The sequence below is a fragment of the Cololabis saira genome, chromosome 8 (assembly GCF_033807715.1).
Source record: "Cololabis saira isolate AMF1-May2022 chromosome 8, fColSai1.1, whole genome shotgun sequence".
In the NCBI taxonomy this organism is placed as follows: Eukaryota; Metazoa; Chordata; class Actinopteri; order Beloniformes; family Belonidae; genus Cololabis; species Cololabis saira.
In genome coordinates, this window is record NC_084594.1 from 11,606,693 (window position 1) to 11,678,781 (window position 72,089).

General features: G+C 38.2%; 2 protein-coding genes across 2 annotated transcripts; one reads left to right on the top strand and one right to left on the bottom strand.

Annotated features, from left to right (window-relative positions):
* Positions 1 to 1,111: 1,111 nt before the first annotated feature.
* Positions 1,112 to 20,460, top strand: LOC133448340 (protein Wnt-2b-A-like). The gene is made up of 5 exons (XM_061726762.1): positions 1,112 to 1,667; positions 9,135 to 9,355; positions 12,096 to 12,373; positions 14,152 to 14,416; positions 18,318 to 20,460. Exons 1-5 carry the CDS (start codon positions 1,522 to 1,524, stop codon positions 18,545 to 18,547), a joined length of 1,140 nt encoding a protein of 379 aa, XP_061582746.1. The 5' UTR covers positions 1,112 to 1,521; the 3' UTR covers positions 18,548 to 20,460.
* Positions 20,461 to 24,989: 4,529 nt separating this feature from the next.
* Positions 24,990 to 46,136, bottom strand: st7l (suppression of tumorigenicity 7 like). The gene is made up of 15 exons (XM_061726761.1): positions 45,968 to 46,136; positions 45,555 to 45,637; positions 42,166 to 42,325; positions 42,034 to 42,088; positions 41,760 to 41,875; positions 41,499 to 41,577; positions 41,140 to 41,228; positions 40,893 to 40,993; positions 40,689 to 40,803; positions 40,515 to 40,587; positions 40,319 to 40,421; positions 29,335 to 29,485; positions 29,092 to 29,184; positions 28,855 to 28,994; positions 24,990 to 26,663 (listed from the first exon to the last, which is right to left on the bottom strand). The coding sequence occupies exons 1-15, from the start codon at positions 46,134 to 46,136 to the stop codon at positions 26,568 to 26,570; spliced, it is 1,623 nt and encodes a 540-aa protein (XP_061582745.1). The 3' UTR covers positions 24,990 to 26,567.
* Between the last annotated feature and the right edge of the window lie 25,953 nt (positions 46,137 to 72,089).

Genomic DNA, 72,089 nt, shown 5'->3' on the forward strand with positions numbered 1-72,089 from the left:
TGAATTGAATTGAATTGAACTTTTTTAAAGTTACTGTGTCTGTCCATTTTTCCTGCTTCTTTTCTTTTTTGTAGGTATACCTTGTTGAATGCTGCACCAATTTTAAAGTCATTTAAAACAAAGGTTCTGATGTGTTTAATTGAGGTATGTTCAAAAATAGGATTGCCTAAATCAAACTTTTCTGTGCTTTACAGGCTTTACAGACACTTTTTTCACCTTTAGTTTTAAAAAAAACTACCTTGAACACATTTCTTAAGCTTTGGTACACCAAAAGTGTGATAGCTGTCGAGAGTTATGTATGTCATAGTGTGTGATGTGTTTAATTCCACCAGATCACTGGATTGAAACCTTGAGACCACACCAGGGGTGGAATGCTGGGAAGGATAACACACCAACATACACCAAGCTTTCATTGATGTTGGGAAAATCATGCATGACATCTCATTAAGTAAATTTTCTTCTGGAAAACCCCATCCTCCTGTGCACGGGTGGATTTTGAAACAGCAAGTTTAGTGGCACAGAGATATAAAAGTGTGTTTGTGTCTTGAGAGCAGGGGTGTCTGACTCCTCAGGCTCCTGTTAGAGCTATGTTTAGTAAAATGTACAGTTCTCTAAGACACAACGACATGCCCAGACCCTGACAGCCCTTATTAAAGTACCAATGATTTTAAGTTGGAAAAAAGGTGAAGAAGGAAGAGTTGGGCTGAAAAGTGCATGCTTTGTAGATTAATGATTTACCATGACTGCAAAAGGGGGATTTTTGCTTCTCTTGCATATGCAATTTGCAATCTGCTACAAAACAAAAGTGTCCCATGAAAGAAAAGTAGCTTGACCTACAGTTTATCAAAGTCTGAACAGCTGAAGATCTGCAGGTTATTGTTTAAAACTGTAATTTCAGATACGCCCCGATTCCTTGAATGCTCAATATCTCCCCAACGATCTGCTATGTAAATACTGAGGGCATAATTCACATGAGGACAATGAAATATTTGCTTGAGAAGTGGATTTGTAAGGCTGTCTGTTATGCACATATTTTGGAGGGAGGGGGTCGCAGACAGCTGACGCGCGCAGCTCCGCGCGTCTCGGTGCGCATCTTCATTCCGGCTGTTGGAGGAAAAGTGAGCACAGTTATCTGTCCCATCCTCGGATAATTCCTCTACTGGACTTTTTATGCGTTTCAAAACGTCTTTTACCAGCGACACTGTTTATTTTTATTCCAGTTATTTACATTTTCAGCAGCTTTATTACTGACATTTGGAGCGCAACAACTGTGGAGAAAGTCAATTTATCCAAGACGGTGTAAGAAATCAGCGGCTGCGGACTCACCCACGCCAAAGAATATGATGGAGTCAAATTGTGCTTTGCATTGTAACAGCAGTATAGCCTAAACTAATGGAATTGGAAACCTTTTTTTCCTCTCGGTGAAGTTCCTTTTGTTTCCCTATGATGGACGGCGGACAGTCGCCGAGGACTTCCACACCTGACTGTGCATCTTTTACCAACACATGAGAAGAGGAAATCATGATCTGTCTGAAGAATTATCGGCTCTTATCAGACACCGGCAGGGCGATGGGGAGCAGAAACTGGTCCAAAAGGCAACATCACTCCAAACCCATTTTTGTTTTGCTGCTGCTCATTTTTACGCCGAGAGTGGATTCGTCGTGGTGGTGAGTGTTTGTTAAAACATTTGAACAACTTGACATGTCAAGTCGTCTACAAGATGGATATGTGTTGCTGCGAGAGAGACAAAAACTGCGCCGAGAAAGTAAACCAAAGTTTTATTATAGTCAAAAGAAAATCAATTTTATCATTTTATTTAGTTAAACAGATATGCATCTTTATTTTCCTACACATCATTTTCACTAAATGCAAATTTGTCTTGAAGCAAAAAAAAGAGTGAAAACCAATTTTTTTAACCAACCTGAATTGAAATATTCCCCTCGCCATCATTTACCTTCTTCTAAAAGATTACTTTCATCTTCTTTGTCTTCTTTTGAATGCGTGCATGTTATTTCTTCAAACATCAGTGCGAACGGAGATGTTCAGCACCAGGTTTGGGAAGATTAATGGTGTTGAGGGGAATCTCCCCTATCCATTTATCTTTCCTAGAGTAAGTGGCAGGTGCAGGCGTTGGTGCATGAATAAATGCCCCTTGATGATTTCTCTTGAGGTTTAAACACCCACAGGAGGGAGAGGAAAAAAAAAGGAAAAAAAAAAAAAAAGCTTCAAAATCAGCAACACCAACACCCCCCACTCCCCCTCACCTTAATAGGCACAGCTGTTCTTATATTTGAGGTCACTTTGAACAGAAAATAGATTTCTGATTTTTAGTTTGACTTTAATTAACCAAGTGAAGCAACTCTGGGGTTTTATTTGGCAGGTCCTCCTCAGACTTGTCACCATATAACAGTCCAAGACATCATTTGATATGAATGATTATTCCCTTAAGACTTTCACAAACGTGCATGAAATATAATGTTTTACATGTTACAGTCCATATATTTCCAGGGAAAAAAGTGAAAGGCGGACTGAGGAACCTTGGGGGATTTTGTGTCCAGATGAGGGATACAGGTTGCATTGTCTGGCCTATTTATAACCACTGTGATAATTTGGAAAGGGTGCTGTGTGCCTCTCGGCGCAGGGTCTCTCTTAATGTGTGTGTCCTCTTGGAGACGGGCAGGGGGTCCTTTGGCACTGCCGGTATGTACGACACACAATAAACACATGTAGTGCTTCTGTTCTGCTTTACTGCTCAGGCAGAGTCACAGTTGGAGCGGGGCAGAGACAGCCATAACAGGAGTGGAAACTGCCCTGCCATGTCTGTTTTTGTTTCGGTGGCCAGGCAATACAAATGTGGCTGCGATTAGGGTCCATAATGATATCCGGATGGGGAGCAGAGCGTGCAGGCTTAGAGGGAGGAGAAGGCAGATAAAGGGATGGCGGGTGGACGTGTGCAATCATATGGTTGATCTGAGAGCTGGAGTGAGAAGTCCCTACACTGTAGGGGGCTATCTTCCTATCCCTTCCAGCATCACAATGCCACCAACATGTGATCCACCCACGTAAGAGTGGCAGCAAAGAGATTATGTCTGGGGGGGAGAAAAAAAAAAGAAAGCAAAGGCTTTCCCCTGAATGTGAGGAATTTGATAATCTCTTCTATATTCTGGATATCTCACCCCTTTACAATAGGTATGGACGTGAAGGAATAAATGCTATCTGTAAGGAATATAATCAGTTCCTTAAATAAACAACGTTTTTCAGTATATCAAAGAAAAACGTATACCATCCTCTTGTCTCCATGCTTGATAGGAATATGATAGGTAGCCAGAAGGGACATAAACACACTGATGAACACAGTAGAAATGCTGAAACGGCATGCATTTCTCTGCCAAAATCATCCAATTATAAACATTAAATGTTCACCTGTGAGCTTATAAAATATACCCAACTTAAAACGCAAGCCATTTCACTTTCAAGGGGGTCTTAAAGCTGATACAATAACGAGTTAAATAACCGCGATTCACTCACAAAAAGACTTGTGAGAAACTGATTTTAAACATGACACTCAAAATCCAAGCAATGCAGATCAGTCTATTGTTGTTTATTGGATAACATGTATAGATCCAGAATATCAATACCCTTTTAAGATTATCTACATCTTTGGGACAATATAATATTATAAGAACCCAAAAATACAATGTCTAAGTACAATAACCTTGGATTTTCTAAGAAAAAAATCTGCAAGACACAAACATTGACAAAAGACAAAAACACTAACAAAAGATAAAACTGTTGACAAAAGACAAAAATGTTGACAAAAGACACAAACATTGACAAAAGACACAAACATTGACCAAATACAAAAATGTTGACAAAAGACAGAAATATTGACAAAAAACACAAACATTCACTAAACAAACTTTGAAGTGAAAGCCATTGCTTTGAAACTCATACTGGGCGTCATCAATAGAGTATCTATGTTGTTTTGCACCAAGTTATTAGTATCTGTTCTTCACAATTTTTTCATCAGCCTGCCAACAGAGATCACATGTTAAAATATTAGTTTTTGATCATTGACCATTGAGAATTCAACGACATGCTCAGGGCTCGTAACTGTGTGTTCAGTTCACGTGGGAACATATTGGTGGTGCTAAAAAACAGGAACACATGTAACACACAACAGGCAATACTGAGGTCAGCTAAAGTTATCGGAGGTCATGCCCCACTCATATGTCACACAGTAGGTTGATAACATCATTAATGTGGCAGGACTATACGCCAGAGGACAAAGTGGACTGAAGGAGCTGCTGAGCAAGAAAATGAAGAGACAATGGGGAGTGAATGGCGTGTCTGCAGAGAGAGATGAATGTCAAGCTAAGAAAGAACAAGGAGATGTAAAAGCAGAAGCTTTGCAATAAGTTTATATAGAAAAAACACTGACAAAGCACAGGCAAAGGCAGACTGATAGAAACATCAACTATATAGAAAGAAACTGGCAAATACTCTGTAATGTCACGCACACGTTTCGTCTCAAACCCCAGATATGCTAGACTCACACAGCTGTGTTGGTCAGCAGCGTTATCTGCGTCCGTCTCTATAGACTTTGAATTGGGGGACGTCATCCATTGCCCAAATTAATTGTGGGTTCCGTGTGTTGCCTTGATCAGAGGTGTCAAAAGTATTCACATTCATTACTCAGGTAGAAGTATAGATACTAGAGTTTAAAAATACTCCTGTAGAAGTTGAAGTATCAACTCAAGTTTTTTACTCAAGTAAATGTATAAAAGTACTGGTTTCAAAACTACTTAAAGTATAAAAGTAAAAGTAATGTAAGGGGGAAAAAAGCCATTAAGGACAAAAGCCATTGAAAATGAATGCATCTTAGTATAATGTAAATATATTAAAGAAGCATATATGTGTACTATTGAGCATTAACATGTGTTTCAGAGAGCAGGAGATATGATGACTAGTTGCCTATAAGTATTGTAATGGTGCAAAAAGTCAAACTTCAGAGGCATGTTATCATTTATCCTAACCTTTATTGGAATGTACATCCAAGTTTAGTTGCAGGAATCTGAGGGAACGGATGTAAGAACAAAACTGGACAAGAACATCTGAAACAACCACAACCAAATTCACTCTATCCGGATGGAGCAATTTAACTGGATAGTTTTTTTTTAAAGGCCGAAATGAAATAGAGTAACGAGGCTGTTTTTAAAATGTAAGGAGTAAAAAGTACAGATAATTGTGAGAAAATGTAAGGAGTAAAAGTAAAAAGTCGTCTGAAAAATAATTACTCCAGTGAAGTATAGATAACCAAATTTGTACTTAAGTAAGGTAACAAAGTATTTATACTTCGTTACTTGACACCTCTGGCCTTGACTGTGTTGCCTTCGTCAAAAGTTGGGAGATTTCTAAACTTCACCCACTTTAACGCCTGCGTGAGCCAATCAAGTCGCTGATAAACTCTCTGTCGTGTGTTGCTGCAGTGCTGTCGAGTGAAACCAGCATTAATTCAGAAATGGGGAATCGGTAGAAAAAAAGCTACAAAAAAGCTGGTTGAAACATACCACGTGATGACTATTTTAAGTTGGCGCAGCTCATTCTAAGCGACGACGGTAACTAGTTATTCTGATCCAATCTATTCATCCATGTCGCTGCCAAAACAACAACTGAAACAGGTACAGGTGGATCTGAGACGGGAGCTGTGACAAAGCTCTGCCTGGAAGGGTCCAGGTCGACCTGGAGGGCCGTTCAGCTTCAGGTGTCATTGCTCTGGCTGCTGGGCGAGTGCGTGACGAGAGGTCATCCTCTGTTAAGGACTTTCTGCCGTGGGCAGAGGTGCTGCTGCCCACTACCTAGTTATGCTTCATCCCGTCAACATTCACCAACCCTTGTCTGGATGTGAAACTTATCTATGGACCAAAACTGCTATATGTTACTGGATTTAAATATATTTATTACTGCTGTGAATGTGTACATTTGACAGAGGTGTCAAGTAACGAAGTACAAATACTTCGTTACCTTACTTAAGTAGAAATTTTGGTTATCTATACTTCACTGGAGTAATTATTTTTCAGACGACTTTTTACTTTTACTCCTTATATTTTCACGCAATTATCTGTACTTTTTACTCCTTACATTTTAAAAACAGCCTTGTTACTCCATTTCATTTCGGCCTTTAAAAAAAAAACTATCCAGTTAAATTGCGCCATCCGGATAGAGTGAATTTGGTTGTGGTTGTTTTAGATGTTCTTGTCCAGTTTTGTTCTTACATCCGTTCCCTCAGATTCCTGCAACTAAACTTGGATGTACATTCCAATAAAGGTTAGGATAAATGATAACATGCCTCTGAAGTTTGACTTTTTGCACCATTACAATACTTATAGGCAACTAGTCATCATATCTGCTGCTCTCTGAAACACACGTTAATGCTCAATAGTACACATATATGGTTCTTTAATATATTTGCATTATACTAAGATGCATTCATTTTCAATGGTTTTTGTCCTTAATGGCTTTTTTCCCCCTTACATTACTTTTACTTTTATACTTTAAGGAGTTTTGAAACCAGTACTTTTATACTTTTACTTTAGTAAAAAACTTGAGTTGATACTTCAACTTCTGCAGGAGTATTTTTAAACTCTAGTATCTATACTTCTACCTGAGTAATGAAAGTGAATACTTTTGACACCTCTGGTACATTTGACCATGGGGATCAGTGGAAGTAGTCAGTCCCAGGTGGTCATTTTATGAAGTGCAATCTTCCTTACTTCTACCATGCCTTCATATTTGAAAACCATATGTGGCCCCCTTTGATGGAGCTAAAAAAGTTGAATGTTTTTAAATCGGTTCAGGCCAAGAGGCAGTTGATGCGTCACATATTCTCTTTTGCAACTACTCGGCCTCACGTAGCATTTATCTTTAAATCAGACCTTAACAAAGACTCCGTGACAGCTCTCTTCCACATTAGGAAACACTGATATCCCCATCTTTCTATCTGGCCATCGTGTTTTTTTTTTTAGTACCAAGAAAAATCTGGTCCAGCTGTCCTTGACTATTGGCCAGTTCCTCTCACGTCCCACATCATGAAAGTCTGAGAGAGACATATTTTGGCCTAAACAAAGTAAGCCTGACAAGTAAGCGCCTTTCAGGGGTCTGAGATCTGCCTACCATCCAGGGTTTGGAGTTGAACAGGACTCAGCGAGCCCACTCTCATTGGAACTAAGCAGGTGTCTTCTATTTGCATCACAATGTTGCATATCTTTTAAAAAGTGCAGTTTAATTTAATGCCATGATGATAAAGAAAGCTGGCTTGGTTTCCTGGGACTTCTCAGGAGCCCCAAGAGCTGATTATGGAGAGATGAATCCTGCATCTGTTGCTAAACACAACTGAACAACTCTGCAACCTCTACAGAACATAATGATTAAAAAGGTCAAGTGTTCTTCAGCTCATGTCGTTAGAAAGCTTTTCTCAAGTCATAAAGAAATGTGAGGTTTGTATACAGGACTGTCTCAGATAATTAGAATATTGTGATACAGTTCTTTATTTTCTGTAATGCAATTAAAAAAACAAAAATGTCATACATTCTGGATTCATTACAAATCAACTGAAATATTGCAAGCCTTTTATTATTTTAATATTGCTGATTATGGTTTACAGTTTAAGATTAAGATTCCCAGAATATTCTAATTTTTTGAGATAGGATATTTGAGTTTTCTTAAGCTGTAAGGCATGATCAGCAATATTAAAATAATAAAAGGCTTGCAATATTTCAGTTGATTTGTAATGAATCCAGAATGTATGACATTTTTGTTTTTTAATTGCATTACAGAAAATAAAGGACTTTATCACAATATTCTAATTTTCTGAGACAGTAAATGTAAATGAAGTAAGACTAGATTTCACCCTTTCAAATGTACTCAGTATCAGACGGGAAGCTGCTGGGACAGATATGATTGTGGGTATGATTGTACTTTCCATTGTTTTAATGTTAATGTTTTAATGAGAAATTAGAAAACAACTATACAATCATTAAATATGTCTTGAATGAGAGATGGATTTCCACTTTCCATCAAACTGGCTAGACCAGGGGTCGGCAACCCGCGGCTCTAGAGCCTTTTTTTTCTCTTTTTTTTTCTCTTTTTTTTCCTTTTTTTCTCTTTTGCCTTTTTTCTTTTCTTCTTCCTTTTTCCTTTTTTAATCTCAACATTTCGACTTTTTTCTCAACATTTTGACTTTTTTATCAAAATTTTGACGTTTTCCTCGAAATTTTGACTTTTTTCTCGACATTTCAACTTTTTTCTCGAAATTTTGACTATTTCCTCGAAATTTCTTTTTTTCTTTTCTTCTTCCTTTTTCCTTTTTTAATCTCAACATTTCGACTTTTTTCTCAACATTTTGACTTTTTTCTCAAAATTGTTTAACTTTTTTCTCGATATTTTGACTTTTTTCTCAACATTTCGACTTTTTTCTCAACATTTCGACTTTTTTATCAAAATTTTGACGTTTTCCTCGAAATTTTGACTTTTTTCTCGACATTTCAACTTTTTTCTCGAAATTTTGACTATTTCCTCGAAATTTCTTTTTTTCTTTTCTTCTTCCTTTTTCCTTTTTTAATCTCAACATTTCGACTTTTTTCTCAACATTTTGACTTTTTTCTCAAAATTGTTTAACTTTTTTCTCGATATTTTGACTTTTTTCTCAACATTTCGACTTTTTTATCAACATTTCGACTTTTTTATCAAAATTTTGACGTTTTCCTTGAAATTTTGACTTTTTTCTCAACATTTCGACTTTTTTCTCAACATTTTGCCTTTCACCATTTGCCTTCATTCTAAGGCTTATACAAGACTTTTAATTTTTTGAGGCTCCAGACATATTTGTTTTTGGTCCAATATGGCTCTTTCAAAATTTTGGGTTGCCAACCCCTGGGCTAGACATTGGACCACCTCTAAGCTCAGTTTGTTTGTATTTTACCTCAAGCAAATGACATAATCGACTCTGTAGCCCAAAGTGAGTTTGTCTCAAGCCGGATCCAAATAAACATTAAAAAAAGAAAGGGACTGAAAATGCAGCAGTGATTCTTTGACCGGTCACCAGCTCTGTGTGTTTCCTGGACGTGTGTCGGCAGGTACATCGGAGCACTGGGCGCTCGGGTGATATGTGACAACATTCCCGGCCTGGTGAACAAGCAGCGGCAGCTCTGCCAGCGGCACCCGGACCTGATGCAGTCCATCAGCGAGGGGGCCAAAGAGTGGATCAAGGAGTGCCAACACCAGTTCCGACACCACCGCTGGAACTGCAGCACGCTGGACCGGGACCACACTGTGTTTGGCAGGGTAATGCTGCGAAGTGAGTGCAACATGTACCGATGCGATTTCCATCTGTGTGGAGAGCTGCAGCGGTTGTTTATGTCGGTGATTCTACAGTTAATCATCCTCGTAAATGTCTCCTCTGGTACCAGATAAGCAGAGAAGTAATAGGTGTCCCATTGATTCAACTTTACCCTGGAATACAAACATGAAGTGTTGTGGGTTATTTTACCTTCTCTGGAATGAAGGAAGATTGGGAAAGTGAATGTTCTCCGAAAACAAGTAGCAGATTGAGAGATCCACACTGGTGATGTATAAACAGTAATCGGAGATGTAAATATTTGGGTAGATGTTTCTGGCTCCAGACAAAGCTTCACTCCCTGACATATCGTCTGTGTTATGCCTCATTGCGTGAGCAGGAATGAGAGCAGGAGGAGGGTGGAACAGCCAGACCAAATAACCCCCAAAATCTCCTCTCGTTTTAAATTAAAACATAGTTCAGAAAACCCAGAAAGCTGCCATCTGTACAAATTAAAGCAGCACTCAGGAGTTTTTTTTTTCCATGTTAAAAAAAAATCAGTCTCAGTTTCATTTGAAGATGTATTGGATGACTTTTAGGAAGTTATGTCTGGCTCTTGTGGCCTCCTGTCCCTTCTAGGCAAAACCCACCCAGAGTTACTCTGGACGTCCGGCCTGGTTGTCTCTTATAACAACAGCATATAGCTTTATGTATACCCCACAATGACAGCTATGAAAGTACTACTTCACAGAACTACGGTGACGAAAAGAGTCAAGAGAGTAGGTGGCAGAGCCAGAGAGCAAGAGAGTGAGACTAAGGCCCAATCCCAATACTCCCCCTAACTTTCTTCACTATCCCTACTTTTCTTCACTATCCCTACTTTTCTTCACTAGCCCTACTTTTCTTCACTCGCCCTTCTTTTCTTCACTACCCCCTAAAAAAGAAGGGGCAGATTTTAGGGCACTTGAAATCTAGGGCACTTGGCCCAGGGACCTGTACCAATACCCCCCACCCCCCCTTCTCATCCCTACCCTGATCAGGAAGCTGAGAGCCAAAAGCTGTTTTAATTTCCGCTGTAGCGCTGTTAATATGGCACTTTATTAAGTTTTAATATTTTTTCAGGCATAAAAGTAACCTTTAAGATCCCCAACCTGGGCTCAGTTTATCCAAATAACGCCTGTTAAGAAATTTGATCTGAAAATTTCGGGATTGCTGCCTGACTGCCGGCTCCGGAGCTGATTATGGTTCTGTGTTAAATCGACGCAGAGCCTACAGCGTACGGTACGGCGTACGGCGCGCGTCGATTTAACGCGTTTCTGAAAACTATTATATCAGAAACATCCAAAACAAATCTGACGAGTCACAGGATTATTTCTCTCTATTTCTCACAAAAAAATGCTTGCTCCCTTGGTCACAATCTGAGACGAGTCTGCAAGTTTGTCCTCGGTCGGCGAGTCAAATCGACGCAGAGCCTACGGCGTAGGTTACGTAGCCTACAGCGTGAACTAACAGCCTTTATTCCAGCGCGATCTTCGCGAACAACGGCGAAAAAAGGGATTATGTACATTCACTGAGTGAATATTATGAAAGTAAAATATATATTTCTCACTAGAAATGTAATCAAAACTCATTTTAATGCAGAAACTAACTCAAAATATTGATATTATTCACTAAAAAATAAGAAATGTCCGCCATGTTTTTTTTTTTGGATTCAGTCGGCAAATGACGACGAAAAGCATTCTGGGAAATTTTATGGTCCCTAGATCAGCGAGTGTGGATCCCAAAACCCTCGCTCTGAAGGGGCTATTCAGAGCCACTCGCCCTCGTTTTCTCCACTCCCCCTAGGTGAAAAGAGGAATTGGGACACCACTATCCTCACGGGAACGTGCAAAATTTAGGGGAAGTGATAAAAACGATGGCGAGGGGGAGTATTGGGACAGGGCCTAAATCTTGGACCATGTCATAAAAGTGAATCAACCTCCATGCATACAAAAGAACCTTCTGAGCTACAAATTGCAACACTCCTTTGTGCTACTCTAAAAGAAATAAATGGAGTGTTGTTTTGATCTCGATGTCTGCACCATCTACTCTAGATGAACGGATTATTCTGGTCTAGGAATACTGCAAGCAAAACTAGTTGAGTTAAAGTGCTATGACAACATTTATGACAGTGTTAGGGATGGGCGGTATGGACTAAGAAATGTATCACGATAATTTCAGGCATTTATCCCGATAACGATAAAAATGACGATAAAAAAATACCAATTCAACTCCACCTTAGTAACTATAAATCTATCACGCTCTCAGATCCGCCGCATATTGAACGTCATCAACGGGAATTTGTCCTTTTATTCTTTCTTTCTTTCTTTCTTTCTTTCTTTCTTTCTTTCTTTCTTTCTTTCTTTCTTTCTTTCTTTCTTTCTTTCTTTCTTTCTTTCTTTCTTTCTTTCTTTCTTTCTTTCTTTCTTTCTTTCTTTCTTCCTTTCTTCCTTCCTTCCTTCCTTCCTTCCTTCCTTCCTTCCTTCCTTCCTTCCTTCCTTCCTTCCCTCCTTCCATAAATCCGGCTTCACACAAAAACGTCATCAACGGGAATTTATCGTTTTTACCGTGAGATGACAAATTCTTACCGTGAGGAATTTTTTTGGCGGTTTATCGTGAACGGTAAAATATCGCCCATTCCTAGACAGTGTTATAACAAAATAAAATGGTAGCTTCCTTTGGTAGCTTCCTCCTGTTAAACTTCTCATTCCTATCCCGACAGGCAGTCGAGAAGCAGCGTTTGTGTATGCCATCTCTTCAGCCGGGGTGGTCTATGCTATTACCCGGGCCTGCAGTCAAGGGGAGCTGAAGATCTGCAACTGCGACGGCCACAAGCGCGGGCAGGCGAGCGACGACAGGGGCAGCTTCGACTGGGGCGGCTGCAGCGACAACATCAACTATGGGATTAAATTTGCCAAGGACTTTGTGGATGCTCGTGAGAGGATGGTGAAAGATGCTCGGGCCCTGATGAATCTACACAACAACCGCTGCGGTCGGATGGTGAGCGGCACAAGTTGTGATTTTTAATCTTTGAGCTGCTTTTTAGTTCAGAGAAAGTCCAATAAAACTGGTGTTGATGTGCTTTGTAGTCTTTTAAAAAGCAAAGAAAGACCTTGAAAAAATGAGAACGTGAAAATAAAATCTTAATACACACAAGCTCAAACTGCCTTTAATAATAATAAAAAAAAGCCTGTTAATGTCAGTAATTTTTTTAAATGTTTGTTTCAAAAGTGGGGTGGTTACATAAGGACAGTTTCTTCATCTGATACTTGACAGAAACAGTTGTCATCTGTCCATGCAGCACAGCTGGAATGATCTCTACAGATGCTGTTGCTATCTACCAGGAAATCTTTTATAATCTTTTACCACCTATTATGACTAAATATGTTGATGATATGCTTTGATTCTTTTAGCGCTAGATCTGGAATATAAGAACATGTGTTTGCAAATGAAAACGGAATCTCATGTACATGCTGCGTATATTTCTGCATCAAACACAGGCAGGATACAGCAAGGGGGGGATAATGCACAGTCTGTTTTAAGCCTTAACGTTGGAAACTACACAAAATCTGAGTTTTTCAGAAGGCTCTTTGCTGCCAGACATGAACCCCTTACTCCAGCTGAGGATAATAGCTGGACATTATTGTAACAAACCTCATGTAGCTGGCTGAACTGCATAACGACCACTCAATTTAAAAACTTCTGCAGGGTTCATCAACTCAGCTGACACTGCTGGCAGCACCAGGGAGATGTAGCTTTTCTTCTTTGGAAACTAGGGATATGGGATTGTGTTACATGCATCATTTAAAATAAAACACATTCCACTTCTATCTCATTAAACAGGATGAAGCTCTGCCTGGTGGAAGCAGTTCATTAAATGAGAAAAAAGGAAAAAGTCAATGAAAAAATTGAGAGTTAGAGGGAAGAGTGCGCAGCAGGTCCATCTCTATCAGCATGTGTACAAAACATTAAAACCTACAATTACTGCAAATATTACCAAATACATAATTTACTGCTTAGAAGTCAAAAAGATTAACTGAACAATTCGTTTTTTGTGTTTGTGCAGGAATTAATACGTCTGAATATGTTGATGTTGCAATCTTTTTGTACAGGGATCCCTGTGTTAGACATTAACAAGGCATTTTGCTCAACATCCATCAACTAAAGCAGTTAGTATAAAGTCATATTTTAAAAGTATTTATGAACACTGTGCAGTGGCAAAAAGAAAGCTGCAGGAAAACAAATATTTGGAATATTTTACTGTTAATTCATATCTAATTAAGCTGGAACGACAAACCGTATGGTATTTTTCTTCTTAGAAAAATGCCTTCAGAAATCATTCAGATATTTAAATAGTCACTGCTTTTGACAGGCTTTCAATTAATACTTGTAGTTCTCACTCACATCTAAAGAAAAGTGTAATTTACACTTATAATACTTACTTATAATACAATAAAAACCCTTGTTTCATAGTGATAATCTTTGCGAGTGCTGTACTGTTTCAGAGTTTCAGAGTAAAAAGAAAACACCCTCTTTGGTTCAGTAAAAAAAACACAACCGAAAAACAATACAAGTAAAGATTTGGTCTCTTAAAAAAATTGTGTTTCCTGTTTAAGTTTGGCTTTGTCTTAAAAAATCTGAAGGAACATGAAGCAAAATCTAATTAGAGTGAAAAACATTTAGCCACCAGTCCGTTCTAGCAGGGCTGATCACACCTACATCACGCCACGGGCAACATCGTAGCCTTAACACCCTGTCACCTTTGACCTCTGCTCTAGGCAGTGAAGCGCTTTATGAAGCTGGAGTGCAAGTGTCACGGGGTCAGTGGTTCCTGTTCTCTGAGAACCTGTTGGCTGGCTATGTCTGACTTCAGGCGAACTGGAGACTACCTTCGCAAGAAGTACAACACGGCCGTCGAGGTGACAATGAACCAGGACGGCACCGGCTTTATGGTGGCTGACAGGGACTTCAAGGGAAGAACCAAGAATGACTTAGTCTTTGTCGAGAACTCTCCAGACTACTGTCTCATGGACCGAGCGGCGGGTGAGTGAACCGGTGACCACTTTTTACTCTTTTAACGGAGACGTAAAACTCTGGGAACTTTGATCTGAGGGCTTTTTTTCATATATTGCTACTTAATTCAACGGGGCTGCATTTGTAGCCAAAGTTATTTCAATCAATCAAAAAAAATAAATAAATCACTGGGTTTGTATGTGTATATTCATGTATGATGCGTATGTATATATATATTAAATATAGTAATAATGCACATATATATGCCTTTGGTTTTTACCGGCATGGTATCAATCATTAATATGTGTAAGGTAAAAAAAAAAAAGTTATTTCAATCTTAAAAATGTATTTTATATACAGTTTTGATTTGCATCAAGACATACCGTGACCAGTTTGAAAGAAAAAAACTGTCCGTGCTCTCTGTTGTGACATGTGTTGCCAAAATAATTGAAAAAAAAAAAATGTGATTGCACTGCATCATCTTCTTGATATACTGTTTGTAAAAGTTTTCAAGTCATGTTTTAAATAACGCCAAAAACAAAAGGCAAAAAAAATTACAAAGATCAAATCTCAGCAATGATCTCATGAAGACACAATGTCTCAGCTACACACCTTATCAACTTTAGCAATCACAAAAATATGTTTTTTGTGCAGGCTGTGCATCGGTGAAAGCACGTTTGAACTAATGTATGATTATCTCCCGATAAAATAACCAGATGTTGGACCTTGAGTTAGTTCAAAATCGAGGTGAATCAGCCCACTGAAGGCTTACATTCCTCCACAGCTTAAAGTTCAATAATTTGACCTTTAACTTCTCCTTTAATTCCTAATGTTTGCTTTGCCTTGTTAGGCTCCGTCTCGCTCATTCATTAGAGCGTGAAGGAGCTCACTGTTAATAGGTTAAGCAACATAGCATGTGCAGGGGCCATGATGGTACTAACTTAACAGATTCCTCCGCTCCTCCCTGCAGTTAGCTTGGTTGCACTTTGACAACTGAGGGGTAATGAAAGTGTGTGTTCGCTCGAAGGACAAGCTGTTCAAAGGTGATCTTAGAAAGCAGCGCATGACCCTCCTCGCTGCTAATCTCTATTGTATAGAAATTCACAGCCTTGGGATACATGCGGGCTTATTTTTCAAATCCTCCCTTTGGTCAGTATTAAGCTCCACTCCCTGAGCCCGGGGGGAATATCTCCTGTTATCCTTTTTTCTTTGCTTTGGGCATGGCTGTGTAGCGTTATTAAACCCGGCATCTGATCTGAGTTTACACCCCGAGTACATGGACACAATTGTAGTTGGAGTCTGAGAGCTATTCTGTTTGGATGCCTAAATCCTAAAGAGTGTGGGAAGAGGTTTTGGGAAACAGCTTTGGTTTTCAGCGTCAACATTTCCATCGCTGCAGGGCCTCTGCTGCCAGCTTTAGCTCTTGGCCATCCATGTCACCATTGGAGTTTTCCAAAATGTATTTAGGTTGACGTGTTTTTTTACGACGGAGAGCCTAAAAAACAACACAGAGTAATTATAAGGTCTGTGATGATCGATGCCACACACAATCTGTACAGTCGAGTCCTTAAAAGTTGCACTTATTTTATTATGAAAGTTTCAGACTGCAGACAGAAGGCCGTGCTTTTGTAATGGCTGCAGCTTTCGGTTTAGCATTGTCTTCCTGAAAGATGCAAGGCCTTCTCTCCAATTTAAGGGCAACTGAATCTGGCTAAAACCTGGACATTATTGAAGTTTGCATGATGCCTGATCCATATAGGCGCTCATGGGCCCTCATACCATCAGAGAGGGGGCTGGTGACACAGTGAGTGCTGGATGAAGCCGGAGGATGCAGCATCCATGGCTTCCAAAAAAAAAAACTATTTGGAACGTCTATTTTGAAGGAGCTTTGGCCCTGAGAAGACAGCAGCGTTTCTGGATTAAGTTCACACATGGCTTTTTTTTTGCATGGTGGAGCTTTAATCTACATTTGTAGATGGGTTGGTGAATTAGAGAGACAGTTCTGGCGGTGTTCCTGAGCCCATGCAATGTTTTCCATTACAGAATAGTGCCTGTTTTTTTAACGAAATGCTGCAAGAGCGCCTCAAGATCACAGGACTCCATCCTGACTTTTGGCCTTGTTCCATGTGCACAAAGATTCCAGATTCTTGGAATCTTTTAATTATTTTATGCAACATGATGATAACATATTCCCAAGTCTTTACAATGTTACACTGGCGAGCTTTATTCTGAAATAGTTTATTAACAACTTCAAGATTCAATTTTTTGTTGATCGGTTAACTTCTGAGACTTGATGTGTCAGAGTCTCAAACTACTTCTGCTTGAGGGACACTGATCCTTGAGGAGGTTCCTTTTACACCCAGTCATGTACTGAGTTGTTCCCAATTAACCTAATATTATCCTTCTAGTGTTTTTATTTCAGTATCTTTTAGCTTTTTAGCCTTTGCTCAAGTCCAAACTTTTTTGCATTCTGTAACTGCAGTCAAATTCAAAATTAGCTAGTATTTTTCATGAAATGGCAAAATGTCTGGATTTCAACTTTTGATATCTTGTCTGTGTCTGTATTATGAATAAAATATGGGTTTATGAGCTTTGCAACTCATTTTACGCACCCCTCCAACTTGACAGTAATTGAGGTTGTACAAAAATTTGAAGGCCACAGACCGTTATCAGTAAGCTTCAATCAGTTCATTTGGGTTTCCAAGGTCTGCAACTCACACCAACCTTTATTTGTAGCAGCTGGAGGCGACAATAGAAAAACCACAACCACAAACTACCTTCCCGACAACAACCACCACATGATCCGCACGGATAACACCCATTTAAGAAAAACATGCCTTCTGCACACGTAAAACAATAGTGATGCTTCAAAAACTGGACACATAAAGTTGGTGGGTTTATAACCGTCGTCAGGTTCCCAGATTCACATTCTTGCTCTAAAGAGTAAAGAAAAAAACTAAACTGTTGAAACGTTGGGGAATTTGGACGGTAGGTTGATGATGACTTGAGAAGGAAATAAAAACAATCAAAAACATATATATCATAGCTATAAAAAAAAGTTACTATAAAGACTTTAAAGTATGCCACTCAAATACAAAAATTAAGTAATTCTATCTATGTATAAAATGAAAGCGACAAGCCAAGAGATCTGACTGCTAATGTGGCTGCATTTCTTTCTATCCAAGACATTCTGTTACTTTGTAGGAATAATTAGCTTAATAATTGATAATAAAGGTCAAGTTGTACCAAATTGAAATAACATGGTGAAAATGGTTGTATTCATTTACAGGACTGTCTCAGAAAATTAGAATATTGTGATAAAGTTCTTTATTTTCTGTAATGCAATTAAAAAAAAAATGTCATACATTCTGGATTCATTACAAATCAACTGAAATATTGCAAGCCTTTTATTATTTTAATATTGCTGATTATGGCTTACAGTTTAAAATTGAGGTTTCCAGAATATTCAAATTTTTTGAGATAGGATATTTGAGTTTTCTTAAGCTGTAAGCCATGATCAGCAATATTAAAATAATAAAAGGCTTGCAATATTTCAGTTGATTTTTAATGAATCCAGAATGTATGACATTTTTTTTTAATTGCATTACAGAAAATCACAATATTCTAATTTTTTGATAAAAAAAAGTTACTATAAAGACTTGAGTATGCCACTCAAATACAAAAATTAAGTAATTCTATCTATCTATAAAATGAAAGCGACAAGCCAAGAGATCTGACTGCTAGTGTGGCTGCATTTCTTTCTATCCAAGACATTCTGTTACTTTGTAGGAATAATTAGCTTAATAATTGATAATAAAGGTCAGGTTGTACAAAATTCAAATAACATGGTGAAAATGTAAACGTTGTATTCATTTAGATCATTTGGTAAGACGCTGCCTGCAACGTTGTTCCCCCTCTGCTGTCTCTGCAGGCTCCCTGGGCACAGCTGGCAGAGTCTGCAACCGGTCGTCCCGAGGCACCGACGGCTGCGAGGTCATGTGCTGCGGACGGGGCTACGACACCATGCGCGTCAAGCGTGTCACCAAGTGCGAGTGCAAGTTCAAGTGGTGCTGCGCAGTGGAGTGCAGAGACTGTGAGGACACTGTGGACGTTCACACCTGCAAACCCCACAAGCGACCCGTTTGGCTGGGCGCGACTTAAAGAGGAGGCCCGGTCAAACGCAAGCACAAATGACTCGGTAACCTCGGCTCTAGTGACTTCCTCTTAAGTGGGATCGACTGTTACAACCGCCCTGGCTTTCGTTGGCCCGACACCTTTGGAAGCAGAGACGTTTCAAGCTTTCTTTGGATGTTGGTAACGCTGCAATTAAGCCCGGATACAGAGCCTCTGCTTAAAAGAGTGTTTCAACAGCAATATGTTGAGAATTTGCAAAAACAGATTTTGAATCTTTGATATGAATTGTTTGAATTTATCATGCTATTGTAAATGCATCCTTGGCTGGGGCAGATATGAGACGCCTCTTTGTTTTTCACTAAGTAAATATTGTGAGTGTAAGGCATGAGAAAGTCAACCAAAACAACGGTAATATTTAGTCTGAAGCAAGAGAGAAATAAACCCCCCTGGGGTTTCTTCATTTAAAATGACAAGAAGTCATTGTTTGGCACTGTAACAAATCACTTCAAGTATGACAGACAGTTGCTGCTTTTGTAATTAGAGTCAGATAGCGACACTGTGAACTGAAAGAAAGAGTAACACGAGAGCAAGTGAAGAGATGTCAGTTAAATGGAGGCGGTCTGGCAGCACAGTTGGGATTGAGACAGTAGATTATCGCACGAACAGAGACATGTTTTGTACATTGTGCTGCAGGTATAAGTGCAGTAGCACATCTGATTGCATTACATTATGGCGAACCTTCTCACTTCTACCTCTGGTTCTTTGTATTTGCTTCTATTTTTAACAATATTTTTAGGCGAATGCTGAAGACTGTGCAGACTGACAAGAGTATAATGATCAAATAAAAATAGGAAAATAAAAAAGCAGCAGCTATCAGTTCATTTCAATGTTTTTACTGTAAAAAAAGGCTCTGTTAATACTTTTAGCTCCTGTTGTCAATCTCAAAACTATTTGACAGACTTTATCTTAACATTTTAAGGAAGAATTTCTCATTACTTTGCCTTCATTACAAAAAAAACCACCCCAGCATGTTTCTTCTCTCTTCACACTGTGACAGACCACATTCATAATGCGATCTTATGAAACTGTGCTTTTGGCCCTTGACGCACGTCCATCACCTCCGAGTTGGCTCGTGAGAAGTGGATCATTTCACAAAACCGAGCCAAGGCATTGCAAAGAGAGCAGTTGAAATATCTTCAACGTGACTTTCTAACATCTGGAAAGGCGGCCAGACGCAGCGCTAGGGCCTTTGGAGACACAACCCTTACAGGGGTTTACAGATCTGAATGAATGTGACAACGAGCTCCAAATGCTACAAGATGAGAAATGTTTCAGGTCCACGTAATGAGAGAGAAAGCCAAAGTAAAGCGCTTTGATCAAGGCCAAGTGACACACAAGTCAAAAGTTAATTACAAGCAAAAAAAAAGAAGAAAAAGAATGTTTTGAATGACAATAGGAGATTTGTTTTTCTTTAAGATTAGAACAGTGAATTTACATTTTATTCCTAAATAATGTTGAAAACCAGTGCGGTTTACAGTCATCTGTGTGACGGTTATGATATTTAGAATAATAGTTTTCAGATGTGTTTTTTTACAGCCAACGAAAGAAACTTTTCAACAGACCATTTAATCAAGAATGAGGCCACTTTCTTCTTTTTTTACATCCGTGTGAAGCTTCTAGTCTACGACGGAGTATTAGGGCCAAACTAAGACAAAAAAAAAATTGGAAATTACGAGAATAAAGTCATAAAATTACGAGAATAAAGTCAAAACCTAATGTTGCGAGAATAAAGTTGTAATATTACGAGAATAAAGTCAAAACCTAATGTTACGAGAATAAATTTGGAATATTACGAGAATAAAGTCGTAATATTACGAGAATAAAGTCATAATATTATGAGAATAAAGTCATAATATTACGAGAATAAAGTCGTAATATTACGAGAATAAAGTCATAATATTATGAGAATAAAGTCATAATATTACGAGAATAAAGTCGTAATATTACGAGAATAAAGTCATAATATTATGAGAATAAAGTCATAATATTACGAGAATAAAGTCGTAATATTACGAGAATAAAGTCAAAACCTAATGTTACGAGAATAAAGTCGTAATATTACGAGAATAAAGTCATAGCCTAATGTTGCGTGAATAGTCGTAATATTACGAGAATAAAGTCATATTGTTGCGAGAATAAAGTCGTAATATTACAACTTTATTCTCGTAATTTTATGACTTTATTCTCATTATATTATGACTTTATTCTCGTAATTTCAATTTTTTTTTTGTCTTGGTTTGGCCCTAATACTCCGTCGTACTAGTCAGATAAAGACTGGTAGAGTTCAGAACAGTCCGCGTAGGCATTTTCACCTTGGAAATTAAAGTCCACAAATATCTTTCTTGCTCTATATTAAACCATGTTGATCCACCTTCTGTCACTTGTATTTGGGGTCTTCTGTCCTCATCGAGTTTATGTGACGTCCTATACTTTAGCCGTGCTTTAGCGACGGCAGGGACAAGATAAAAATAACACAGACGGCCAGGAAAGTGTTTTAAAGTTCACTCTGTTCATTATCAGAAAATTGCAATGTTTTTTTGTGATTTAAAAAGACTGATAGACAGTATAACTGGTTGGAAAGCAGGATTTGATCACAAAATATCCAGGAAATTGAAATAAGATGAGTTTCTGCAAGTAAAATGCTCATGGAGCAAAACTATGTCCCGGGACATCACGCGCTGTGCTGTGTCCTCTACCTTGTGTGATGCATTTAAAGTCTGTAAAAATAACAGGAGCTGCATTTCAAGCATTCTCTGCCATCATGGTGATATCAAGCTGGCATTTCTTTTTGAAACAATGGTCTCCAGAGAACCCCTTTGGCCCCACGTGGATGCTTAACGTTCTCACGAAATGTTGCAATTCCTGCTCAAAAAACAGAAAAGAAAAACGGTGACGTGTCAATTTTAAAACCAAACAGGCTCAATTTTCTCTTGGAGCAGTCAAATCAGTGAATTCCATCTAATGAAATGACTGATAAGCAGTTAACTGTAGTTTCAGCTCTTGATGATGCTTGGCAAGTCTGAGTAAAAGTACTGGAGAAGTCCTGGACGTTTCTTTTCAAAGGAGAACACGGACGTCATGAAGCTATCAGAGAGTTTTATGTGGACATGACATTACACTTGGCTATAGCTTTTATTGTACTGCACATTTGCACATTGAAAACGTGGCCAGTGCTCATACTCCTAAGTTACAGGGAGGAGAAGTAGAATTTAATATATTTCATGTTTCTGTAGATGTAGATGACTATTTTTAAAACCCAATCCCAAATCCTCACAATCTCATTCATCTAACTGGCACATTTATCCAGTCACAAGCATTTTAGGGTTTAGTGCCATTTTCTTACTTGTGCTAAGCTTACAGTTTTTAAGTCCCCACTCTATGTTTAATGTTCTGATGTCTTAAAGTCACTCAGCCAGCTCACATGGATTGGATTTAGTATGTAAATGTGCAGAGCTGATATTTGTTCTTTGGGCACTGCTTTACTTCCCTTAATGTATTCACTGTCGAGAGCGAAACTGTGAAAAACCCTCAATATACACATGAGTCCTTATTTTATTTTGGTTCTATTTTTGCTTCTGTCCTCATTTAAATCGGCAATGGAGCTATTTTCCCTCATAAGCTTCAGACTTCAGACCCATAAAAGTCAGACTAAGCTCGTTAAGTAATGATAAATTCACTAGCAATCCACCTGGTGTCCAATGGGACAGATCATTCTTAATGTACCCGTCAGAAACTGCTTTGAAAATAAAAAGGTTTTTCATGTCAGACTCACTAACGGATAACAGCAGGAATCAGGAACAGTGAACAAAACCCAGGGCTGCACAAGGCAATAGATAAATAAATAAATAAATAAAAACAGAACAGAGAAGATTGTATGATAGTCATGAACTGTAAAGTCTGTTGCATGGTATTGTGAATTAACAAGTAGGCAAAGAATTATAAACAGAAACAATATGTACTTCTGCACTGTAAACAGGATTTTCTGATCATCATAATTTAGAGGCAGCATCCTAAAAGAGTATAAATCCGGGTACAAAAAATAAATAAAAGAAGTGCAGCAAGTACGGAAGAGTATTAGGGCCAGGCAGGAGAAAAATGAAAATAATATTTCAGAAGAGGAAAAGTTTTTTTTCATTATGCACTTCGAGAAAAAAGTCGAAATGTCGAGAAAAAAGTCAAAATTTCATGAATAAAGTTGAAATGTTGAGGAAAAAAGGCGAAATGACTTTGACTTTATTCTTGAAATTTTATTTCAACATTAATCTCGAGATTTCGACTTTTTTCTCGACATTTCGACTTTTTTCTCAAAATTGTACTTCAACATTAATCTTGACATTTTGACTTTTTTCTCGAAGTGCACAATAAAAAAAAATCTTCCCCTCTCAAATATTTTTTCTCCTGCATGGCCCTAATACTCCTCCGTAAACAAGAGATCTCTGATTTGATTTGAATTTTGTTTGAGGACAACTGAGATCAAGTTAACCTTCATCTGCAGATTAAACCACTGACACACTGACAGGGCAGGAGGGTTTAATGGGTCACGTGACTTTCTTAAGGGACATAGGTGGAACTCTGTCTAAAATCAGCCCCTACTCACTACATAGTGCCCTATGTGGATGCAGCTTTTACTGCTGTCTGGATATGCAGAGATCTTACAGTGCACTCAATGTATCCCACAATGCATCCTGAAAAGTAGAACCTGCAGTCCCTCCATTAGCCACGTTCTCACAACAGAGAGCCTGTTACAGTTAGAAAGACTGCACAACACTTACCGTGCACTGTTGGAGTCCTGAGGTCTTTACGGCCAAATTGGCCGATACAACGACAGCAAAATCAGTCGATGATTGATGTGCAACGATGTTCAGTTCCAGAAGCAAGTGTTTTGGGAACTGACTGATAAAATAGCCTTTCTTGTTTTAAATTGATATATTGGGTTTTAATGTAGAAATGCAGCCATTAAAAAGTGATACATTTATGCGTGGAACAAAAAATAATGATGTGAGCAACTGATAACTCATTCAAAGTATTGCAAATATCCAGATTCTTCAGTCACAAGGGCCTCAGTGAAACGTGGACAGACACAATACAGTAAATGTGGGTTAAGTGTATCTGTCCCTTGTTTTCAGGAGTGCAACTCTTGCCACAGCATGTGACCTTCAGGAACACAGTTGGCTCCGATCCCAGAGCCTTCAGTGATTCATCTAACTCACAAGCTTACTTTGTTGGCTGCAGCCTGTTTAAACCTCTTATTTACTGGGTCAACTCTCATAACTGTTTCTTTTCTTGTACACTACGCCACCCCGGCACTTTCTTACTGGTGCATTTACACCCGATTATTTCTATGTTTCAATTTTCTTCCTGCCCTACCAGCTGCGCTGGTCACAAATGGTGCATATGTTTTTATCACAAAAAAGAATCAATCAAAAGCTGCCGAGTATACTCTGTTCGTATCAAGTTTGTCCCTTCATCTTTGTACTTTCATGTTTTCACTGATACTCTGACGTTGAGGCTCTGTCTCTGCCATGGAGGTCGGGGGAGCATTTCATGTTTCAACATGCCCCCTGGAACTTAGTTACTGCACTGAGAGCAAACACTTGACGTGCCGTCAACAAAGATTTTCATTACAGCTGCTCACCACTCACTCATGCATAAACCAAAGAGGACGACTACGGCATCAGTAGTTCACTTGGGGGGAAAAAAAAGCATCTGCTAATGCTAGAAGAGCGGTAAAATCACAACAGTGGGTTTTTATAGCACTATCAAGGCGACAGCACGATGCAAACATCCCCGGGGCTTGAGCATGGTGCAGTCTCAGAAATACACTCAACACTTTATTAGATATACCAGGTATACCTAATTAAGTGGCCCTGGGCCGTGACTGTATGTAATTACCGTATTGAATCTCCAGGAAATGTATTTATGCTTTATTTTTCTGTTTTGGCTTTCTGTGAAGTGTTTTGTTACTGTGAACCTATTCCACCATAATTATATTGTATGACAACTATTAACTTTCAAGATGCTTTATAATAAAATGACTTAACATAAGAACTGTACACAAACATATGAACTAATTGCCAGAAAAGTAAACTCAAAGATTGTCTGGGTCCCACAGATTCCCAAAAGTCTCTCCTTTCATCCTCCTACTTTTCTTTTTTTTTTTTTGAGAACACAATGAAACAACTTTTAGACACGATTCCACGTCTGCTTTCTCACTTTCCTCCCGTAGTTTTAGTCCTCCTCCCAAAAGAGGGCGTGTTTATCCTGAGGAGAAAGGAGTGTCGTTACTCATCTATAAACAAGCCCTTATAGAGGCTCAAAGGGGGATCTTATCCACCATCTCATCCACCTTTGTCGTATCATCAAAAACCACTGTCCTGTAGGTAAGAAAGCATCACACGTGCACAGAGACTGCACTGAAAGAGCATTTTATTGTACATTTAGCTGTCAGACCCCTCCAAAGGCAGTCAGCGCTGTTCATATATGTTCTCCTGTCCTCAGCACACCACAGCTAGACATTGTTATTTTATTGTAATTTCAACAAGCCAGAGTGGAATAAAAAAAAAACAAGTACTTCTTGTATTTTTGAGAAGATCCATGTAACTGACATCATCCATGAGACTGAAATAACTGGCACAGTACGAGAAGACAATGACCTAATCTCAAACCTGTTTCCCTTTTTTTTCTTTAAATTGTATCTATTTCAATCCAAAAATGATGCTGATACTGTTTAATAGTGCATCTTTAATCAAACTGAGTAGACCTGTAACTAAACTTCACATGAACACTGCAGCTAGAATCAAAGTCAATTAGATATGCAGTTAGCAGCACTGCAGTTATTTAGTAATGTGATGTACTAAAGTGTCATTTTTATATTGTCACATTTTATTTGCTTTTTTTGAGCAAAAAAGGTATTAATACTCTGAATACCCAGACACATGAGCTTAAGATTGTTCTGGTCTCTGATAATGTAACAACTTTCAAAAATCACAATCTGTAAAAGTAAATTTCACTGGATATAAATGCTATAAAACTCGTCATGTAATTAATTGTTGGGATGAGGTGACATCACAATATTACGGCACATCTATCGGGAATGGGTGGTGTTATAGTTTAATTAGTCATGCATTTTAAACATTAGATGCTATTACACCACTTCTCACTGACTGGGACAGAATAAAAAAAAAAAAAACTATGACATTTAAATGTGTAATTGTTTTGGAAAGCTCTTACAGTATCTGCATTCGTCATGGAAATGTCAGCTTTTTTTGTAAAACAGAGATGAGTGAATGTCAGTGGAACGAGGCAACGTTTCCGGTTCTGGTAACAACTGCTGCACTGCAGATGTGTTATATATATACTGCATCCATCTAGAGGCTGTAAATCAAACTTCCTCTTTCATGAAGTCTCGGACTCTTAAATCTGAATTAAATCTAAAGGGGCCCTGATGGATAACAGACTGAAAGATATAAATACGTTTTTGACTCGACAAGAGAGAAACGGCAAAGCTGCACCTGAACATATTGTATGAAATCAGTTGAGAGTACTGAAAAGATCAGTAAAAGCATTGCAGGTTGCAATGTTTACAGTTTTTTTTGTGATCAAACAAAGAGCAACCCTCCAATTTTTACAGTCTGGCTCGTGTAAACTGTATTTCTTCTTTCAAATTTTTGCCATGCTAACATGGCGACAAGTGAATGACCCTGTGAAGTAGTTGGCCAGTATTCACCAAATGTGTTCTTGGAAAAACTCTGGCAGCTGGAACAGTGTGGGAGAGCATCTGAGGAGTGCTATTGCTGTGTTGATACAACCTCAGCCAACATAATCAATAACAATGCAGCAAGTGGACAGCCATGCTGAAGACAGGAGACTATGGCGCTTTTTGTCCCAGAAACTGGAGTTGTGTTGGTGTTTATGAGTGTTTGCGTCGTGTTTGTGTGTGCGTGTGTTTTCGTGTGTGTTTGTGCGTGTTAAGAGACAGAGACGGGGGTCAGATCCGAGTCAGCTGGTGCCAAAAACTGGACGGCATGAAGTTTTCCATCTTGTCTGCGAAGAAGCCCAGTGGTGCAAAGAGTGTGCTGAAGAACTGGAAGAGCAGAAACAACCATTAGCTTTGTGTCAGCAGAACTTGTCGATCACATTTTAACACTCTTGCGGTGCGTCCGAAATGCCATTCTAAACAGTACAGGACTGTCTCAGAAAATTAGAATATTGTGATAAAGTTCTTTATTTTCTGTAATGCAATTAAAAAAACAAAAATGTCATACATTCTGGATTCATTACAAATCAACTGAAATATTGCAAGCCTTTTATTATTTTAATATTGCTGATTATGGCTTACATCTTAAGATTCCCAGAATATTCAAATTTTTTGAGATAGGATATTTGAGTTTTCTTAAGCTGTAAGCCATGATCAGCATTTTTGTTTTTGTAATTGCAATACGGGAAATCACAATATTTTTAATTTTCTGAGACAGTCCTGTATATACTCAAAACGTATACTTAAGTTCAGCCCACTTTTGAGTAAATATCAGTAGTATGCATTAATTCGGACGTACTACTCAGAGCGCACACGTCACTTCCTGCCGTTGGGAGGGGGAGTTGTTACCATGGTAACAACTCCTGTCACAGCAGCAGTAGCAGCGCAACGCTCAGCTCTTTCCTGTTTATCCTGGCCCAAACAAGATGACATTATATAATATTATTTTATATGAATATTATAATATTAATATTATATAATAATATTATTATACTTATGACATATACGTCTCTACGCAGCACCTAGCAACCAAACACCGCTGCATTGCATTGTGGGAAGTTTCTGCTTAGCTAGTGTCCATCAATCCACACTAATAAATTTCTCCGGAATGAGTATGGATAGTGCATACTATTGAGTACGTACTAATGTTTCGGACGCACTAAAAAATCTCACATACTGTTTTTGCTACTCATTAGGGTGGAAGTATGGAATTTCGGACGCAGCTTCAGGCTTTTAAAATATTTGTCATGTAGGTAATTAAAAATGTAATACAGGAAATGAAACCAGACTTTTCAGAAACACAAAAAGAAGAACTAGATCCTTTCATCCAGAGTTTCGCTTTTAAACTCTTGGCACCAAATTTCAAAAGGACCGTCTACAGTTGACACATCCCTACACACAAACTGAAAACTTTCTCTGGTACAGTGTAATATCAAAATATAAGAACGTTTCAATCACTGACCAAAAAAAATAGTGAAATCCAAATATAATTATGATCATTTTGACTAAAAGATACAATAACTTAATTGCTCATGTGTATGTAACTACCAGCTCAGTGCACATAAACTTAGATCTAACATTAAACTTGGATTCACAATGAATTAGTCTAGTTAAGTGTACAATAACATGGAATATGTGTAGTTTATTACTGAATTGACTTGAGGTGTCCTTGAGATGTGGGTGTTTTTAATCCTGCTAGACAAGTGCACTTTGAGTACTCTTGGATGCAGTTTCATATACGAAACATATCACGCAGCTCTGTTTTCCATAAATAAAGGAAGTGCAAACAGCACAGCCACCAGGGTCTCGTGTTGCAGATGAAATGAAATCTGTTTTACGTCAGAAAGCAGTGAAAAACCTCCGTGTTCTTCTCTCAGCGATTCCATGCTTTCCATCTGAACATTACACAAACCAGGCTCGCCGGGCGTGTAGTAAAAGTCCAAACTGCGCCCAATCTTTCTCATAACAAAAGGAAGAGGACTAGATGTTCTCTGTGACCTTGTTTTTGCTACGGGCCAAATCAGTCTTAGTAAAGACAGACCTAATAAACAATCTGACAATAAACCAAAGATTAGCCGCATTGCAGAGAGAAGCAACCAGGCTAAAGACCAAAGAGGCAACATTTCCCGTGTAGATAAACAGAAGAGAAAGCTGTTTAAGGCAGCGTGCTTGCTGTGGCTTCATGCTTGCACTGTTCAGCTGTTGTCACTCATAGCGTAAGGTAGAGAGTACAAAGCATTTTGAGGAAAAAAAAAAAACAAAAAAAAACTTTACAGGCCTTTTTTCCATGAGCAAACAGTTTCGCTGACAGTGATAGAAGACAGATGTTAAAAGGCTGAAAGGTTTGAGTTACAAGACAATATGCATTTTGGAAAGAACAGACCAAAAGCATGTTGTCCAGATAAATAAGGAAGTAAATAAATAAATTAAGGAGGAATGACTTACAGAGTTGACTAAATAATGATTAGGAGGGCTAGCTGAATTAAGATTTGGTAATACAAGCCAATAATATACTTACTGCTTTGGCAAAAACACCCATGAGCTCAGGGAACTGATGTGTGAGCATGGCCAGCATGGCAGTGAAAGAGCAAAGGCCCGCTGTGAAGAGTATGAAGAAGGGAAGCTCTTTCTTTGGGTATACAGACACCTCGTGGAACGCTAGGCCAGATGAGTGGGGAAAACAAACAGGGACAAAAAGATATCGTCAGAAATGGTGCGAGTCAACACCTTAATGTGAGGTTCAAATGGTACATACAGGGCAGTAGTTCCCTATCTGCTGTTTCTGTGCATCCTGGGTAGGGATAAAACAAGTGACCCTTCTCCAGTGGGTAAGGAATTATCCGAAAGGCTGTAAAGGCAAAGATGAAAAAACACAAACTTGGCATCTCAGATCGTAAAAATAAAAAGTGACATTGTCATAAAAGCCTGCCGATAATGTTCTCCCTGTAACATGGAGAATAAGTGGTGATAAAGTAGAGGAGATAAAGTTGCTACATACTGCCCTCCCAGGTGCAGTGTAGTAGGTTTAAGGCTCCTTCTGCTCTCTTCCAGTGCTGCAGGTGGAAGAAAGCGTATGCTACTGCCTCACTGTCACCCCTCTTCAAGATGTGCTCTGGAGGCAGGATCAGACTCTTCATCTCTAATAAGTACTGCAGAAAGACAGATGGGGAAAAAGCAACCGTTATCATAGTTATCCTGCGTAGCACCTCTTTGTGGCCTAATTGTCCTAATTGTTCCGTTTGTCCGTCTGGCTTTATAACTGGGATCAATCACTAAAGAACATGAACACAGACAAGTTAAATGCACACTACAGTCCTACAACTAAACAGCTAAGATGTTGAGTAGGATGTAAAGAAAAGACTGAATTGGTATGCAATTGATTTCAGTTTTTGTATTTTCAATGAAAATGGTTCAAAAATAACATCAAATCCTGAGAATGACATATGTTCCTCATTTATTTAAAGAAATATCAAATTTGATGCCAAAAAACGAGTACAGGGACACCTATACCACAGTTTTGCACCATCTGTTTAACATGTAATCATTTAGGAACCATTAAGTTGACATGCTGCAATTTAAAAAGCAAAATCAGCTGAAGCAACTTTATCACTTTGATTCTCAGACTAATGCGCAAATGCTGTTGTAAGTCAAGCAAAAACTGGTTTGCTCAAATGAAAATTACCTCTTCTTAGAAAAAATAAGCATAATCAAGGCACACTCCTCTCAACGTTGTTAAAAAGTCATTGTGGAGATGGAAGTTTATGGCTCTCTTTAATTTCTGCTTTTAAACCATTTAAATTTTTAATGCATTTAAAAAAAACATATTTTTATGTACAGCACTTTACATTTTCTTGTACATGAAATGTGCTATACAAATAAACTTGCCTTGGCAGTTCCTTGATGAAATATCTTAAAAACACAGGTGATGCTGCGTTACCCAACACACCCAAATGCTTGTGAAAAGTGCCAAATTCAACAGGACTTGAGAAAGTATTTTTTAGTATAATGAGAAGTCATCAGCTCCTTGCTTAAATTATTTTCAAGTGTGCTCATTTGAGCTTGTTTTCTTCTTCAAATGTCTGCTTTGGCGCAGCTTACTTCCATTTAACACCATCTTTTCATTTGTCAGTCACCACTTTACTTACTCATTCCTGTTGTGTAACTCCCTTGACTCATTTTCTGCAGACTAAATATATTTTCATCATGCGAGTTATTTGTTGAGAGCTTTATTTTGCAATTTTTCAAGGTGGGAGGGAAAGGCTCTCCAACATCCCCCTCTCTGCCCTCAAGCTGACGGAGATTTGCATTTTGGAAATCTTGTCTCTTTCCCTCAGAGAGCATACAGAACAATTCGATGGGGTCTGGTCTAAATGGACTCGGTATGTAAAACGTATATGGTCTGATTTCATCTGAATCTAATTTGTGACAACCTGCCACATTCAGCTGTATTTTTCTCTCCTTTCTGTGTGTTTGGACACTCATATGAAGTAAGCGCTTAGCTCTGTTTTTCTTATGTCAGGCTGGATGATTTAAGAAAAAGAATTCAACAAAAATGTAAAATCTTGGAAAAGAACGTGGACAAAGGCCTTCAGACTTTTAGCATTCATCTTTTCTAATTGTCAGTGGGAAAACGCCGCCCAACAATGGATGCAGAGTTGTTAAAATGGCCACATTATTCAGACTTCTAGCAATTTTAGTTTAATCTTTGGTAACATTAGAAGCTCTGTACCTCTGTTATTTCAGATTGACGATTGCATGAAGAGACCTTCCCAGTGGCAGAGAGGATTCTGACACAGCGTACATTTACTGTTATCTCGTGAACGTATTCAAGTGTCTTGTGAGCAGTCAAATTAGCGTAAGCAAACATCTGCTCACGTGTGTGAGGATAATTCACCACTACAACAAAGTATACATGTCAAGAAACATAAAACCATTAAATGGCCTATTTAAAGGAGACCTATTATGGCATCTAATACCTATTTTAAACAGGCCTTGAATGTCTTAAAAACAAGCTTTGATTTTTTTTTGCTAAATAAATTAGAAATCCAGCCTCTGAGCCATGTCTTTATCATCAGATTCTCTAACCTCATTATCTATGAGGGATTCTGAGGCCCCGTTTAAACATAGCAAAAAAGGTGGCGTTTTCATGCGTTTTGGCCGTTCGTTTACACGAAAACGAAGCTCAAAGTCACAAAAAACGATAATTTCTGAAAACTCCGGCCAAAGTGGAGATTTGCAAAAACTCCGTCTTCACGTTTGCTTGTAAACGGAGGGAAACGGACATTTAGGCTTCAGAACGTCACATTATGCCACAGAAACGTCACCACACTGCAAAAACTCAAGATCTTAACAAGAATATTTGTCTTATTTCTAGTTAAAATGTTAAATTTTTTGTCAAAAAAATCTCATTACACTTAAAACAAGAGTCATCACTGGAAAAAAGTGAAAATTTACTTGAAACGGGTGAAAATTGTCAAATAAGTTATTTATCTGGTGATGACTCTTGTTTTAAGTGTAATGAGTTTTTTTTGACAAAAAATTTGACATTTTAACTAGAAAGAAGACAAATATTCCTGGTAAGATTTTGAGTTTTTGCAATGCAGCGTCATGTGTGCGACCTGTGTTTACAATTTGTTTGGTCACCGTCAATAGTTTCTTGTATTTTATATTCTAACGTCACACTTAGTAACTCTACTTCTCTGTCACTCCAAACGAAAGACTCGTTCATCTTGGAAGTAACTGGAAGTTACACGTGTCATTTGTTGATGTTTTTTTCCAGGATTCTGATTGGCTAGCATGACTTTATGCTTCTCGTTACACTGCCCCCTGTAGGTTTGGCTGCTCATAGCACCTTAACAGCGTATTTAGCTCCCGTCGTTACGTAACGACGGGAGTAGAATCTGAACGGCTCGTAGATCCACATCACACTGGACGGCTCATCCGGGCGGCTGTACAGACACTGCAGAATTTGGTTGCTTTCCTCCTTCTCTGAGTTGGCAGGCTGAGGGGAGACCACTTTATATATGTTAAAGCAAGAAAAAATGTGTTTTTCCTAATAGGTCTCCTTTAATGTTGTATTTAATGAATGAACATTGTCACACTTTGTTTCTTGCTTAAAATCTAAATTTCAAAATATATAAAAAAAAAAAACCCAACAAAATGTAAAAACAGAACAGACAAGTCCATCTGAAATTAAGAAAATTGCTATAAAATAACTTTTTTAACCATTGCCGCTTTGTTCAACAACAAAAACATTGAAGTATTTAAGTATTTTCAGGCACATACACCTGGCGTAGCTACTGAAGTGGCCGCTGTGTGCATCTCCGTGAGGGCCGGTGTGGCGGGGGACTGTGTTAAACAAAACCCCTGTGCAGGGATGGGGCCCCCCGGGCTGCATTCCCAGGCGGCCAGCTTCACAGCGCTCCGGATCCCTGGACTGACACTTTGGGAAGGTTACCCCACAGTTAATCCCGTCTAATCCCTTCCACGGTCACAAGCTCAGCCAGCCAGCCGGACCTTGCTGCTTCACCCATCTTCCCCTGTCTGTCTCCACCCTTTGCCCTCCTGGGCCGCCGTCTACCCAGGCGCATCCGTGTTTTTCTCAAGCTCACATACGTCAGCCCGCCACACAAGAAGCTTGGCTTCTACTTCCCCGGACATAAGAACAACAAATGAACAGGACATGTGAACACATCCACTTCCCTTGCAATCTGTAATTAAATTAGCAAATTCTATTTCCAACTTTCCATAACGGAGAAGACTTATTTCTGTAGTAACTATTCAAAGCTTACATACACCGATTAGATGTTAAATAAAGCTTTATGATAATAGGTAATACATTTCACCTGAATTAAGGCTCCTTCCACCAGTCACACACAAGCATTATTTTTCAAACTGTGTTCCAAAATAAAAACTATCTTCTGCCAGATTACTATTTTGCTGTATAAAAACAATATCCATCTAGATCAGGGGTCGGCAACCCGTGGCTCTAGAGCTCTTTAGCGCCGCCCTTGTGGCTACCTGGAGCTTTTTCAAAAATGTTTGACCTTTTTTTCCCCCTTTTTTCCTTTTTTTTCTTCCTTTTTAATCTCGACATTTCAACTTTTTTCTCAACATTTCAACTTTTTTCACGAAGTTTTGAGTATTTCCTCGACATTTAAACTTTTTTCTCAACATTTTGACTTTTTTCTCGAGATTGTACTTCAACATTAATCTCGACATTTCGACTTTTTTCTCGACATTTCGACTTTTTTCTCAACATTTCGACTTTTTTCTCGACATTTCGACTTTTTTCTCGAAGTGCATAATGAAAAAAAAAATCTTCCCCCAGTTATAACTAATATAGATACATACAGCATGTGTTGCCTTCATTTTAAGGCTTATAAAAGACTTTTCATTTTTTGCAGCTCCAGACATATTTGTTTTTTGCGTTTTTGGTCCAATATGGCTCTTTCAACATTTTGGGTTGCCGACCCCTGATCTAGATCACCTGTAAACGAATACTACATAACTACTCAACAACACCGGTCACATAAATGCCAATCTAAACAAGGAGCAGCAAGCCGGTGGTTTATTGCAATCCGAAATCTGAGGAATCGGGCGATGATGAGCAGTGTATACTTGGGACACAGTTCCAAAAGTCTACATTCTTCACGTCTTCATCCATAGACTGCAAACTGAATTACTGAGAAATCTCCTTTGAAGGAGTTTTCAGGGAGGTGGGGGGGTATTCTGTCCCCTAAAACAGCATTTGTGTGTGGATGAAAGGGTGAACATCATTTTTACATTTAGCCTCCAGAGTCCAGTCTTTAGTCTTCATCATTAGACACTAAGGTCGTTTATTTATTATTGCATATTCTTATCTTATACAGGCAGACATTTTGCAACTTTACAACTGCATTCTCTCCCTCACACGACCCCCTCACATTCCTCATTAAAAGCTAAATAAGGCAGGCATTAGGGATGGGCGGTATAGACTAAAAAAGTGTATCACGATAATTTCTGGCATTTATCCCGATAACGATAAAAATGACGATAAAAAAAATACCAATTCAACTCCACCTTTGTAACTATAACTCTATCTCGCTCTCAGATCCGCCATGTTTGTTACACAAAAACGTCATCAACGGGAATTTTTCTTTCTTTCTTTCTTTCTTTCTTTCTTTCTGGCTCCTTTCTTTCTTTCTGGCTCCTTTCTTTCTTTCTTTCTTTCTTTCTTTCTTTCTGGCTCCTTTCTTTCTTTCTTTCTTTCTTTCTTTCTTTCTTTCTTTCTTTCTTTCTTTCTTTCTTTCTTTCTTTCTTTCTTTCTTTCTTTCTTTCTTTCTTTCTTTCTTTCTGGCTCCTTTCTTTCTTTCTTTCTTTCTGGCTCCTTTCTTTCTTTCTGGCTCGCTCCTTCCTTTCTTTCTTTCTGGCTCGCTCCTTCCTTTCTTTCTTTCTTTCTGGCTCGCTCCTTCCTTTCTTTCTTTCTGGCTCGCTCCTTCCTTTCTTTCTTTCTGGCTCGCTCCTTCCTTTCTTTCTTTCTGGCTCGCTCCTTCCTTTCTTTCTTTCTGGCTCGCTCCTTCCTTTCTTTCTTTCTGGCTCGCTCGCTCCTTCCTTTCTTTCTGGCTCGCTCGCTCCTTCCTTTCTTTCTGGCTCGCTCGCTCCTTCCTTTCTTTCTGGCTCGCTCGCTCCTTCCTTTCTTTCTGGCTCGCTCGCTCCTTCCTTTCTTTCTGGCTCGCTCGCTCGCTCGCTCCTTCCTTTCTTTCTGGCTCGCTCGCTCGCTCGCTCCTTCCTTTCTTTCTGGCTCGCTCGCTCGCTCGCTCCTTCCTTTCTTTCTGGCTCGCTCGCTCGCTCGCTCCTTCCTTTCTTTCTGGCTCGCTCGCTCGCTCGCTCCTTCCTTTCTTTCTGGCTCGCTCGCTCGCTCGCTCCTTCCTTTCTTTCTGGCTCGCTCGCTCGCTCGCTCCTTCCTTTCTTTCTGGCTCGCTCGCTCGCTCGCTCCTTCCTTTCTTTCTGGCTCGCTCGCTCGCTCGCTCCTTCCTTTCTTTCTGGCTCGCTCGCTCGCTCGCTCCTTCCTTTCTTTCTGGCTCGCTCGCTCGCTCGCTCCTTCCTTTCTTTCTGGCTCGCTCGCTCGCTCGCTCCTTCCTTTCTTTCTGGCTCGCTCGCTCGCTCGCTCCTTCCTTTCTTTCTGGCTCGCTCGCTCGCTCGCTCCTTCCTTCCTTCCTTCCTTCCTTCCTTCCTTCCTTCCTTCCTTCCTTCCTTCCTTCCTTCCTTCCTTCCTTCCTTCCTTCCTTCCTTCCTTCCTTCCTTCCTTCCTTCCTTCCTTCCTTCCTTCCTTCCTTCCTTCCTTCCTTCCTTCCTTCCTTCCTTCCTTCCTTCCTTCCTTCCTTCCTTCCTTCCTTCCTTCCTTCCTTCCTTCCTTCCTTCCTTCCTTCCTTCCTTCCTTCCTTCCTTCCTTCCTTCCTTCCTTCCTTCCTTCCTTCCTTCCTTCCTTCCTTCCTTCCTTCCTTCCTTCCTTCCTTCCTTCCTTCCTTCCTTCCTTCCTTCCTTCCTTCCTTCCTTCCTTCCTTCCTTCCTTCCTTCCTTCCTTCCTTCCTTCCTTCCTTCCTTCCTTCCTTCCTTCCTTCCTTCCTTCCTTCCTTCCTTCCTTCCTTCCTTCCTTCCTTCCTTCCTTCCTTCCTTCCTTCCTTCCTTCCTTCCTGACGGTTTATCGTGAATGGTAAAATATCGCCCATTCCTATCAGGCAACAACTGAAATAAAACAAAAAACACAACAAAAACCTCTACAAAGTTCATAGTTACCATCTTAAGTAAACCAGAACAAAACGTTGCTCCATTTGCCATCAGCAAATTCTTACAAGAAGACATTCAGAAGCCGTTCTTTTTCCCTTCTCCCTGCGTACAATATCAGCTCTGCTCAATCTCTGCTCAAACCATCACTTAACTGTGATTTATCCATCACCAAGGAACTCAGCTGCAGAGCACAGTGCAACTGCTTTTCAATTTATGCAATTCATTCACAAAGAGAGGAATTACATACATAAAACATGTAGGAAACTTTGATAAAATCTGCACAAGACAAGTTGTTCTTTGGCAACAACTACATTTATACAACAACAATTACATTTATATCTCTTCCATCATATTAATCTGAGGCTGGGAATGAGCAGACAGTAAATAGTCAACAAGTAGGTCTAGGTCTCCTGTGTTTCAAGATTAACCATTTAGAGCGGCCGGCTGCTCAGCTGTCCTTCATTGCATGCCATGGCATTAAACCTGGTGACACCTCTGTCACCCACCCCCTCCACATCCCTGTTCCGAGCTCTGCCTCTCCATTCCCCGTCGCCTCTTTGATGAAGGGATTGAGTTTCATGTGTTCTCCTTTTATCCCTGAGCAGTCATAAGCCCAGAGCATAACTCATAAGCTTCCCTCTGATTCTAATCTGTGGCACTTGCTTCTCACTATGAGGCGCACAGGCAACAATTGCACCGGTTTTTTGTAGTTGCTTGTGATTGTTGCACAAACACATGTACAGTGGTACAAGACAAACAAGAAAAAAAATAATTATAAAACTTTAGTAAACAGTTTGAGTCCTGCCATCTACTCTATAAACGTATACAAGAGAAAAGTTAGTAGAAAATTCATAGCACTGCTCTAAAATAGGCAAATCTTTAACTGTGGAGCAAATCCTGTTTCTTTGTTGTCCAAATCAAACCTCATCAATCATCATTCCAAACGAACCCAGCACTGTTTTCTGTCTCAATTTACAAACCAAATAGCCAATTTCAGAGGTACACCACGGAAAACTCTGCGTTTGTTAGGCCTGACAGGCAATCTAGATGAGAAAATGTCAACCAGTATGGGGTGAAATAAAATACTGCTCTCCTAAATTGAGTAAACTAGGAAGATGAAGGAGACTGAGTCGCTACAAATGTGTTAGATGACCATATATTAACCAAGGAGATTGTAAATGTTAAGCAGAACACTTAAACAGCTATCCAAGCATTTGGAAAACTGTCAAGTTTCTTAAATTCTAGCTGGTACAAAGGGTAACGGGAATGGACGGACAGATGGAGAAATGAGTCGTGAGGAAAAGGAAGTCACGTGGAAGGAGAGTGTGCAGTGAAACAGATATGTGTGTGGATCTGGGTCTAGTTTGTGTGTATATTGCATCATGAACAATCTGAATGAACTCTAGTGATGCAGTCGAGCATGATATTGAAGTATAATCAACTTGGCAAATTTAATAAACACACTCGCACACCACTTAATGTAGCATTTAATGGTCAAACTAACAATGTTCATGAGCAGCCCACGATTTCAAGGCTGCCGTTGGCTTTTTGGTTTCAAATGAACTGAGGTGCTTGAAGCTTCTCGGTATCACAAAGTCAGCCTGTCAGTAGTTGGCTATCTCCTTCTGTCCAAACTGGACTGTTCTCTGCAGGGATGGTACAGAGAACATTCATTCTACTTAGCGGGGTCCATTGTTAGCCATTGTTTTCTGGAACAATACTCTTTCAATAGCTGAGACTAAAGTGGAAATGTTTGGTTGTAATACAGAGTGCCACCAAATAAATCATAATAACTGTCACGCAGAGTTATGGAATTGTGATCCTTTGGGCTTATTTGCAGCCTCAAGACCTGATCATCTTGCAATCATTGACTTAACCATAAACTCATCTTAATGCCCAAGTATTTTTTGAATCAAATGTGAGATTATTTGTCCAACAGATTCTAATTTTAAGACCTGATAAAGACCAGGGGCCGGATTCACAAAACATTCTTAAGAAAAATCTTCTCAAGTGTTTTTTCTTAAACTCAGTCTTAAGAAGAATAAAGAGAAGAATTCATATTCTCCAAAAAAGTTGTGCTAAAAGTTCAACTTTCTTCTTAAGTTTCTTCTTAAGAAAAAACTTAAGAATAAATGGTATTCTTGAAATAAAAGTTATTTGTTCTTGACTTTTTTCTTAACTTTAAGACAACCTTGACCTGTTTTAAAATGTCTTCTGTGAAAAGGTAATAATAATAATAATAATAATAATAATAATAATAATAAGCCTCTAATATCACCTTTTTCAACACATTTTAGACAAGTTTAGACTAGTAGGTCATAGTTTGAGGATATACTTTGTAATTAATTACACAAAGAGCCTGTTAACTGTTTGTTAGCATGTTAGTTAGCGTGGTAGTTCATTATTATTAATTTTCCCCAATAGTATTTTTTTTTCGCACATTCATCTCATCCACCATAACCTCAAGCTCCTGCCTTGAAAAGTTCCTGCATCTCTTTTTTTCCTTCTCCATGTTTAGTGAGTGACTGAAGGTTAAGACGCAAACTACCTGTATAAATATTGTTTGTTGGCGCGTGCAATGCAATGACATATTTTAAGAAGTTCTTAAGTAGGAAAAATAAGAATAAAAATAAGAAATTCGTAAGAAATTACAGTTCTTAAGAAAATATTGAGGAATTGCACTTAAGAACTTTCTTATGAACTTCTTAATTTTAGATCTTAAGACATTTCTTAAGATTGTTCTTAAGAACATATTGGTGAATCCGGCCCCAGATTATTGTTTTCATGCACTGATATTCAAAAGAATATCTAAAGAGGGTATTGTTTCCTCTACATGTGAGTGTAAATGCATGGAAGGATGGTTTTATGCATATTATGAACAAGAGTCATGATTCTAGGAACAATATTCGAGTTTAGTGTTCATATGGATTCCTCTAAAGAATTCTGTAGCCTCAATTGTTTAGGGAAACTACAGATACACCCGTAAGTCAGACAGACTTTTTTGGGACAAAACACCATGCATTGCCCACCTAAAAAGGTCAGGGTCACATGTGAACACTACGATCAGACATGGTCAAATCTTCTCAAATACTGCATCTTCATGCCTGATGCTCTGCAATGAGAGCCTTTGGTATGAAACAAATCCCTGAGTTCATGTCTGAAAGACGATCGCTCAAATAATCCATCATAAAGAATGAGTTGGTTTTTTTGTATGTTTTTTTTTTTAATGCCATTTGCCTATTTAACTTATTTCAAAGAGGTCATTTTGAAAAAAGTTGGCAATGCTAGTCATGTCTGGCTCAAGCGGGATGAGAAAGGATAAAGTAACATGAGAGGGTAAGAAACAGAATGAGGGTACGTGATGAGAGGAGAGAAGACGGCCGCCTCTGGGCAAGACAGGGAGGGAGCAGCTGGAAAGACACTGAAGATGAGGGCCCTCACTTTAAAATCAAAGCCCGGATCAAAGTACTGGCTGTCATCTCCCACATCCACACATAAACACACTGATTATCTTTCCCTCTCTTAGAAAGTCTCTGAAACGAAACAAAACCACAGTACAAAGCCTAAACTGGGACAACTGGTTGTGTTTTAATCTGTGTGTGCGTGTGTGTGTGTGTGTGTGTGTGTGTGTGTGTGTGTGTGTGTGTGTGTGTGTGTGTGTGTGTGTGTGTGTGTGTGTGTGTGTGTGTGTGTGTGTTAGTGACATCTAATCTATGGAACTGATGAGAAAGGCCAGTGAGATATCCAGGTGTAGTTCAATGTTTTCCTTGGTTAAAATATTTGATTTGATTGATATTTGATAGATCTCCTCTAGCTATGGTTTGGCAATACTTGAACCATTATATAAAATTTAACAGATTTTGGTGGCACTATTTTAAAGCAATCAGTTGACAAGTGTAAATACAGCCATAACATATTTAAAATACCACCAATATTAATAAAAAAACAAATATATGAATAACATAAATGTAATACGGACACATCTGTAGGAAGAATTATACATGTACACGTGACTTTTTTAGTGTAAGAGCCCACACTGACACCTCCTGGTGAGCCAGGAGTATGTCTGTAAAGTAACTTCAGGTGATGGAAGTGGTGAAAATTTAAAACAAATACGGATTTTAATACAGGATGTAAAAGGATGGATAACTGTCAAGGCAAGGTAACGCCCTGTAAATGGTCTGGAAGCTACTATTAAGGTAATAATAACTGACCTTTGGCACATGTGGATTGAACTCAACAGCTCTGTGTATGGCTTCCACAGCATTCATTTCTGCTGTGCTTAGACCCCGCCTGGAAGCTGCTTCTGGAGAGAACCTAAGACAACACGGCTCATATGAAATGCTGCTGCAGAAAACAAACGTTCTTCTTTTCTCTTTCTCTTATAATTGATATAAAAACAGAACATACTTATCTGAAACAGCCCGTGCTTTCAACAGTGCAGATGTATAACATATAGTTGCTGATTTTGGCAAGCTGATGTCTGAAATGGAGGAAAACATACTTTAACTGTGACATAAGTCACGCATATTATCATATACCTTGAGAAAAATCTGAAATTCAACATTTTTAGTAAGGTCTTACCATCATATTTTGCGAGGACTGCTTGGACATCAGCATATGCCTGGAGCTCAAGAAGTGCTTCCAAGAGGTTTTCATGTATATTTAACATTCCCAACAATGGGAACTCTTTCATCAACTGCAATGACATCGAAAAGTAAAGTGTCATTGTCTTCAGTGCAGTAAATAGATTGTGTCTGCTAGTAACTGTGTCCGTAAGGAACTCACATCTCTCATCATTTTCACTGCTTCTTTGATCCGTCCCAGCTTGCGTGCACACATGGCCAGTCTACGTTTGATGTACACTAGCAAGTTGATATCTTTTCCAGCTATGCATCACAAATATGAAAAATGAGGCATTACTGACCACACAACAAAGTGACAAAAAATATGCATTGGATGCAGCAGTTTCTCTTTTCCTTGTTACTTATATATGTGATTCTAGCACGTAATGTATATTTAAACCCATCCTTACCAATAGTTAATGCTTTTTTAAAGAGTCGTTCCGCTTCTGTGATGGTTGTAGCTTCTTCTTCTGCTAAAAGTACATATGCAGCAGCACATCTGTAAACATGCACACAAAAAGTTAAAACAGAACAAGGAAAATAGTTAAGAAGAAACTACACTATCTTTAAGTTTTAGTGCTTTTTAAAAAAAAATATATATCTTTTATAAATACTGCTGTGCAGTAATTTGTCCATAAAGACATATTCTGATATATTTTAATATATGAAAACATTCTTTCAGCAGTCGTTAAATATTCTTGGAAATGCCACCCACGTAATAAGAAAACCTTCAGATGTATGCTGTGAGTAAGAGTGCAGTATAACTCACTCATGGTTAATTTCTATGGCCTGGTACGCAGCTCTGATCCTAGCTTGAGGATTTCTTTCTCTCCACGCTTTCTGCATCACTGTGAAAAAAAGAACTCAGATTGTTTTGTATTGTTAATTTAATCCCAGGGTTCTGACTTGTAAAATCACTGCTCCACTGATCCATGACATTAGAACACAGTTTGGCAATATGTTGCATTCTGAATCATTTTTCACTGATGATCTTGAGCAGGCAGGTTTATATCACAGTAGGTTAACTCACCCGCATCCTCTGGTCTTAACTGCTGAGTGTCTCCTGTGAAGAATGTCTGATGATCTTGAGCGGACAGATTCATGTCATAGTAAGTCAAAGGTTCTTTCCCAGTGACCCAGGTGTACCTGTAGAGTAAAGAATATCACTTGAGTCATAGAACAGCGAATGAATGTTATTGCCTCAAAGATTAACAAAAAAAAAAAATGCCTCATCTTTAATTACAACTTTTAATTGTTTTAAATGCAACAAAAGATTTGAATGACTCCACCAAAACCATGCATACCTGTTGTATTCTGCACCTCTGAAAAGATTCAAAGGGTTCCTCCATACCTTGCATTCTACCGAAAGGAGGATATGTTGTTAGGGGATACTGAATCAGGAATAGTATTGCTGTTTGGACCACTCATGTATTTACCAGAGACGCTCGGTCGAGGTTCTGCATCTCCGTTAACTGAAGAGAACAGACCAGTCGTAGAACTGCTCTCCACTCCACCCAGCAGAGGTCGCAGGTGACTCACGGACACTTGTTCAATGAACGACGTCCCATATTTACGAAAATACCACCACTCAAATATCTATTGTGAAGACAAACATGACATCATACTTGAAAAACATAAGACAACAACTACTGAGTTATTGTAGGAGCAAACCAGTTCAAGAATTTGGTCGTTTAGTGGCTTTTTTTTTTTTTTTTTTTTTTTTTTTTTTAAATAGACAGCACTAGTAAACGCTTGAAACCATAGAGACCATAACCTTAAGACCATAGAGAGCGAAACTACCGGAGTCAAATTCCTTGTTGGACAATGTTCGAACCTGGCCAATAAAGATGATTCTGATTCTGAAAATGTTTGTCTCAATAAAAAAAAAAACGGACACATCTGTGTTGTTATGCCAGTGACACTACACCTTTTGTTTAACCAATTTCTTATTAACATTTATTAAATTTTCCTTTAAGTCAAGCAAATGTGTGCCACATTTGTTATTTTTGAAGTATTATAGCAAACCTGGCCTGCCTTATTTTCAAAAAATTCAGCATCAAACACAGAAAAAATAACAGTCCACCTCTTGTGATTATATCAGCAAAGTAGCGTTCCTAAAAATGTTACCCTTCAAATTTTCAATTCTCAAATGCTCAAACTGCTCAAAATGCCACAAAATTTAAATGACCAGATGTCATAGAAGCTACAATGACAAAGAACATAAGAAATAGGCTGGTGTTTTTTTTTTTTTAATCTTCAATGACCATCATCATTTCTATTGTCTGCTGGCTATAATTAGTCCATATTTTACATTACATGTCACCTTCTTGTTGGAATAAACATCACAAACATATAGGGTAAACTGGATCACTGATTTTGAATCATTTTTCAAGCACAGCATCATTTTTAGAATGAAAAAAACCACAAACAAATAATGACACACACACAACTACTTAAAATGATTTTTTCCCCTGTCACTACCTTTTGCATGCCTCACATTTGCCTTAAATTAAGAAAGTATTGAATTACTGTGCAGGTCACTAAACTTTTAGCACAGGTGATGGACTGTAAGTGTGATGCGATAATTTCCCAAGGCACACTATTGTGCTGCAGCCCAGTGTTTAAAAAACATTACTTAGATTAATCATAACTTTTCTCCTATTCCTATTCTCCTTAATTTAAGAACCAACACATCAGATAAACAACTAGTGCATGCAATTCTGGACATACTTCAGTAATTTCAGATTGCTTCATTACTGTAAACAATGAATCGACATAACTTGACCGCATTATTTTGTGATTATATCAGCAAATTAGCGTTCTTAAAAATGTTACCCTTCAACTTTTAGACACCCAATTTTTTTTTGAGCATTTCAAACTGCTCAAAATGCCATAAAATTGAAATGACCAGATGCCATAGATGTCTGCTGGCTAAAATTAGTCCATATTCTACATTACATGTCACCGTCTTGTTGGAATAAACATCACAAACATATAGGGTAATCTGGATCACTGATTTTGAATCATTTTTCAAGCACAGAATAATTTTTAGAATAAAGAAAAACACAAACAAATCATGACACACACAACTACTCAAAATGATTTTTCCCCCTGTCACTACCTCACAATTGCCTTAAATTAAGAAAGTATTGAATTACTGTACAGGTCACTAAACTTTTAGCATAGGTGATGGACTGTAAGTGTGATGCGATAATTTCCCAAGGCACACTATTGTGCTGCAGCCCAGTGTTTGAAAAACATTACTTAGATAAATCATAAATTAGCTTGACACTTTTTAAGTCAGTGACTTATTCTCCTTAATTTAAGAACCAGCACATCAGATAAACAATTAGTGCATGCGATTCTGGACATACTTCAGTAATTTCAGATTGCCTCATTACTGTAAACAATGAATCGACATAACTTGACCGCATTATTTTGTGATTATATCAGCAAACTAGCGTTCCTAAAAATGTTACCCTTCAACTTTTAGACACCCAATTTTTTTTTGAGCATTTCAAACTGCTCAAAATGCCATAAAATTGAAATGACCAGATGTCATAGATGCCTGCATAGATTGTCTGCTGGCTAAAATTAGTCCATATTCTACATTACATCATGTCACCTTCTTGTTGGAATAAACATTACAAACATATAGGGTAAACTGGATCAGTGATTTTGAATCATTTTTCAAGCACAGCATAATTTTTAGAATACAAAAAAACACAAACAAATCATGACACACACAAGTACTCAAAATTATTTTCCCCCTGTCACTACCTTTTGCATTGCCTTAAATTAAGAAAGTATTGAATTACTGTGCAGGTCACTAAACTTTTAGCACAGGTGATGGACTGTAAGTGTGATGCGATAATTTCCCAAGGCACACTATTGTGAGGCAGCCCAGTGTTTGAAAAACATGACTTAGATTAATCATAAATTAGCTTGAGACACATTTTAAGTCAGTGACTTATTCTCCCTCATTTGAACAACTAGTGCATGCGATTCTGGACATACTTCAGTAATTTCAGATTGCTTCATTACTGTAAACAATGAATCCACAGAACTTGACCGCATTATTTTGTGATTATATCAGCAAAGTAGCATTCCTAAAAATGTTACCCTTCAACTTTTAGACACCCAATTTTTTTTTGATACTTTCAATTCTCAAATTGCTCAAAATGCCATAAACTTTTTGCACAGGTGATGGACTGTGATGTGATAATTTCCCAAGGCACACTATTGTGCTGCAGCCCAGTGTTTGAAAAACATTAGATTAATCATAAATTAGCTTGAGACATTTTTTAAGTCAGTGACTAATCATACATTTTCTCCTATTCCTATTCTCCTTAATTTAAGAACCAACACATCAGATAAACTAGTGCAGTGTTTCTCAATCCTGGTCCTCGAGTACCACTGTCCTGCATGTTTTAGATGCTACCCTGCTTCAGCACACCGTGATACAAGTACCTGTGTCATCAACAGAACTGTGCAGACCTTGGTGACAAGCTAATTAGGACCTTTAATTAGAATCAGGTGTGTTGGTGCAGGGAAACATCTAAAACATGCAGGACAGTGGTACTCGAGGACCAGGATTGAGAAGCACTGAACTAGTGCATGCGATTCTGGACACACTTCAGGAATTTCAGATTGCTTCATTATTGTAAACAATGAATCCACAGAACTTTACTGCATTATTTTGTGTCCCTAAAGTTGCATTTATTAAGCGGTGGAAGTTCAACTACTGCAAAAAAAGGAGACTGTCTGGATTCATGAATGTTTCCTGCAGAGAGAGAAGGTAATAATAACTGAGATGAAAACTCACAAGGATCAATCCAGAGATGAGAGAGGAAGTTCCAGTGAGAGCCACATAGAATTTGGGCGTGAGTGTATTCAAAAACATTGAGGCTGAAAGCAAAGAACACAGCAACACTTCAGAATAATCACAACAGATCTGAAAACATCAAGTACAAGTAACAAGCCGTTTCAACGTGAGGGAGCATCACTGCTCTCTCTTAAATTAACTACTAAATAAACTACTTAATTTCAAGTGCAATTAACACCAGTGCAGGTTTGAAAGAGAGAAGGACAACATCGGCTGTGAAAGCGTGTTTGAACAGGCTGATTTTAGCAGGAAAGCAGGGTTTATTCGCGCCTCCATCACTCAGGTGAGCAGCTGTCAAACTAGCGGCTCCCGGAGCTACACAGGCTAACGAGCTAGCGCCCGCCTTAATTCACCTGAAGTAAGAGTTTCCTGCAGTTTCAGCGGACTCCACAGCACGTATAACATGATCAGCACCATGCCGAACCATATGAAGCACACATAAGTCCATGACCAAGAGAGCCAAGACTTCAGTTTCTCTGTGAATCTGAGAGTTTGGGGATTACTGCCGGTGGAGTCCTCCATGTTTCTCCGGATGTCTGTAAACAGACGAGTCACGTGACCAGGAAGCCCGTGTCCTAGAATAAAATAAAATAAAATAAAGTAAAATATGTAAAATAAAATAAAGTAAAATGAAGTAAAATAAAATAAAATAAAGTAAAATGAAGTAAAATAAAATAAAATGACTAGTGCACCTTTTAGGTGCACTAATGATTAAGGAACCCTAAATGACAAATATAATCATGTCAACTATAGTGTAGCATAGCTGATAGAATATATACAAACAAATTGTAAATGTATTCATCTTACAACAAATATTAGGTCTCCAGACATGTTAATGTTTAGAAAACACTTTCAGTTACACTTTCTTTGAAATGAGTTCTAAGAATGTCCATTTATGCACTGATAAATAGTCTAAAACCATAAAATAATTTATAAACATGCCAAAAAGTAATATTCTCCCACGTCAATAATAATAAAATAACTTGTGCGCCCTTGTGGTGCACTATTGATTTTAGGGAACTTAAGGAAACCTAAATGACAAATATAACCATGTCAACTACAGCGTAGCATAACTGATAAAATATATACAAACACAAATTGTAAATGTATACATCTTGCAACAAATATTAGGTTAGGTTAATGTTTAGAAAACACTTTCAGTTACACTTTCTTTGAAATGTGTTCTAAGAGTTTATGCACTGATAAATAGTCTAAAACCATAAAATAATTTATAAACATGCCAGAAAGTAATATTCCCCCACGTTAATAAAATAAAATAAAATAAAATAAAATAAAATAAAATAACTTGTGCGCCCTTGTGGTGTACTAGGGATTTTAGGGAACTTAAGGAAACCTAAATGACAAATATAACCATGTCAACTACAGTGTAGCATAACTGATAAAATATATACAAACACAAATTGTAAATGTATTCATCTTAAAACAAATATTAGGTCTCTAGACATGTTAATGTTTAGAAAACACTTTCAGTTACACTTTCTTTGAAATGTGTTCTAAGAGTTTCCATTTATGCACTGATAAATAGTCTAAAACCATAAAATAATTTATAAACATTCCAAAAAGTAATATTATCTCACGTTAATAAAACAAAATAAAATAAAATAAAATAACTTGTGCGCCCTTGTGTTGCACTAGGGATTTTAGGGAACTTAAGGAAACCTAAATGACAAATATAACCATGTCAACTACAGCGTAGCATAGCTGATAAAATATATACAAACACAAATTGTAAATGTATACATCTTACAACAAATATTAGGTCTCCAGACATGTTAATGTTTATAAAACACTTCCAGTTACGCTTTCTTTGAAATTAGTTCTAAGAATGTCCTTTTATGCACTGATAAATAGTCTAAAACCATAAAATAATTTATAAACATGCCAAAAAGTAATATTCTCCCACGTTGAAGGAATAGTAACCAATTAGACATATTTAAAAACTTACAGTATGGAAATATTGCACAGTAGGTCTATAATATTTGTGTACTTTAATTTACAAATCCGTGAGAGAGAGAGAGAGAGAGAGAGAGAGAGAGAGAGAGAGAGAGAGAGAGAGAGAGAGAGAGAGAGAGAGAGAGAGAGAGAGAGAGAGAGAGAGAGAGAGAGAGAGCAGCATTCTCCACCTGGTCATTGCAGCTTGCACTACTATTTTTGGCCACTAAGTGGCGCCATTACACCATAAAACCAACATCACATCTGTTCCCGTCAGCAGACTGCAGATGGAGACAATTGAGCTGTGCCGTTTCCTGGTTGTCTCCAGTTTAACAAAACATTTTTGGAAAATTGTTTTTTAGGTCTTTAAGTGTGTTTTTCCTTTACACTAATCACAATCTATAAATTATTCATATAACAATTCTGACCGGCCTTATCCAAAGTATAGTGTTGGAATCAAATGTTATGGCTTTGTTCTGCTGCCCAGTCATCGAAAAGTCTGTAATTTAAACTCTTGATTTATTTTTTTATCGAGATGTACAAATACTTAATTCAGAGAGATTGTTTCCCCTGAAATGAAAGTATATTTTGGAATGTCTATATCCTCTAGTACTTTCTCACCTTGAGTGATTAACTCACATCTCCAAATAGGGCAGGAATAAATATGATTTGTAGGAATGCTTTCTAGTTGGAGGTTACAGCCAGTGAATGACAGAGAGCCAGATTTGGTCATACTCACACATGCCCTTGGGTGTTTTCTGCCTGATGCTGATGGACAAGAACACACGGGGTTAAAGGCCTGTCATATAAATCAGGTACAATCACTTTAGAGGTGAAAACATGCATGATGCCTCTGACAGCAGAGGAAGAGTGGTAAGGAAGGAAAGGAATTATAAAGAGGAACGGAAAAGGAACAAGACAGGTGTGCAGAAGTTATCTGGAGTCTTCAACATGGCCTGCCTCGCTGAATGCATTTTCAGATGAAATTATATTTCCAGACGACCTCTGCTTGGTGACTCATTCACTGATAAGACTTACATGAAGCCTCCCGATAGAGTTAATCTCTTCTTTTAGACTGCATCCCTTGTATTGGTTAACCTCCTAAGACCTGGCATACACATACGTGAAGATCACATGTTTCGTTGTATTTGTCATTATATTTAATTGCTTAACAGTCTTAGGAGGTCCGATATCAGCATACTGTCAGTCCAATAACATATGTATTTTGATTAATATATGGATGTATGTATGTTGCACAATTCGAGCATTCATCACACACAATGACAAATTATTAAAAAAGGATTTACCAAACCAAACACAAACTTTAATTTCAGTAAAGCTAGAAAAAACAATGTTAACATACAATTGTACACAAAAAAACCTTCCATGGTGCAAAATGTGGCATAACCTGCACACGGTCATCCCTTGTGCAGCCATGCTGAAGCAATAACTCATCATTTTGCAGTCACCTGTATACTTAAGGTTCATTTACAATTTCACATCTGGTATCCATCCAGCTATTCAGGACTTCATGTTCTGTTTATGTAGTTTCTTTCTCTTCGCTCCCTAAAGCTTTTAAGAGTCCTCTAATCATACATAATTAATCCGGGTTTTCACTTAAATGCATTGCATTTCTCACTCTGAGTACCTATTACTTAGGAAGAAGAAAAAAAAGAGGCAATATAGAACATTTATTAATGCTAACATTGTTTTGCATAACAAATTTCAGTTAAATCTGCTAAATGTCTGGTGTTTTGACGTAGTGTAAGCAGAAATTGTAATACAGTGTACTTTCAATGAGCAACAAAGTTTGTTTTGAGGTCTATGGCACACAGAATGTGTCTGCTGCATTTGGTGGTCTTTGCTGATGGAAAAATTCAAACTGTATGAAACTGCTTCTCGTCTCCCACACTGCTTTCTCTCTTTGAGTTTATATTACTTGTCTCCATTAAGGGACTATCCCCCTTCAACTCATTTCTCTAGAAACACTTCATTTTAAGAAATGCATGTTCTTTTTTTGCACCACAAGACCATGTTTTACCACATCTGAAAGCAATGGCGCCGCAGAAAAATGACTTCCTCCATGACAGGTCCAGAGGCCACGAAGCAGCATTTCAAAAATTGTCTCTATAAATCTATGAGGCCAAGTGAACACCCCGAGATCTGCACAACTGTCCTATAAGACTTCTGATTCATTAAATATGTTACAGCACTTTTTCAATATAGTAATTAAGTAGAACGTTCAATAAAACTAACAAAGCTTTAAAAGATACACAAGGAACATGGGACTTAATACACAAAATATGTAACAGAAGCCTAAGTACAGTTAGCTGTCTCTCATCAAATGCACAAGTCGGCTATTTCCCCTTCATTCTACTCCAGCCAATCGTAAGTTCAAATGCAAGAGACAGAGATGAATAATACATAAGACTTACATGAATGCACTCATGGCCTTTTTTTTAGTAAAAGCAAAACCAAGGTGCACAGATTAAGAGAAAAAAATTTGGGCAGCATGTCAATGGCTATAGGGGCTTAAAAGGTATTATAGTTATAGTACTCTGTTTGCTGTTCTGCAACAAAAAAGAATAAGAAATTAGAGGTATGTGTGTGAATCAATCCATGTTTTTTTTGTTGGTTGTGCTCTTTTTTAAAAAGCATGATGTCATAGCAAGTTAAGGAAATGTGTTTTTCTCTCATCCCCTTTTCACAAGGACAGTTTTACAATTTAAATATTTAACAATATAAGTACAATATGAATATAATCCCAGCATAGACAAACATTGGAGCAAAAACTGCTCCAAAAAAATAAAAATTTAAAAATCCACTAAAGATGCATTTTCATCCTCAAATGAGCTTTTTGAATCATCTTGATGCTGTCACTGAGTAAAAAAAGAAAAACACACATTTGAAATCAAATCAATAAGGTTTCGTTCCAGGTATTTGCATTTGAAGCCACATCCCTTATTAATGTCATTGTTAATGCAGCTGTTGATCATTGTTGAGGCATGTTAAAACCTTAACATTATGGCACTGTGAGGATATACGCATGCGTTTTACTGCAAGTGCCGATGCTAGCACGATATTACTCCCATAGTGACAGTATTTTGATGTTTGGCAGGTAATTTTATTAAATAACAGCTCTCATGTCATATTTCTGTTTACCTTTAGAAACCCTACCATGCATAATTTTGCACATGTGGAGGTGCACTCACGAACCCTTTTCAAGGGAGTTTGTGTCAGGTATTTTCTCTGAAAATACCTGAATCCTCGTGGTGCATTCGCAGACCTTGATGAGCTCTGACTGGGAGCATGTGGAAGAACATGACTACACCGCAGCCTGTGGTTTATAGCCTCCATCTCAGTCAGTGGGGCTTAATTGCAGTAACTTCTCTTGAGAATTATGCAACCTTTATGCAGTGGTTTTGAAGATGACTCACAGAAAAAAACTAATTTTAGAGAGGTTTGAGCTTAAACTTGACCTTCAAGGAGACAATTATAAAACGTGAAAGAGACTGATACAGACAGAGAAAGATGCACACTCAGCTGCATGATGATAGCTGCGCGCTCAGTCTCAGTGGAAAAAGGAAAAGAGGGTGGGCCCTGAATTTAGAAGTAATGCTTTAGATATGCTTGACATCATTTGTGCTATTGCATAGTTATTGACTGCTCACTGGTTCTGCAACACTTCATGCTCACCTAATAGTTTATGTGGTGTTTTGAATTTAGTAAAATTTAGCGGGTCTGCCAGACCTTAAGTGAGAGTAATTCCAGACAGATGTGAAAAGACCAACCCCCACCCACACTGCACATGTTAAGTAGCTGAAAAAAGAAATGAAACTGCAATAAAGCAACCTGAATAACTGAAAAAAATATGCCCTCCCTCCAAATAAAATACATCATATATCAGTCAGAGGCCAGAAAAGGTTGCAGGTTGGAGCTTGTTAATTCTTCTTAAAAAAAAAAAAAAAAGAAATCTTCACTGGGCTTTTAAATAAATATTTTCCCCAAACAACCAGTGGAGCCAGAAACACTTAGTTCATGAGTTCATCATCATTATTTTTTTATTGTTACCAAGTTATGTAAAAAAAACACACAAATAATGAGAGGTAAAAGGAACTGCACACACACACACACACGCACACACACACACACACACACACACACACACCTCACATGTCAGAGGGTAAAAGGTTCAACGTGTCGACAGGAGAATATTGTACCCACATGATCCAGATCTGGAAGTATGATTTACAGACTGAACTCATCTTTGTTTTTCTTCATCCTTAAACAGTCATGATCTCAATATTGTCAGTTATCCAATTAAATCCAATTCAGTTCAATTCTATTCAATAAAAAGTTAATATTCCCTTAAGGGAAACTACAAATTGCAGTAACTGTCAGTATTTAAGTCTCTTTAAAGAGTGATTGTAGATGGTTATAGCTGCAGGCAGGAAGGATCTCCTGTGGATATCTTTGTTGATTTAGGATTATGCTGTTGCATCAGTGTGTTCTGATGAGGATGCTCCGTGTTGTCCATTATGTTTTTCATTTTATGAAGCATCATTCTTTGCACAATCAGCTCCAGAGGCTCCTGAAACAGTCTCAACAACAGAGCCAGCGTTCTTTATCGGTTAGTTCTGTTTTATTTTAAATCACCGGCTCTCATGCTGCAGATGAGATTACTCTCCAAAATAGACTTATAGAAGATATACAACATTCGCTGCAAACACTTGAGGACCTAAGCTTCCTCAAGAATAGTCTGCTCTGTCACTTCCCATAGACAGCATCAACGTTGCATCTCCAGTCCAGTCCGTTGTCCGGGTGAACATTAAGGTATTTATACTCCACCATCTCCACCTCTTCTCCTACGATGGAAACAATGTTTGACTCAATGCTGCTCCTTGTTCACACTGAAGAAGATTGTTCCAACACCATACAACTAAGTAGTTCACCAGTGCTCTGTGCTCATTCTCCTGTCCCTCACTGATACACCCCGTAATTAAGTATTTCTGCACACGACAGGGCTTGAACTGGAGCTCTGAGCGAGTGAGGAGTGAAGAGAAATAGTGCCTCGTTGCTGCTGACCACCTGGTCAGACACACAACCCTTCAGCCGCACAATAAAACCACAATTCATTCATAATTCGGGGCGTCTTATTTATTTATTGAGTGACAGCTGGCTATGGTTAACGGCTAGCTGTCATCACTTTAGCCACTTAGTACTTCTTTGACTTAAGTTCTGAACTGTGATTTAAGACCTAAAGGTGCATAACCATTGTTAATTTAAAAGGTTATATTTGTTGGGCTGGGCTGGCGTGGAAGAGTCTGTGATTAAAGCCTAGCAACAAGCAGCAGCTAGCGACTAGCCAGACGGCTGCACGGTGCCTCCTTAGTCTGAGCTGGATGGTTAAATTCCACTCAGTTCAGATTTTGCAATCAAAACAATATCTGAAACGACATGATAAATCTGAATGATGATGTTAATTACTTTTACAGGTTAGCACGAGCTAAGCTAGGCTAGAATAGTTGACTAGTACTAACTGAGCTAAGCTTGGGCGTGTTCCAAAAACCTGTGGGTGACGTCACTTAGGGTTTGTCAGGTTCTGTTCCAACAGCATTAAGCTCTAAACCTCCTATAATACTGAACAAAAATACCTAATATTCCTAAAGTGCTTATGAAATCATTTTACACAGCATGTATGGGTTTTAATGGGGACCTATTATGAAAAACATCTTTTTTCTTGCTTTAACATATATAAAGTGGTCTCCCCTAAGCCTGCCAACTCAGAGAAGGAGGAAAGCAACCAAATTCTGCAGGGTCTGTACAGCCGCCCGGATGAGCCGTCCAGTGTGATGTGGATCTACGAGCCGTTCAGATTCTGCTCACTTTCGTTACGTAACCAAAACGCAAACCATGCCTACAACTAAACACCGTATCCTAACTGCATGCGAGCGTCCGACTATCGCGTCGCACTGCGTGACATCGGACGCTCTCTGTCCATCTCCCTCCAGCCAGCTGCCACTTAATTGAGGTTTTTGTGGTGAAATGAGGAGGTATCATAGAGATAACTTCTCATTTCAACTAACAGGATCAGCCGTTCCTCATCCGTGACTGTTTCCTACAGCGCTTTCAACCGGCTTTCAACGCGAGCGTCAGGAAGAAAATAGAAGCAGGGCTGTGCGCCGCGTCGCGGTGTGCGCCGTGTTGCGCTGCGCAGCGTTGCGCTGCGCAGCGTCGCTCGCGGCCAGTTATCCAATAAAAAATAAAGCAATGGAATTGATTTTGTCGCTGACACTCGCTCGCATCGCATGCAGTTAGGACACGGTAACTCCGCCTGTCATTACCCGATGTGAGTCGCTACCCGATTTGAGTCACACATGCGCAGTCGCGTCCAACAACAGGGAATGTTATGCTATATAAGGGTATTGATGCAAAAAAATGTTATATTATTTTTAGCAAAAATAGCATGATAGCCAAATTACCTTTCAAGATGTAATTACTCATAGAATGAGTAATCTTCCATTTGTCAGCTTTTCCCAAACTGGGATGAAACTTTCCGGATTCCATGTAGGCATGGAGCTGATGGAAAAAATTAAAGTAGCTCATTTTAATCAATAATCGGGTAATGACAACACTCTCTAGTTCTCCACTGACTGACTGATTTCCTGCTGAAATGCACATGTTGGACGCGACTGTGTGTGACTCAAATCGGGTAATGACACCGCCGGCCGGAGCTTCCGCCATTTTTTCATAGCGGTGTATCGTCTCATTCAGGCAGCCAATCAGCACAGAGCCTCATTATCATAGCCCCGCCCACTCAGAATCCCGCATAGATAATGAGGTTAGAGAATGGGAAGATAAACACATGGTTTAGAGGCTGAATGTCTCATTTATTTAGCAAAAACAATCAAAAAGTTGTTTTTAAGACATTCAAGGCCTGTTTAAAATAGGTATTAGATGCCATAATAGGTCCCCTTTAAGTTGGTCATTTGTTACATTTAAGCACAAACTGCGCTGATTCTCTCAGCACAAGAGGATGGCATGAAAGACGGCTGCTGGATACCGCTGTAAAACAAAAACACCAAATTGAACCCCAGCTAGTTTCACTGCAGTGTGCCTGACCTTTTACAGCGAAACGAGACTTGTTAGTGTCACCTGGAGAAAACCCTGCTGATTAACGTGGCTATTTCCCCGTCCCCGACGTCGCTGCAAATCAGCGTTACCTGGCCACTGGTATTTATACTGGTTGAATACTGGATCAGATGTTAGGAACAGCCAGATTTAAACTGACAGCAGGAGGGAGGGGAGGTTACCTCTCATATTCGTGAGAGTCTTTTTACATGAAACTAAAATCTGGGGCACAGTAAAGATCACCCTCTTCAAGTCTGGAGATAAAATCTCTTTGAAGACTCTGTGAGCAAAATGAGTCTCTCTTGCTTGGTGTCATAAAATATTACTTTTGTGATTTGAAAGCACAGACTTTTAAAAGGTTTGGTTTCTCTTACATAAAAAATATGAACAGTAGATTAAACAGTGGGCATGAACATACCTGTATTACACAGTTTGGTTATAAACAACAAGATGGCAAACAATTTTGACTATGGACTAAAAGGAAAATTAACGCCATGTGACACTTTTAATGCAATCTTCAAATGTACAGAAAATGTGACCCACTTTCACAAAGCTAAATGTATTTCACATCTGTTCCTATGCAATATATATGAATGCAGATTATTATTCCTCAATACGAGCTATGCACCGTAAAGGTAATGTCAGCCAAGTGTGCAGTAATATGTTCTCTAGACTGACCCCTCACATGATCAAGCAATAATAAATATCACGATTGTCCTGGCAGGGTCTCTGGAACCTCTCATGAAATGCTTTGTGAGTCTCTGACCATGTGGCTTAAAGACTAATAATAACCCTGATTAGCTCCATCTGAGCTTCACAAAGCTGCAGCCTATTAAAAAAAAGTGCAGAATGTTTAACATTTTCTTTCAGGGGGGGGGGAAAGTATATATGGTGTCTTTGAAGTTATTTTTTCCTTCTCCGGTGCACATTTTGTGATTCGCAGAGGCTGTTCATTACCAAATTCCTTGCCATCTGTGTAAATGTGATACCTCTTCTTAGTACAATGAACTGGAAATGGAAGCTGTGTTTCATATAATCCCCAAATCCATCCAACTCTCACATCCTATCATGCAAATTTGGTACAGTTTGAAGAGAATCCAGTCTCCCAACCATATGCTTGAGCCATGCAAAAGATACAACAATTTATTATGCATGCATTGCAGCAGGCTTATGGTAATAAGGTATTAAATTAGCACTGGACATTATTGCTCTTCTATATCACTTCAGTTGAAAAGATTTTCAAACGACTCAAAAAATGAAAAAGGATGAGATTTCTTAAAATGATTTAGTAACAAGATTTACCTGTAATTTTATTTGATAAGAATACATTTTACAATTAAGATAAATACTGCTGAAATCACTGAGTTTTACCATAGTGTCTGTATTAGCTCTGATATAGAATCATTTTTTCCATCACCAGGAACTACTTATACAGCCACAATTCGAAAAGAAGTTGGGACCATATATAAAGTGTAAATTAAAACAGAATGCATTGAGTTGTAAATCTCATAAATTGCCTTTTATTCATATTCACTTTAGTTTTTCACATTCACATTAAATGTGATTAAAAATATCATTTAAATCTGATTTAACATGTCTTAAAAAAGTTGAGACAGGTGAAACAAAAGGCTGTGAAAATATGTGTTGCTAAAACGAGTCCCGTGGTGGAATATGTTAAGACTAATTAATTTAATTGGCGACATGACAGTTGGGAGGGAAAAAAAGTCGCTCCAAAATAGAGGTGGGAAAGTGGGAAGCAAATTTTGAATAACATTTTTTCAGCATAAAATTGTAAAGACTTTGAATATGTCATCATCTGTAGTAAATAATATCATAAGATCCTGAGAATTTAGAGCTTTTACACATGGGATAAGGCTGAAAATCAGTGTTGGATCCTTGCGATCCGTGGGCCCTCAGGCAGCCCTCAGGCACTGCATTAAAATAGGAATGACTCTGTAATGGAAATCACTGCATAAGGTTCAGGAACATTTATGGAAATCATCTTCTAAGAACACAGTTCACCCTGCAGCCCGTAAACGGGAGGTTAGAATTTTAGCAAAGAAGAAGCCATTTGTGATGATGATCGAGAAAACATCAGCATTTTCTCTGACCCGAAGTTCATACACTGTAAAATGTACAGGGGCAAAACTGCTAAACTGCCCTGTTGGCAGACAAACTGACATTTGACAATCTTTTTGGAAACCACGGACACTGCTATGCCTGAGTAAAGAGGAGAAAGACCATCCAGCTTGTTATCAACTCTCAGTTCACAAGTCTGCATCTCTGATTGTGTGGGGGTCCTTTAGTGCCAGCTTGCACATCTTGCACAGCTTTTTTGAGAAATGTTCCTACTATAAAATTCTACATCACCTTGTTTTTTTTTCTTGAGATTGTACATTTCCTCAGTTTCAACAATTTATGTTATCTATTATGAATAAAATATGGATTTATGATATTACAAATCATTGTATTTCATTCTTATGTCCTAGCTTCTTTGGAATTGGGGTAGAACATATTCACAAGAGGTTGTTTGGTAAACCCGGGCAGCTACCATTCCTGCAATTAAACCAGGTGACCCGTCCTAGGCTTTTTGGGAGTTGGGTCTTATAGAGACAGAAAAAAAACAAAGCGCTTGAGGTGCAACAAGGCGCTGCAGCAATGTAAGTAAGAGAAAAATACTGCTATGCTCTCTGATCATTAAAGCATGGAAACTTCTGCTAGTAAACCTCCTTTGTAGTGCAGACTGAATGACTGCATCTCCTGCAGTTTAAATATAGAATGAGGTTATGGCAACGTAAACACACATATATAACTACCATGTAGCTGTTTCATATCAGAAACATGCACTTTCAGGCTGTTCCCAGTTATTTTGTTGGGGGAAAAAAGTAATAAACAACATCTCTGATGGGTAGCATCAAAGCAAACAAAAAGCACTCAACTTTTCCTTAAATAAAGTTTGTCCTCCACATGTGGACATTTGAACATTCAACAACTACCGACTTATAAATGACCAACCAGTGCTGTTTAAATATATGAGTCTGTTAGGTCTAACAGTTTAAAAACAGCCATGAAGTAAAATCCTGTTTAAGTACATACAGAAAAAAAATCTGCAAATCCTTTTAAAATTAATTATTTATAATTATGTACTCTTTTCCAGTGACAGCAGGTGTTCCCCAGGGTTATGTCCTTGGTCCACTTTTTTTTCATAATTAATTTACTCCCTTTTGGCCATCTTCTGTAAATTTAACATCAACTGTTATACTGATAACACCCAGCTCTATGTGTCCACCAAACCCTCTTCACCCCTTCCACCCACCTGTCTCGTGGAATTCCTCACAGATGTTAAATCCTAGTTTTCCATTTCATAAAACACAACAGAAAAAAAACCCGGAGGTTCTGGTTATTAGTTCTAAATGTACTTTTACAAAATTTGAAATCTGTTCCATCACAGTTGACGACTTGACTGTTTCTCCTTCCTCACAAGCAGAGAGCCTGGGTGTCATCCTTGACAGCATTCTCTCATTTACATCACATATCAATAACATCACTCGCTCTGCTTACTTTCACCTCTGAAACATCAACCACCCGCTGCTTTCACCTACAAATGTTGCTACTTTGGTTCATGCTCTAGTTACTTTTTGTCTTACTGTCCCTTTTTCTCTAGTCTCCCTTTCAATTCCATCAACAAACTTCAAAACTTCAACTAGTCCAAAACTCTCTCAGGTCATCGTCCTCCATCCAGCTCCCAGTTCTTTCTGCTTGTACGGTCACCATGGGCTCCACATCCTTCAGCTGCTCTGCCCCTCGTCTCTGGAATTCTCTCCCACATCACAAATGGAGTACTGACTCTTTTCAGACTTTTAAAGCCCTACCGAAGACACATCTTTATAGTTTTATTTTTGTAGTTTTCTTTGTCATTGCTTTATTGTTTTGATGTTTTATGTTGCATTGTCCTGTGTGATTATTTTCTTGTACAGTGACCTTGGGTAGCGTGAAACAGGCTTTTAAATAAAATTTATCATAATAATAATAATAATAATAATAATAATAATAATAATAATAATAATAATAATAATAATAATAATAATATTTATTATTATTATTATTATTATTATTATTATTATTATTATTATTATTATTATTATTATGATTATTATTATTATTATTATTATTATTATTATTATTATTATTATTATTGCTGTTTTCTGAATGCAGGGATAATAATCTGGATAGAATTTGAATGGACTGGATAACAGTATGTGGTAATTGTAACAAATGTGATTTAATTGAAATATGGTTGAATTTAAATCGTCTGTATTTTGTTGGACTTGCATTCAGACTGCTTACATTCTCTGAGTGAATAGAAACTATATAAACAAAAGGAGTCAAATTTGATTGTGCTTATTATTTTTTTCTTTAGATTGTTAGCATTGCATTATAGTATGTATAAATCTTGAATAATAAGTAAAATCTAAAGCATTCCATGCTCTTGTTTTATCAGTTTGGATGTTTCTTCATAAAAAATAAATACAATAAAAATAAAGAAAGATATCTCACTGCATCTGAGGTATATTTCTGACAGTGAAAAAATCCTTTCAAAATATAATATTGCTCAACATGTTTTGTTTTTGGTCATATATTCTGTGCATCATATACAAGCAAGTCGCACTTCACTGAAACAGGTTAATGTAGGATAATAGAAAATACTTCTTTTGTCATGCTGCAAAAAGGGTAGAGGAAAAAAAGTTGAACTAAAATGAACCTGTTATGAATATAAGGCACCCAACATTGATAATACTGAAACTTAGACTGTTTAGGATGTGGAAAGACATAGAAGTGTGAGTTTTCAAGTTTCACATTTCACCTCTAACTCTCAGTATTTTATTAGGGGAAGGGGGTTTTGGTGTTTCTCCTGGCATGCAGTACCACGCTCTGAGCTCTTCACTTATTCAGAGATTACGGCAGACAAATTTACTTTAGTGTGGAAAGCACAACATATCTGCAGTCGTGTTGCAGTGCACATAATCTGCTGGGCTGCGTCACAGTGGATTGATCAGTGGAGCATCTGTATAAGCAGTACATATGCCGACATGCTTACTGTACTTTATACAACCAGGTTTTGTTCAGTGTGAAGCTACTAACGTGTCATTTTATTGTGTGAATGTGCAAAATGTGAGAAAACACCCACACGCGCCTCAAAATGTATGTGCTTGTTTTTCACCAGGGTTATCAACGGCCTTACAGTTGCAGTTTCCCGTGGCACAGATACAGTGTGAACCAGTGCAACCCAGTTTTTTTAATTATACTAAATGGCTTACACTTGTGGAGTCTTTTAACTTTCATGCACGCGTTTGTATGTAAATGATCATCTACAGCCGGCGCTGCCAACATTACTGTTGTTGATTACCGTATATTATTGCAAATTTGTAACATACTAAGCCATACATTTTGCACAGGAATACTGTATATAAATTGTCTGTATGGTTTTGACTAATCAGTCACAAAGGGAATGTTTGTGCTACAGCTGTTACTTGGTATAATAGATAGAGTTGGCTGTTTTGTGTTAGATGATCTGCACGTGTGACAGAGCACAATGTAAGCTGTGACACCCATTACTCTCTGTAACCGCGAATGATTGAACTGTCTTTTTCTCTTAATTGCATTGTGTTCTGTGAGATTAAATTTAAACACTAATAAACGTTTTTTAATGACTTATTAATGTCTCGCACCTTGCCAAGAATCATCGTCTTCCTCTGCTAATTATAATCTGTCCAATTAATCATGCAAAAGGTAATTAGCATAGTTTGATTTGCAGTAAAGCCACTCTGAGCCCATAAGGGGATTAAAAGAGCTATTGTTTCTCAATACAAACAGAAAATTAGTCAAGGGTGGCACTCGCATGATGCTGAAGTGAAATGAAACACAATACAAAGAAGAATATTCAGCTGTGCTGCTCTTTCGGGGAGTGACAGGCGTAATTTTACTAAGGGCAAATGTGTTTTGCAAGCCAACGAAGATGACTGACTGCGGCTGCATGAGAGGTCTGTGCAGTGTCCTGGAGATTTAAAGAAAGAAAGGCCATTTTCTAACACTCACACACACAAAGAGGCGCTTATTCTTTTGGATACAGAAGCTTTCAGCGGTTTCCTGCTGCAGTATGCAAATACACATGCGCCGATTGCTCTCTGTACATGCAGGTCCTTCTCCTGTCAAATCAGCGCTCAATGATTCTGATTCCATAATGATGACGAAAACCTCTTTACAGCATACTCATACATTTATACAACCTTGGAGTTTTACAAAGAAAAGAGTGCAAAAGATGGATACAGTACTGAATTCACAAAAAGGTCAACCAAGTGTGGATAGAAATAAATACGTCTACTATTACTTACAACATAAAAAAGTACTAGATGGTACCAAGTATTGTACACTACTAAAAAGACAATTTGTAATGATAAATACATTGATATGTTAAAGTACCTTCAAACCAAGGTTTTTAATTAGCTACAATATCTCTGCCAGAGAAGAGGTTCCACCTCCTCACAGAAATTATTTTTGCTACATCTTTTTGGCTCCTGATATCATCCCATCATGAAGGAAACCATCATCAACAACCGCTTGAACAAATAAAACACCTGCTATTTATGAAACAAAGACAATATAGAGTCATATTGAACGGTAGAATCATAGCACAGCTCTCAATCGCCCACCAAGCAAACTACCTTAATTGAATTAGGCCTAAATAAAAAGTAAACGTATCACCATACTTGAAAATATTGTATTTTAGTTTGGTATTTTTAAGACAGTGATCTGAAATTATTGAGAACTGCTTTAGCAAGAAAGTATGTACAAATCTTGGTTTCTTGAAGAGTTATTTGTGGACAAAAAAATTAAATGTTATAATCAAGTTACTGGAAATCAATTGATAAGTTCAAAGTTTGAAGTTAATAAGAGTGTAAATAGTATATAAAAAGTGCGTAAATAGCTTATTTTGATCAAATATACTTCTGTGAATGTGGCAGCAACAAACTAGGTACTTCTCTCTGCGTTTTGTCAAGGTAATGGTTTGATAGAGATCAACAAACATTACTTCACAATTCTCTGGGCATACTGTAACTTCTTTTTACTTATTTTTTTTTCCCCAATATGTTCAAATTAAGGGGAAACTTAAACTATGCATATCACTGTGAACACTAGTTTCCTGTACATTTTAGGACGATTAGGAAAAAGAAAGTCACGTCCATGTGTCATATTCATTATCACCGGATCATTTCAAGCGACTTGATGAGTAATAGGTTTTTCCATTCATGTAGATTTTAGTAATTCCAAGAAAATGTATTACAGCAATATAGTTGGAAAAATAGCATGCGCTTCACATGCCATGATTAGTTTATCCACACACAACACTGGCAGATGATGTAAAAACACAAACTATCAAAGGATTTTTGGCATATGCTCACTCAGTTTATGAATGTGTTTTTTCTTTCAAGCGAACAGTTTTTTTTCTCTTTTTACAAAAAGAAAGCATTCCAAGAATAATTTATAGACACTGAAAACTGACTGGTATTTGTCTGTTTTGGGTAGATTTAGATACAGTACTGTATTATAGTAAGAGCATGGACATGCTGCAATACTGCTTGCTAGTGTGACTGGTAATAAACAATAGTGAACATCAAATCCTAAAAGTAATTAACAGTTTTAAATTGGACGATATAAAGCAGCACATAGATTTTTCTTAATATATTATTTTTCTAGGACTGGATCCAACTATGTCTTGATAATTGTTTTTAGGTGGACATCCAACAACCGACCAACTGCAGCGCTCAGCGCTCACTAAGGACCATGAATGTCACCTGCAGCAATGCTTCAGTTAACCGTCGCTGTTTAAGAGATGACTGCATGCCAGAGACCTTCGCTCTATGGTAACTCGCAAAGGCTAGAAACAAGGCAATTGGACTTCCTTTTCTTTTTTTCTTTAGATGTTTTCCTTTTTTATCAGTTTGAACTGATGACACCTGCTGGATAGAAGGTGACGGTTACCGTCAGAGGTGTCAAGTAACGAAGTACAAATACTTTGTTGCCTTACTTAAGTAGAAATTTTGGTTATCTATACTTCACTGGAGTAATTATTTTTCTGACGACTTTTTACTTTTACTCCTTACATTTTCACGCAATTATCTGTACTTTTTACTCCTTACATTTTAAAAACAGCCTCGTTACTCTATTTCATTTCGGCCTTTAAAAAAAAACTATCCAGTTAAATTGCTCCATCCGGATAGAGTGAATTTGGTTGTGGTTGTTTCAGATGTTCTTGTCCAGTTTTGTTCTTACATCCGTTCCCTCAGATTCCTGCAACTAAACTTAGATGTACATTCAAATAAAGGTTAGGATAAATGATAACATGCCTCTGAAGTTTGACTTTTTGCACCATTACAATACTTATAGGCAACTAGTCATCATATCTCCTGCTCTCTGAAACACATGTTAATGCTCAATAGTACACTTATATGGTTCTTTAATATATTTGCATTATACTAAGATACATTCATTTTCAATGGCTTTTGTCCTTAATGGCTTTTTTCCCCCTTACATTACTTTTACTTTTATACTTTAAGTAGTTTTGAAACCAGTACTTTTATACTTTTACTTGAGTAAAAAACTTGAGTTGATACTTCAATTTCTTCAGGAGTATTTTTAAACTCTAGTATTGACTCTGTACACCAGTGCGGCATACTTAAAATGACAAGTGATGACCAGTTGGCAAATTTGAAACTCCTTACTCGTCACCTTTATTCCTTGAACAGGAGTATTTTTTTTCACTGGCATACCAGTTGCTTTCCACCCACTGCATTTCTGTTGCATGCTCCTCAGTCCTCAGTCTCGCACACATTAATGACTTGTTTGCTCTCAAGCAGTTCTCTCATTGATCTCGGGCCTGTTTACTCCTATGGGCCACACTTGTTTGGTGCATCATACTACGCAGCTCCAGTGGGGAGAGTACCCGTCTCTTATGTCACTCACAGAGAGCAAAGGAAGAGGTGACGACAAGATTCAAGAAAGTAATGATGGGACAAAAAAGAGTGATCAAGCAAGAGACCAAAGAAGAGTAAAAGCGACTTAATATCTGCACCTATAGGGAAAGTCTCCAAATGAAAGCGTAATTTCTACTTCTGTTAATCCGAATAACCAACCCAGTCTCACATAAAAACGTACCCTGCCTACGTTGGTCCAAAGTGCAAAAACCTAGAGGGGTTACAATAATAGCCCTTGAATTGTATAACTGTTACATTTTTCTGACTATTCGTTTTGCGTCCAAGTCACGTGACTTTCAAGATTCTGGCCGTAACAGAAAAAAAACATGGCGGACATTTCTCATTTTTTTGTGAAAAAAATCAATATTTTGAGCTAGTTTCTGCATAAAAATGCGTTTTGATTACATTTCTAGCAAGAAATATATATTTTACTTTCATAATATTCACTCAGTGAATGTACATAATCACTCGCTTGCTCGTTGTTGCAAAGTTTTTTCAGATCTCGCCAGAATAATGTGAAACTGCAACGTTTTCAACCTGATCGATCAGGTTGGGGAATTCCCTGGGCATCCCCTCCTTTTTGCACTTTGGACCAACGTAGGCAGGGGTACGTTTTAATGTGAGACGGGTTGGAATAACATACAGAACATGCCCCCTGTTGTTCAGCGTGAGGAACTGCCGTTTTTAAGGTTGGATTGATTGGATTCATGTTAATGTAACAATGCTAGCACTGCCAACTCATTACTGCCATTGGGGTAAAACTACTCTCATAACAGCCCACACGTTTAGCCTTTACAATGTGACTACATAGCCGAACAACAGAGAGAAGCTTGTTTTTTGAAAGCTTGACAGTTATTCGAATTGTGCTGCCCAGCATTGGACGTTAGCAGAGCTTATGCTTTCTCTGTGAAATCCACCGTACCAGTTGAAATTCTTCAATTGCGTGAAAGGGGAAATAACACATGAGACAGGATTTTGGCAACTTCATCAGAGATTACATGGGATCCCAGGGGAATGAATGCAGTGGAAACAAGGCGGAAACTACAACAGCTTCTTCCTGCTACTTTTACACACAAATCAACATGAAAACAAAGAAAAAATGTAGTTGTATCTTTTTTTGCACATCTACTGTTTAGATCAGTGTCTCCCAACTTGGGGTCCGGGCCTCCCCTGGGGGGGCGCCAGAGATCTCTGGGGGTGCGCGGAACTTTGTCTGCTATGAGGATATGCAGTTGTAAAAATTATATTTGCACATGTTAAATAAATAAAAAATCATAATAACACACCTAATGGAATATGTAATCCAAGTCTGTATAAACCCACTTAGTATTTTAAAATGACCAAAATATATTATATATAAATATACTGTATAAGTTATTTAGCAGGGTAAAAACTTAAAAACGTATAATTATATCATTATTCAACATTTAATCATACTACTACTCTGGCAGGTTGTTAAAGGAAAAATTGTAAAAAAAATTTGCTCTCATATTAAAAGAGACATTTTTCAGAAATTCAATTATTTTTTGTGCATATTTTACACATTGGTGACACAAAATGAAGGTGAGAAAGACAAAGTCAGATGTATACAGGGTAAAACAAAGAGAAATGTATCACAAAAACATAATTAAGGTTAATTTTTTCAATTAAAGATTTGTATCGAGTCACTTTACTCTTTTGCTGCTAGTACGTACGGGTCGGGGGGCCCGGCTGGTCTTAAGTAGGCGGGGCTCCAAGGAAAAAAGGTTGGGAACCACTGGTTTAGATCCAGAGGTGGACAGAGTACTCGACCCCAGTACTTGAGTAAGAGTACAAATACTACTGGTCAAAATTTACTCCGTTACAAGTAAAAGTAGCTCAGTCAAAATATTACTCGAGTAAGAGTAGAAAAGTACTTGCTTTTAAAGGTACTTAAGTATCCAAAAGTAAATGCTTTTAAATTTACTTTAAGTAAAAGTAAGAGTAAGAGTAAATTTCTTATTTTCCACATGAGTAAATTACTATATTTTTTAATTTTAATTTAATTTAATTTTTTAATTTTGTCTGTGGTTTGTCTGTGCCCTCGTTTTTTACTCGGTCGAACTCAAACATTGAGTTAATATCGGCCAAGGATTTTGTGAAAGTCCCTGCTCCGAGTCCGGCCCATTATCAGACTCAGACGACTCAGCGGATTGTCTTTCTTCTCCTGACGCAGGCGTAGCCATTGTTGCAGTTATGTCTTGACTTGTTGCGGCTCTGTCTTGACTTGTTGCGGCTCTGTCTTGACAAACGCAGGCTACTTTGGCGGTATCGTTTTGAGGAGGCTTGACGTATTTCCGCTTTACGTACATCCCAGTGGAGAGCGTGCACTGTGATAGGTCTCCTCCTTTGACAAAAACAGCTTGTGTCCAATAGGATTTTAGGGAAGAATAAAAAAAGAGCAGACATGAAAGTAACGAGTACTTTTCAGCCTTCCTAGAAATTTACTCGAGGAAAAGTAAAAATATTTGTCTTGGAAATGTATCAAGTAAGAGTAATACGTACCAATGAAATCTAATACTCAAGTAAAGTACAAATCCTCTGGATATGTACTTAAGTACAGTACTCAAGTAAATTTACTCCGTTACTGTCCACCACTGTTTAGATCTATAAATGTAATGTACAAATGTTAGCTAAAGCGGCGGAATGCATCATTTCTCCCTTCAAACTGAGATTGACTAAGTAGTGTAATTCGCTTCTGTGGGTGAAATACCTCTACGGTGTTTTCCAGCTCCACATCATTTCACTGGCTATCCACGAGTCCTCATCTTTGCGACCGGGCCCACTTGGCTTTAGCCCCCTGTGCTACTGATACCGTGATTGCTGTTTCACACACTTTCACATTTTCACTTCACGAGCACTGGAGGGACCTGCGCGGAGGAAGTGATGCTACTACTCAGACCTGTATGAGCAGCTTAAAACACTAACACTGTGGTTCGCTGACCTCAAAGGAAGGAAAGAGAGAAAAAGACAGAGAGACAGAGGCAGATGGAAACAAAGAGAAAAGAAAGGGAGTGACTGTTTGCAAGGTGGTCAGATGGTCTAAATGTCAGGTGGTGACAGTTTGGAGCACAAATGTCAAACTGGTGTAAAGATATTTTCGCACGAATGTGGCTTTGCTTCTCATGCATCTGTGAAACCCATAAGCATAACACAAGAAACAACACTGCGTTCGGTGGGTAAGTGCTTAAATAATCAGGTCAAAGGCAGTAGGAAGCCAAACCAGTGTGTGATTGAAATTGTAATGTGAACAGTGACGATCTAATAGCTGCTGCCAAAATATTTGATTTTTAAGTAAATTAGATCAGTAGCTGAAAAAACAAACAGTCTTGGTAAATGGAGCTTTGTCTGTAAGTCATGGCCATTAGCAGCCCTAGTTTGAGCTGCCTTGGGCTCTGTAATTAACTCTGCTCAAGCGCAGCTAAACATTTTTGACATTTTTCCTAGTCCAGAATTAACTGTCACAGCAGAGAGAGAAAGTAGCCATCTTGTCACATTGAGTTTATCTGTGGATTGTGAAACGTTGTCCTCTTCTGCTTCTCTCTCTCTCTCTCTCTCTCTCTCGCTCTCTTTCTCTCTCTCTCATCATTTGTCTTTCTTCCTCGCTGTTTTTTCTGTCCCTGTGACACAAATACTCACACTCTCTCAAGCTGGATCTCACACTGAGTAGCTTTTTCGTGAAGCTGATGAAAACTGGGACTGCACTTAATAGCATTAGGACGGGGCCGCCATTAGGTCACATTGCGCCATTAATTGCCACGCAAAGTGCATTTCTCACTTGTATACGTGGAGCAGAGGTCTGCAGCTCATCCAGACATGGTTGTAGATTGAAAACGTACTCTAAATGTTTTACTGCGGTTGTGCCGAGAAACGGAGAAGTGAGGAGGCAGGTGTGAATGGAAATGCCCAAGGTACCGTAAATGCGGCATGCTTATCAACTCCTATGCCATCCGGTAAATCCATTGTTTCCTGTAAATATTTATTTCTGTGACAGCACAAATACATTTGGTGCTTGTAGTTTAATTTGTAAGGTACAAGGGCTTACTGTGTTTTCATAATCACTCGTTTGCACGGCAAAGAAACACTTTATCAGCTCTTTATTGTGTTCATAATACATGAGAACACAGTAAAATCACTTGTTCTTACATTTAAACACAAGCAGGCACAAGTGCCACATATATAGATTGAATATAGCTGTCTATTCTGCCAATTTCTATATATAAATGTACAATTTTATACAGAAAACAGTGACAGATATTTCTGTTTTTACATTTACAAGTCAACATTTTATCATTATTGATAAATAAATAATAAATAATGTGCAATATCATTCACTGCAACCTGCAATATGTAAATACCCATCTGTAAATATCCGTCTGTTATTTTTTTATATACCAGTATTTCTTATTATTTATTTTTCTTCTTATTATAATTATTGTATATACCAGTTTACTGTTTATAGTGTGTCATACTGATATTATTACTGTGTTATTACTATTTCTATTGATGCCTGTTGTTTTTGCACTATCCCCTTTGCTGCTGTAAACTGCAAATTTCCCCTCTGTGGGACTATTAAAGGATTATCTTATTTTATCTTATCTTATCTTATCTTATCTTATCTTATCTTATCTTAAATATACAATAATCTGACTTTGTAACATGGAGCAAAAAGAAATTAAAATAAAACTGCCATTAATGGAAAGATTTCAAACTTTTTCATATTCTCAAGTGGTTAAATCCTCGTGCAGAACACAATGCAGTTGGAGGACAATATGCTGTCACAGAAATATCAAGCAGATGGTGAAACGAAAGTTGCCAATAAGTTTTTTTTTCCCCTCAGGATTTTAATGGTGGTGAGTGCATCTGAACTCAGACAACGCCCCCGCACAAATTACTCATAATTGACTATTTCTGCTAAGTTTCATTTATTGAGAACACTAAGTTTTCAATCTTTCAAATGTGCTGGATGGTCACAATGAGTCGGGGAGATTATGAAAACCACACGATAATGTCTGACGAGTTCAAATGAAATACCACCCAAGAAAAGCCACAAGTCAATAAGGTGCAAATTCCCCCCTGACGAACATGCATTAAACCCATCACTGCACGTTAGCATTTCAGTCATCCGCAGACCATTACTCGGTGTTGTAATTATACCGCGTATACCATATATTACTTTGAATGAAAGAATGCCAATTACAGTCCTTTCACTCTGTCTTTCTGTGTGTTGGCTGATGCCTCCATAAAAGCCTGTGATTAAATTACTCAGAGGAAAGCACTTACATTTTATATGACAAGCCCTGATACATCGCTCAGCTACGAATTCCCCAACCAGCAGCAAATCTTTGCAGAGACTGACTGTGGACAGGTAGGTCCAAATGACTCAGAAAGACAAAGAGACAACTCCATCCAGCTTTTACACTTTATGCCGCTTATCCTCTGTCCATTCCTGCTGGTGTATATTTGCCGTAATATTTATCGTTTGACGGGAACATTAGCACGAGCATTTTTTTTTTTTTCCAAATCTAGTCATCTGTTTTCCATTTAGGTGTCAAAGAAAATGCACTGCTTATCATGCTGTCACAGCACTTCATCTGTACTTAAATGTAGGTCTCGACTGCCACGTCTCTGAATGTTGGGACTCTCCGGTGCAAAATAACTCAAAGAAAAATACTAAGTTACTCAAAACTTTTCGTTTGAAGTAGTTTTGGAACAAGCGGCGAGTTTAGATACAGTCAAACGCTTGAAATAAACGTACAGTAACTACGCCCTCCCACATGTTTCACAAAGGCTGAAAATTCCCTCTTCTGAGTTGAGTGACTGAAGTCTGATGTCTCTGCATTGATAACCACTGGACAGAGGCATTCATGACAGAACCCTGTTCCATTCAAACAAATAACAAAGTAAGTATTTTACTCTTCTCTGATAGTTTATTGAGGAAGTTTTTCCCTTTTTGATGTACAAGAGTCGTTTTTAGAGGTGCGGCATGAATAGCAGGGCACCAGAAATTCATTTTTTTCACAGCAGAGAAAATGGAGAAGTTGTTTAGGTAATGTTGGAATGTGAAATATGAGTTCTGGCAAAGGAGCAGAACGACAGAGAGAGGCCCTTCTGACGAGGAAAGAAACCTTCACCTGTCAATCACGTCACTTCTCTGTCAATGTCTGCTTAATCCTCTGCTGAAAAGCTGGGAGCAGGATCTAAATAGAGATAAAGGGTTAAAGGTGAGGTGAATAAGAGCCCTCCTCCTCCCCCTCCCCCTCTGTTTTTGTATGAAACCAAACATCTAAGTTTTTCATATCAAAGCTGTACTTCTGCAAGTGACAATGATACAGATGAAAGCGATGCTGAGGGGAAATGCAAAAAGCCGTTATCAACTTTTGCAGATGGTATAAAATGTCTTAATGTCGTTACTAGCCCCCCCCCCCCCACTCCTTCCAAAAAAACAAACCAGACATGTTAAGGCTTTATAGACTGCCTGTAGAAGCAGTTGAATCAATATACATTATATGCGTGGGCTTAAACAAATAACCAAATGAGCACAGAGAAGACTATACATGCGTTTTGAACAAAAATACATCAGAGCTTATATAAATGTTGTGATCTCCATGACAACAGCTTTGCCGGTTACATGGAGACTCATTATTTGTGTATAGCCACAAAAACAACTTGTAATTGAATTAAGCTGCACCTGTGCACATTATGGATGGGAATAATAGAGCGAAAGCACCTGTCACAGTGAGCCTTTTGATGTCGAGGTGTGAGCATGTGACCGATTCTGTTTGGTTCACTAAAGGTTTATTTTTTTCATCTTCCTCTTCTCACAGAGCGCATGATTCACTAGTTCACAAGAGTGTCACATGTGTCTGATTAAAAACATGAACAGGTAAAAAAGTGATGGCAAAATAAGCGGTTCAGTTTTCATTATTATTGTGCGGTTTTTGATGCAAAAAACTATTGAAAGCTCTTTTTTTGAATCATTATTAAAATATCACAGAGCTCCTTATCGCGTACAATCCAATTATCATGACCCAGTGGCTGTATGTTATAGAAGTCAGAGTGTTAGGCCCCGTTTACGCGTAGCAAAAACGGTGGTGTTTTCATGCGTTTTGGCCGTTCGTTTACATGAAAACGAAGCTCAAAGTCACCGAAAACGATCATTTCTGAAAACTCAGGCCAAAGTGGAGATTTTCAAAAACTCAGTTTTCACGTTTGTAAACAGAGGGAAACGGACATTTAGGCCAAGTTTACACATAGCTTTTTACAAAAACGGATATTTCCCCCTCTACGTTTTGAAAAATTCCATCGTTTACGCGAGATCGTTTTCAAAATCTCTTCATTTACACGAACCCGCATGAATACGCTGTTAAGAGGTGCTATGAGCATCCAAACCTACAGGGGGCAGTGTAACGAGAAGCATAATGTCATGCTAGCCAATCAGAATCCTGGAAAAAAACGTCAACAAATGACACGTGTGAAGCCTGATTTATGGTTCCGCGTTAAATCAACGGTGCTGCGTTGGTTGACTGCCAGTTACTTCTAACATGGAACGAGAGTCTTTCGTTTGGAGTGACAGAGAAGTGGAGTATTTTAAGTGTGACTTTAGAATATAAAACCAGTAAAATACAAGAAAATATTGACGGTGGCCAAACTAATTGTAAACACAGGTGGCACTCATGACGCTGGTGACGTTTCTGTCTCATAATGTGACGTTCTGGAGCCTAAATCTCCGTTTCCCTCCGTTTACAAGCAAACGTGAAGATGGAGTTTTTGAAAATCTCCATTTTGGCCGGAGTTTTCAGAAATTATCGTTTTTTGTGACTTTAAGCTTCGTTTTTCATGTAAACGAACGGCCAAAACACATGAAAACGCCACAGTTTTTGCTCCGTGTAAACAGGCCTTAGTCTTCAGAACGTCACATTATGCGTCAGAAACGTCACCAGCGTCATGTGCTCGACCCGTGTTTACAATTTGTTTGGCCACTGTCAATATTTTCTTGTATTTTACCTGTTTTATATTCTGAAGTGACACTTAAAAGTAACTCCACTTCTCTGTCACTCCAAATGAAAGACTCTTGTTCCGTCTTGGAAGTAACTGGAAGTTACTCTTGTCATTTGTTGACGATTTTTTCGAGATTACAAGTAGGATGGCGTGAGAACATGCTTCATATAATACACCGCCACCTCTGCAAAATACAGTGTGAAAACACACTCTGTTAACACCTTTTCTGACATGAAAATGTACGTTTACAACAGCAGTATGTAGGGAACATCTTACACATATTTCTACAGCAAGCTAGTTATACAGACGAAGAAATTATTTAAAAGAATAGCTGAAAAAA

Coding starts and splice junctions, on each gene's coding strand:
- LOC133448340 (XM_061726762.1), top strand. CDS start 1,522: ATGATCTGTCTGAAGAATTATCGGCTCTTATCAGACACCGGCAGGGCG. Junction 1,668..9,134: donor AGAGTGGATTCGTCGTGGTG/GTGAGTGTTTGT, acceptor GTGTGTCGGCAG/GTACATCGGAGCACTGGGCG. Junction 9,356..12,095: donor TGGCAGGGTAATGCTGCGAA/GTGAGTGCAACA, acceptor CTATCCCGACAG/GCAGTCGAGAAGCAGCGTTT.
- st7l (XM_061726761.1), bottom strand. CDS start 46,136: ATGGAGGACTCCACCGGCAGTAATCCCCAAACTCTCAGATTCACAGAG. Junction 41,876..42,033: donor AGAGGTGCAGAATACAACAG/GTATGCATGGTT, acceptor TTTACTCTACAG/GTACACCTGGGTCACTGGGA. Junction 29,185..29,334: donor ACACTGCACCTGGGAGGGCA/GTATGTAGCAAC, acceptor TTGCCTTTACAG/CCTTTCGGATAATTCCTTAC.